At 37.4% G+C, this 72,089-nt stretch overlaps 3 protein-coding genes across 7 annotated transcripts; 1 reads left to right on the top strand and 2 right to left on the bottom strand.

Moving 5' to 3' along the window:
• Positions 1–21,264: 21,264 nt before the first annotated feature.
• LOC141647341 (E3 ubiquitin-protein ligase JMJ24) lies at positions 21,265–32,283 on the top strand. Of its 2 annotated transcripts, none has more exons than XM_074455484.1 (15): positions 21,265–21,531; positions 21,797–22,411; positions 23,232–23,374; positions 23,456–23,555; positions 23,685–23,817; positions 23,905–23,959; positions 24,144–24,825; positions 25,632–25,961; positions 26,630–27,037; positions 27,122–27,191; positions 30,065–30,150; positions 30,610–30,729; positions 31,203–31,273; positions 31,493–31,584; positions 31,859–32,283. In XM_074455484.1, coding segments are annotated over exons 2-15 (2,835 nt in total). In that variant the 5' UTR covers positions 21,265–21,531; positions 21,797–21,868; the 3' UTR covers positions 31,861–32,283. The 2 variants fall into 2 exon arrangements, with proteins under 2 accessions (XP_074311585.1, XP_074311584.1); XM_074455483.1 differs by having other exon boundaries at positions 31,493–31,613.
• Positions 32,284–32,544: 261 nt separating this feature from the next.
• On the bottom strand, positions 32,545–36,224 carry LOC141647340 (uncharacterized). Its single transcript, XM_074455482.1, has 2 exons — positions 34,870–36,224; positions 32,545–32,846 (listed from the first exon to the last, which is right to left on the bottom strand). The coding sequence occupies exon 1, from the start codon at positions 36,053–36,055 to the stop codon at positions 34,895–34,897; it is 1,161 nt and encodes a 386-aa protein (XP_074311583.1). The 5' UTR covers positions 36,056–36,224; the 3' UTR covers positions 32,545–32,846; positions 34,870–34,894.
• A 6,506-nt stretch (positions 36,225–42,730) lies between these two features.
• Positions 42,731–48,661, bottom strand: LOC141647339 (uncharacterized). Of its 4 annotated transcripts, none has more exons than XM_074455481.1 (3): positions 48,353–48,661; positions 45,661–46,383; positions 42,731–45,054 (listed from the first exon to the last, which is right to left on the bottom strand). In XM_074455481.1, exons 1-3 carry the CDS (start codon positions 48,353–48,355, stop codon positions 43,348–43,350), a joined length of 2,433 nt encoding a protein of 810 aa, XP_074311582.1. In that variant the 5' UTR covers positions 48,356–48,661; the 3' UTR covers positions 42,731–43,347. The 4 variants fall into 4 exon arrangements, with proteins under 4 accessions (XP_074311582.1, XP_074311580.1, XP_074311581.1 ...); XM_074455479.1 differs by having other exon boundaries at positions 45,661–46,414; positions 48,353–48,525; XM_074455480.1 differs by lacking the exon at positions 48,353–48,661 and adding an exon at positions 48,154–48,286.
• Between the last annotated feature and the right edge of the window lie 23,428 nt (positions 48,662–72,089).

Genomic DNA, 72,089 nt, shown 5'->3' with positions numbered 1-72,089 from the left:
TTGATGTTGATGGCTGATAAGTGCATAATTTACATACTTTTACCCCTTAGATTAGCTCCATTTTATATGTATTATGCACTACCTTTAGTGTTTATGAGCTAATATTTGCTTTATAGTTCCATTTGTATGTTTTCTCATGTTTTGTAGGAAAATGAGCTAAAATGAGCCCAATTCTACTCAAGTACAAATACTAGAAGTATGAGCTAAGTTAAAGAAGAGATGATAGACCAACATGGAAGATGTTCATGGACTTGTATGGATAAAATAATGGATTAATTTGAAGAATTACAAATACAAAGTCAAGCCCATAATTCACAAGTCAACAAATGCCTAGGATGCTAAAGTCACATAGAGATCCTTTCTAAGATGTCAAACATTGCATTTCAACCGGGTGATTAAAGGAGCATTAAGGCTTTACTTAGGATTCCTTGAGCATTAAACCAAGAATTGAAGAGAAAATTAAGAGTGTGCTTAGGATGCCATTTTGGATTCCTCTACAAATTTTACTCTCTTATTTCCTATATAAGGGGTGCTTATCACACACCTTTACACACCATCTTTCTACACACTTTTACATAGAAATTCTCTCTAAATTTAGTAGTTAATTTAGGTTAGCTCTTAGTTTAGTTTAGTTTAGTTTAGATTTACTTTATGTTATTTACATTTCCTATTTACATTACAAGTCATAAAACAATTTACATTTTCAAGTTATTTATATTACAAGTATTGTTCTTTCATTTCCATTTCCATTTCCAATTGCAAGGTAATTTCTTATTCATATTTTCATTATGTTTGCCATTTCATTTATCATTAGTTTAATTTACATTTCCACCATGTTAGAGTAGTTGCATTTGTCTAAGAAGTAAGGAAAACCATGCGTGACTAAGTAAATTGTAAATGTTAAAATGAGGCTAATTAAGTTAAATTGATAAATTGTTTCTATCACATGTTTGCATCGTCACGTTTAATCTATGTTTAAAGGCCTTATTCATTGATTAAGTTTGTTCATTCATTCTAAAAGTCGAGAGGCACGGAATTGAATTAGACTAAGCATGTGTAGTAGGACGACCTAGTCATGGACGAGAGTTTCTCTAGGACCCGGTCTATGGTTGACACTAATGCCGGAAAGTGGGTGTCTTTAAGCCTAAACATTTATCGTAAAATCAACTTTCTAACTTGACATGAGCATTTACATAATTAGCATGTGTGACCCGACCTCCCTAGACATTTTCTTTATTATTGTTTTATCATCACATCAAACCAAATCAATCAATCAATCGTTAACCTACCGAGATAAAAGTTCAATCCATAACAAATAATTATCTTTGCTAGGGTATAAATATTATCTTTGCATAGGTGTGCAATAGCCTATCAATGGCAACTTCCTTTTCCTCCCTCTCTTCTGTGGTCCTTGACTAGTTGAAGGCTGAAGTTGTGTTGAAGAGTCATCTTGATTGTTAGGTGTAGGGTTGATTGTAGTAGAAGTCTGAGTACCCATTATTAATGCCTCTAAATGATTCAATGAAGTGACATTAACCCTTGATGATGATGGCTGAGAATTAGTCTGGGTGCGTTTGTGACTGACCTTCCCTTGATGTAGCCCTCTTTCCTTTGCAATGTAGCCCCCTTTACAGGTTTTGGAATTGTGTCCCTGCATCCACACTTCTTGCAGGTAATGACTATGGATCTTTTTCCTTTTCTCTACTCTCGTGGCTTCTTTCTCCTTTCCTTGCTGGTCTACCAATTGGCCTTTTAAGTGGTGGGGGTTCTAATGTAGGCACATCAAAGGTTAGTCACTGAGCTGAGTCTGCAATTAGGTGGATATTCAACCCATATGCTTCTTTGTACTTCCTCACACTGAACCAGTCACTAACATAATCAACATGCTCTTTACCTGCTTCTAGTATAGCCCTAACTAGGGATGACAGTAGGTCGGGGACCCGACCCAGACCCTTCGGATCGGACCCTAATGGGTCGGGTATGTGTCTAATTTTTTGGGACCCGACAGGCATTGGACGGGTATGGGTCCAATATAAAAATTTCAGGTATGGGTATTGGTCTTAATTATGAGACTCGAACCCGACCCTAGACCCGTATAATTTAAAAGATTAAAAAAAACTATTTAAACCCAAAATACAACACTACTGCAGTAACAATTAACAAAGTACCTTTATATCCCCTCCTCACACCTCCTCACACCTCCTCACACATCAATCTTCTTTAACTTTTCTCATTTATAACCTAACAAACCAGCCGTTTACAATTTCAATCACAAATGGCGCTTCTCTTTCCCTCCCTCACTCTTAAATAAAACCATGAATCAACAACCACAACACCAGCGAGGGCCACTATGAGAGCAACAACCAGATCTATCGGACCTGTGACCAGAGTTCATCGACGAAGATTCGTACAATATTAGCTTTAGGTTCCGTACTTGATTGGTTTACATATAGATCTTTCATTTGTCTTTATTAATCAATTTAGCAAATCTTGTTATTGTATTTGATGGGATTTGCTTAGGTTTGATGCCATGAATTAGATTTGTTATCAATAGTTGCTGTAAATTTAACTTATGAATTGGATTTGTCATCAATAGTTGCTGTAAATTTAATTTACAAAGAAAACAAAAATGAGAGTTTCAGTTCGTTCATTTTAAGTCAGTGCTGATAAGGTTAAAGTCGTATCACCTTAATCAAAGTAAACCTAAACTACTACTAACAAAATAGCTAGCGGTAAGTCATGGTCGAATCCACAGGGAGGCGGTGATTATCTAGTTTGTTTATATTTAATTTCGTCTTAAGGTAACCAATTTTGGGGGTTTGATTGAGATTGTTTTCTAACAACTAATAGCAATTTAAATAAAGATGATAAACAATAATATTAAAAGGTCTAGGGATCGGGTTCACTAGGTCGTCGTCAAAGGGTAGAATTTAATTCATTGATTGAGCAATGTATATTGTTGAAAGTCATATGATCGGTCGATTCAATATTTCTTTTAGATCTAATTTAACATGCGGTCGCTATCATTAAATTATCTCTATTCAATTATCGTGGCCTATACTAGTCTTAACCCGGTCGGTGATAATCCTAGTTTATGCAAGACTAATTAATCAATTCTGATCAGTAATTAACTAATTGGAAGTAATACGATAATCAAACAACAATTAAGAGCGATTTAACAATCAATTCATAATAATCCCTTTTCTAACAACCTAGATCCCCTTTCACCCTAGATAAGAGATTTAGCTACGCATAATAGAAAGAAGAACAACAATAATATTAATAAGAAACATGATTGCAAGCATAAAAGATGAACAATGAAATAAATGACTAATAATAAAGGAAAGATTAAGAACAATACCGTAAATAGCTAGATCCGGAAGTAAGAACAATAAATAAACTAAACTAAGTATTTTAGAGAGTTTTCTAAGGTAGCTATACTAAACCTATGTAAAATAAGGCATAAAATAACCTAGGGTACGAGTTTTGGTATTTATAGCAATACATAACCGACTTAAGGAAAGTTGCGGGAATTATAAAACTGGAAGGTTCCTCGATCGAGCCAAGGGTGACTCGATCGAGGCACCAAAGTTCAAGAACACCCAACTCTCGACATTGCGAAATTTAGTTGATTAGGTTGGTTCCTCGATCGAGTCGAGAGTGACTCGATCGAGCATGAAGTTCCTCGATCGAGCCAAGGTTGACTCGATCGAGGCACCAATTTCCTGCTTCGCGCACTGAACTTCAAACGACCGCCATTTCTTCATTACTTGTCAGAAACAAGCGATTTTTGCGGCGTTGGAAAGCTAGGAAGATAAGATTTCACCTCCAATTGGAATCACTTGAAAATCTATTGTAGAACTCGAGATATGGCTCTTCAAAGGAGGCACTTGTAATAAGAAGCTCTTTTCTTCGTGTTTTCTTCTTAACTTCTCTTCCTTCATTCTTATGGATTCTCGTGCCATGCTTCGTGTATCCCTTCATGCTCACTCCGCGATGCCCATTTCATTCCTTTGCTCCTCAAATGCATCATTCCTGCATTAAACATCAAAAGGCGGAAGTATCAACATTCTAACATAAAAGGCATGTAAATGATATAAACTAGCACGAAAACCGTATCAAAAGTAATTAAGGGGAGGCATAAATATGTATATAATTATGACTCATCAAACTCCCCCAAACCATCTTTTTGCTTGTCCTCAAGCAAAGCAATACACAATACAAAAGGCAATCATACAAATGGCGAATAAACGACTCAGAGCTAATGTTTAATGCACATACAAATCCCAAGCTATCCATATCTCAGAACAAAGTAATGACTAAAGTGTACCAATAAAACAAATTCAAAGGTACGGGAAATAGAAAACATAGCTCAAGTCTCAGTCACCATACTATAGACAAATGCCAAATACCTTTCGATCTTGCAAGACAAATTAGTCGGATTCTCGCGGATTCACTCATGAACTCATAAGTATATAGGGTGAGTTATATGTGAAGATAGAAAGAAGTAGAAACACTCACTCAACTTATGAAACATGCATGCAATCTAATGTGATAGAGATTTCCCCAACTAATATGCAATCATCATATGTAGACAAAAGTACATGTATCAAGGACAATAAGGGTGGCAAATGGGTTAAAGGAGTAGAAGTGGTTTGTGCCAAAGCACGTTATGGATATGTAGAGCTAAGACGGTCGTCGCAGCGCTAACCAAAACAAAAACAAAATCTTTGATAATAAATGAACCCAACTTAGAAAATCATCTCAACTTTACAACATATGAGAGCTAATAAATTACTCTCCAACTATGCATTAGACTCTAACAACCATCTTTTTGATCCTTGACAAAACCAAATGAAGCAATCTCTTTTCTTTTCTTTCCTCTTTTTCTATTTTTTCTTTCTTCTTTTCTTTTTTTCTTTTTCTTTTTTTTTTCGTTTTTTTTTTCTTTTGCTTCATATTTTTCTTTTTTTCCAACACAAGGATACAACACAATCGCTAAAAGTATTTTGCTATACCCACATGACAACAATAAGTCCCAACCCAACCATAATAGCAAAATAAACATGATAAACAAGCAATCATGATCGTCCCGAAAAGGTAGGCAAATTCTTGGATTGTAGTTCATAGGATGTAATTTAAGATTGGCTACAAGGGTTCAAACGGGCTAACAAAAGGTAATGTAAGGCTTATTTGAACGATAAGAATCGCCTATCCACATGTATTTAGTCAAATGAAAGCAATAGAAGTATCAAGAAATCAATGTCACACTTATGCATTTTGATATTACACATTCCACAAGGAGAAACCACACTCAAGCCTAATTGACAATGAGACCAGTTTATTGATGTTCCTGGCCTAGGAAGCTCTATAGACCTCAGAATTTAAGTAGTTTACCAACGTAATTGTGTCAAATCTAATCAATATAAGGCATGTCAATACGGTAAAGACTTGAATTATGAGCTTTGTTTTCATGGCTAACGAGTCAAAACAATGTACATGGACAACTATTTGGGATTCAAATGCAAAAACAATGCAATTTAACATCATAGTTATTAAATTCACCAAGACTCGACCTAAAACAAAGGAAAAACATGTTTTTATATTTTATAAAATTTTTAATTTTTATGGATTTTTATATAAATGCACACAACATAAATAAAAAGCACACAACATAATAAAAGACCCTCCCCCAAACCTAAATGTCACAGTGTCCTCATTGTGACGCCTACAGCATAACAATCACACAAAAATCCAGCAACCTAAAGGACACAACTAACAAAAAGAATGGGAAATAACTAGATAATACAATAAAAGAAGGTACAAGGGAAGAGAATACCGGGTAAGAGCTTATGATTCCCCCAAACCAGCTGTAAAACAGGGGTAAATAATCATCCTCGCAAATCCTATCATCGTCTGGCTACGTTATTGACCAAAAAGACGAGGTGACTCGATCGAGCCCCATGACACTCGATCGAGGAACCTTCCTGTCGAGCTGATTTCCTGCATTTAAAACAAATGCGCACACGAATCATAATCAATACAAGTTAAAGCTCGTAATAGTAAATCAAAAAGTAGCGCATGTGCTACACACAAACATAAGTAGCACCAATAAAAAGTCCAAGCAAAGAATAAAAACAATGTAAAATGTCCTGGCTCATCAAACTCAAAATCTAATGTAAAATAAGAGCAATGTTCATCGTTCTTCAGGTCATCTTCTTGAGGAAGGAGATAAGGCACTTTGTCTGTCATAGAAGCTTCATCAAAAACTCTAACTGGCTCCTTTTTGAAAATCTCAGCTTCCAAAACATCCAATTCAGCTTCTATTTCAACACTCTCAACACAGCTGTAAACCATCTCAGGAAGAGGATCATCTCCATAAATCAGCTTCTCTATCTCATCCACTTCCTTGCTCAATGACGCAACAGCAGGGGCGTCATATGGATTCCTATCAAAACATAAAGCAAGACAATCATCAAAAGTATGATCAAGAGCATTAATCATATGACAAGAAGCTTTTAAATCAGGAGGACGTTTTAAAGTATTATCAAGAACAAATCTAACAGTGTCATCCCCAACTCTTAGTGTCAGACTACCATCCCTAACATCTATGAGTGCTCCTGCAGTGTGAAGGAATGGTCTACCAAGAATGATGGGTACTTGAGAGTCCTCAGCCATATCCATAACAATAAAGTCAACTGGAATGAAATACTTCCCTACTCTAACGGGCACATCCTCTAAGACACCCATAGGTTTCTTTAAAGATCTGTCGGCCATTTGTAAGGTCATATTAGTAATACGGAGTTGACCCATATTTAACTTTTTGCAAATTGAATACGGCATGACACTAACACTAGCCCCTAAATCACAAAGGGCTCTATCAATAGCTATACTACCAATATGACAAGGAATAGAAAAACTCCCTGGATCCTTAAGCTTTGGTGGTGAGTTAGCTTGTAATGCGGCCGCGCACTCCTGAGTAAATGCTACTGTCTCCACTTCATCAAAAGACCGCTTCTTTGATAAGATTTCTCTTAAAAATTTAGCATACGCCGCACTTGAGTTACCAATTCAAGAAATGGCACTTTGTCACTTGAAGATTCTTTACTACCTCCATAAACCTTCCAAACTGTTTATCCAGCTTGGATTTTTGTTGTCGATGAGGAAAAGGTAGTGCAATAGTTATGGGCTCGGCTGGCTTGACCTTAGAAACAACTTTTGAAACACCGCCATCCGTCGAAGAGGTGCCTCGATCGAGTCGAGAGGTGACTCGATCGAGCACGCTGGTTCTTCGATCGAGCCGGGGCTGACTCGATCGAGGAACCTCTGCAGGTTCAGCTCCTTCGTCTTTTTTGCTTTTCGTCAAATCTCGTGTTTCATCTTTGCAAGTTTCTTTTTCATCGTCACTTAGCTCCAAATTTCCCAACCCCTTAGGATGCATGTATGGAGCTTCATCATCTTTAATGGGCATGTCCGGACCGTTATAAGAAGTACCGCTCCTTAAAGAAATTGCATTAACTTGCTCATGAGCTTGTTTACCTTGAGGAGGAAGACCGGACTGTTTTGATGGATTTTGAGCCGCCATTTGAGCAACTTGAGTATCCAACATCTTATTATGAGCCATAAGTTCGGAGATTTGAGCCGTTTGCTTTTGCTGCATCATCAAAGTTTGTTGCAATAGAGCTTTTAACTCCGATACTTCATTACTTTGAACTTGAGGAGGAGGTTGAAATTGTTGAAAACCTCCTTGATTTGGCCTTTGATAACCTCCTTGTGGCTGATTACCACGATTTGGAGGAATAATATAGGTACCTTGTTGAGGAGCTTGAAATAAATTAGAATATGGTGTACCTTACTTGAAAGATTGGAAGGCCTGAACTTGCTCAATAGTACTCATACATTTGGCCGCAGTGTGGCCATCTATACCACATCTCTCGCAGGACAGTTCTTGTTGAACCATATGAACCATCTCTTGCTTACCCAAGGATCGGGTAGTCTTCAATTCAGCTATTTGAGCCAATATAGTCTCCAACGTGCGCGACCGCACTATCTGAGCCACTTCCTCTCTTACTTCCTCCGGGGTTACCATACTCACTGTGTGAGTAGCAATCGATCAATCAACTTCCAAGCATTATCGTGTCATTAGTGTTATCTTGGAATCTCCCATTAGCAATGAGAATCAAGTAAAGCTCTATGATCATCATACAACCCGTTGTAAAACTGGTTGCAAAGGAACCAAATCTCAAATCCATGGTGAGGGACGGACCGCACTAGTCTTTTGAACCGTATCCAAGCTTCATTAAAATCCTCAGTAGGACCCTGTTTAAAACTTGTAATCTGACTTCTCAATGCATTAGTCTTCTGTGGTGGAAAATACCTTTTGTAGAATGCAAGAGCTAGAGAAGTCCAGTTGGTAATCGCGTCGGTCTCCATGTCTAAGTCCCTTAACCACTCAGCTGCATCATCTCTCAAAGAGAAAGGGAAGAGAGTTTGCTTGACCTGATCTTGAGACACCCCAGCTGTTAAAGGAATAGAACAGCAATAAGTAACGAATTTCTCCATATGTTTTGCGGGGTCCTCTCCTGCTTTTCCTCCAAATAAATTCCTCTCTATCAAGCTTATGTAAGAAGGCTTGATCTCAAAAGTTCCCTTATCAGCGGTAGGGAGCTTGAAGCCTTTAGGAATAGAATCAACCGTGGGTTCGGAGTGACTTGCTAATGTAGGCATCTTTGGTGTTATAGAAGTCACAGCTGCAGAAATAAGTGTGTCCTCTTCTAAGGACGAGTCTTCTGCGAAAGTATACCGCTCGTAGTCAAGTGTACTCAAGTCTTCCACTTGACTTACTTCTCTTTGAAATTTTCGTGCAGTAGCGAAAAGTCTTTTCTCGCTCGGGATCAAACGGTAGGATCTCTAACTGTTAGACCTGGCATACACGAAAACAACAAGAACAGATAAAATCGTCTCAAGGAACCAAGTTCCACGAAACAAAAGACAAAAATAAACAAAACAAACAGAACAATTGTTGCCTCCCCCAACGAACGCGCAAATTTGATAAGGTTAAAGTCGTATCACCTTAATCAAAGTAAACGTAAACTACTACTAACAAAATAGCTAGCGGTAAGTCAGGGTCGAATCCACATGGAGGCGGTGATTATCTAGTTTGTTTATATTTAATTTCGTCTTAAGGTAACCAATTTTGGGGGTTTGATTGAGATTGTTTTCTAACAACTAATAGCAATTTAAATAAAGATGATAAACAATAATATTAAAAGGTCTAGGGATCGGGTTCACTAGGTCGTCGTCAAAGGGTAGAATTTAATTCATTGATTGAGCAATGTATATTGTTGAAAGTCATATGATCGGTCGATTCAATGTTTCTTTTAGATCTAATTTAACATGCGGTCGCTATCATTAAATTATCTCTATTCAATTATCGTGGCCTATACTAGTCTTAACCCGGTCGGTGATAATCCTAGTTTATGCAAGACTAATTAATCAATTCTGATCAGTAATTAACTAATTGGAAGTAATACGATAATCAAACAACAATTAAGAGCGATTTAACAATCAATTCATAATAATCCCTTTTCTAACAACCTAGATCCCCTTTCACCCTAGATAAGAGATTTAGCTACGCATAATAGAAAGAAGAACAACAATAATATTAATAAGAAACATGATTGCAAGCATAAAAGATGAACAATGAAATAAATGACTAATAATAAAGGAAAGATTAAGAACAATACCGTAAATAGCTAGATCCGGAAGTAAGAACAATAAATAAACTAAACTAAGTATTTTAGAGAGTTTTCTAAGGTAGCTATACTAAACCTATGTAAAATAAGGCATAAAATAACCTAGGGTACGAGTTTTGGTATTTATAGCAATACATAACCGACTTAAGGAAAGTTGCGGGAATTATAAAACTGGAAGGTTCCTCGATCGAGCCAAGGGTGACTCGATCGAGGCACCAAAGTTCAAGAACACCCAACTCTCGACATTGCGAAATTTAGTTGATTAGGTTGGTTCCTCGATCGAGTCGAGAGTGACTCGATCGAGCATGAAGTTCCTCGATCGAGCCAAGGTTGACTCGATCGAGGCACCAATTTCCTGCTTCGCGCACTGAACTTCAAACGACCGTTATTTCTTCATTACTTGTCAGAAACAAGCGATTTTTGCGGCGTTGGAAAGCTAAGAAGATAAGATTTCACCTCCAATTGGAATCACTTGAAAATCTATTGTAGAACTCGAGATATGGCTCTTCAAAGGAGGCACTTGTAATAAGAAGCTCTTTTCTTCGTGTTTTCTTCTTAACTTCTCTTCCTTCATTCTTATGGATTCTCGTGCCATGCTTCGTGTATCCCTTCATGCTCACTCCGCGATGCCCATTTCATTCCTTTGCTCCTCAAATGCATCATTCCTGCATTAAACATCAAAAGGCGGAAGTATCAACATTCTAACATAAAAGGCATGTAAATGATATAAACTAGCACGAAAACCGTATCAAAAGTAATTAAGGGGAGGCATAAATATGTATATAATTATGACTCATCAAACTCCCCCAAACCATCTTTTTGCTTGTCCTCAAGCAAAGCAATACACAATACAAAAGGCAATCATACAAATGGCGAATAAACGACTCAGAGCTAATGTTTAATGCACATACAAATCCCAAGCTATCCATATCTGTAACAAAGTAATGACTAAAGTGTACCAATAAAACAAATTCAAAGGTACGGGAAATAGAAAACATAGCTCAAGTCTCAGTCACCATACTATAGACAAATGCCAAATACCTTTCGATCTTGCAAGACAAATTAGTCGGATTCTCGCGGATTCACTCATGAACTCATAAGTATATAGGGTGAGTTATATGTGAAGATAGAAAGAAGTAGAAACACTCACTCAACTTATGAAACATGCATGCAATCTAATGTGATAGAGATTTCCCCAACTAATATGCAATCATCATATGTAGACAAAAGTACATGTATCAAGGACAATAAGGGTGGCAAATGGGTTAAAGGAGTAGAAGTGGTTTGTGCCAAAGCACGTTATGGATATGTAGAGCTAAGACGGTAGTCGCAGCGCTAACCAAAACAAAAACCAAATCTTTGATAATAAATGAACCCAACTTAGAGAAATCATCTCAACTTTACAACATATGAGAGCTAATAAATTACTCTCCAACTATGCATTAGACTCTAACAACCATCTTTTTGATCCTTGACAAAACCAAATGAAGCAATCTCTTTTCTTTTCTTTCCTCTTTTTCTATTTTTTCTTTCTTCTTTTCTTTTTTTCTTTTTCTTTTTTTTTCGTTTTTTTTTTCTTTTGCTTCATATTTTTCTTTTTTTCCAACACAAGGATACAACACAATCGCTAAAAGTATTTTGCTATACCCACATGACAACAATAAGTCCCAACCCAACCATAATAGCAAAATAAACATGATAAACAAGCAAATCGTGGATCGTCCCGAAAAGGTAGGCAAATTCTTGGATTGTAGTTCATAGGATGTAATTTAAGATTGGCTACAAGGGTTCAAACGGGCTAACAAAAGGTAATGTAAGGCTTATTTGAACGATAAGAATCGCCTATCCACATGTATTTAGTCAAATGAAAGCAATAGAAGTATCAAGAAATCAATGTCACACTTATGCATTTTGATATTACACATTCCACAAGGAGAAACCACACTCAAGCCTAATTGACAATGAGACCAGTTTATTGATGTTCCTGGCCTAGGAAGCTCTATAGACCTCAGAATTTAAGTAGTTTACCAACGTAATTGTGTCAAATCTAATCAATATAAGGCATGTCAATATGGTAAAGACTTGAATTATGAGCTTTGTTTTCATGGCTAACGAGTCAAAACAATGTACATGGACAACTATTTGGGATTCAAATGCAAAAACAATGCAATTTAACATCATAGTTATTAAATTCACCAAGACTCATCAAGTGCACTAAAAATAAATTGGACCCGTGGATAGACCCGGACTCGATCCATACCAATTGGGTCTAGGTATGGGTCTGAGTGTCTGATGATTTTATACCCTGGCGGGCCTAGGTCGGGTCTGGGTCCAACGTTTGTGTTACGGGTCCGGGTCTTAGTGGACCCTACCCAGACCCGATCCGTTGTTATCCATAGCCCTAACAGCATGCTTACAAGGGATTCAACTGATTTGTCAGCCTCCACAAACATAGGTATGAAGGTTAAGATTGACTGGCAGATAAGAACTACCATCACGCACTTCAAACTCACTATTTCCAGATGAATATGCAGTACAAAATCTAGAATTCTTCATCAGTACTTTTAGCCTATTGATAATGTTGGGACATATCCCATCATCTGGCCAAGTATCAGCTACTGCTGCTCTAGAGGCATTTCTAACCATTGACATTCTTTTAATACCTAGCAGAATATAATAGCACTCAGTTCTTGTCTAAGTTAAAATACATACAAAGCCTAGGGTGAAATGTCTAAGTTATGTTATTTCTTACCTTTAAGAAGACTCAGAGCTGGATTGCATTTGTGGACTCCAAGAGTTACATTAAAACTCTCTACAAAGTTGCTTGTATTGTCTTCATAAGAGAGCCTAGGGTCAAACATATGTTTAGCCCATGCTTCTTTGTCACCTAAATCCAAGAACCATCTTGCAGTACCCAAACCACCATGTTGAACTACACTTTCAAGAGCATTCTTGAACATAAACTCACTTGTAGCATTTACCACTTTTCAAAACAGGCCATGCATCAATAACCCAGGGTGGTCTTGTTTAAAGTTCTTGCACAAGTGCCTGCAACAAAACCTCATGTATGCCTCAAACCATACAGATTCTAAGGCTGGTTCAACACCCTGTCATCACAAGAACATAAATAAAACAGCCATGAGTAAGCAAACAAGAATTAGGTTAAGCATGCAAATGCAACGTGAAATGAATAGACAAGTACTGACATACCTTTTGCCTATCTGAAATTATGGTCCAGTCATCCCTTCTTAAATCTCTCAGCATTTGTTTGAGTTGCAAAAAAAATTGGACTAACTTTCTTTGTTCTTAGAGTCCACAATGGCAACAACATGAAAAATCTTATACTTTTTATTGTTTACCAATTTTCAGACTAAAGAAAAGTAGCTCCTGAATTGTTCTACTGTATTCATAGTGTCGCAGTGGATGGAAATGGAAAAAGGGAACTAAAATTAAAGAAAGACATAGAAGTTTATGTGAGTGCGTTTAAATCGCTAAGATATATTTATCGTCGTATATTTATTGTGCTTATATACCTAATAATCTGCATTTTGGTAGAGTTCATGTAATGAGAAGCTCAATGAAGCCGGAGATAATGAAGCCGAAGAGAATGAAGAAGGAGAGAATTGAGTTGCAAAGAATGTAAAAAAAGAGGCAATCTTTTTTAAAGCTGTTGGCGGGCGAAAGAAAGGATAAGTGTATGGACTTGGGTGCGATGATGAATTGTTCTATAAGAAGATGTCCAGTAACAAACTCACATATATGGCTGCTACTTCCTATGCCTCGGAGTGGTGAGGCAATTAGAGGAATGAGTATAACAATCGGAGAAGGCACGTGAACAATTAGAGAAAGTGAGTGAAGAAATAAAAGAAGCGCGTGAAGATGACCGCTTAATCTTTGAGCAAAGATTGGAAGCACAAAGAGATGATGTAATGAAGACAATGGAGGAACGTTTTATACTAATGCAACAAGAACATAGTTGTCACAACAACATTACTCCCCGTCCTAATCCCGATGAGGACCCGTTTGGTGGTAATGGAGGTGCTACAATGCAAGTGGGTTAGAAGTTATTAGACGTTAGCTATGTGTTCTAGTGTTTGATTAGTAGACTTCTATGATATTTGAGTGATGGATTAGTTGCCAAGTATATCGAGTAATATCTAAGTGTATGGATTACTTGGGTTTAGTTATAATATAAGACTTTTTCCTTGAAATTTCATTGGTGGCTTCCAATTATTTGTGTTGATAGTTAGATATTGATTTTGTGCAGGGTTTAATTTGATTTAGTGGTAACCCAAAAAATGGCAGCTGCAGTATTGTGACGCGCAAAATTAAATTTTAAGACCGCTGTGTTCTGGTTGTAAAATAGAGACCACCTGTTCATTTTGAGACCGACAAAACAGTCTCAAAACCACTTTAAATTGATTTCTGGAGAAGAAATTGGGACCGAAGACAGTCGCAAATTAGCGACCATGGTAAGGTTTTGAGACCGCATTTGTCGGTTGCAATTTTGCGACCGCATTTGTCGGTTGCAATTTTGCGACCGCTTGTAAGCCGGATCCAAAAAGTGGAATTTGTTACTAGATTTTCGGACCTGTCGGTCTCAAAATCAAAAAAACGGTCTCAAAATCGGTTTTAAGACCGTCTTTTCAATGTTTGAGACCACTTTAGGCGGTCTCAAAAACGCGTGTTTTTTTGTAGTATAGCACCATCTACTCCAATTAGACTCCTACAACCTCTTGTTAACCTAGTAATTTGAGTATGAAATGCATTGAAGCAGTACTTGAACTGAAGAGCACCTTCTTGGTTAACAGCTCTAAATGCCAACACTACCAGGGTTGGTAAGCTTGATCATTTCACAATATTGACAAACACTATTACAAATATAGGCAATAACAACGCCCCATAACAACGCATATTAACGCATTATATGTGATACCGTTGTTAATCAGGTTAGTATATTTTGGCGCAATTCTATGAAAAGTAATAACAACGGTTATTTCTTTAAAACCGTTGTTATTAGTAATCACAACGGGTTTCATTTTAGAACCGTTGTTAATAGTTGAAAAGTATAACAACGGTTATTTATTTAAAATTCTTGTTATTACTTTTAACAACGGTTTTTTTGCATATAACCGTTGTTATTACTTTTAACAACGGTTTTTTACATATAACCCTTGTTATTACTTTTAACAACGGTTTTTTACACTTTTAACAACGGTTTTTTACATATAACCCTTGTTATTACCTTCGCACCAAAATATTTTCATTGTGGGACAAACCGGATCCCTTATGTTTCTTTCCCTTTCTATTCTTTATTCATCTTCAACCTTCGCATCTTCATCTCTCTCACACTCAAAAACAAAACCTCTCACATAATACTCACTCAAAACCCACCACTCCCAAAACACTCAAAAATTCTCCCTAACTCATTTTACATACTTATAACCCATTTTCCAACCTTCAAAGCTACCAAAATCACTCAAAATCGACTTTTAGAAACCTAGGGTTTTAAAAATACGAGAGCAAGAAATTGATTTTTTGGTTTGATTTTCGCCTTATTACTTCGATTGTTAGGTATGAAATACTAACCTACTCGATTTATTTGTCAACACAAAATCTTAATAATTGCACATCTATTTTATTTCCCATTTTACTGTCGTTTGACTAACCCTTCTTTATCTCACCATCGACATCACTCTCCCCTTTATCAATTATTCATTTTACACTATCAACTACCCTATTAAATTTTAGGGTTTTGTTTGATTTCATAAGGATCTCATCTTTCAGAGTATCCATGAAGGGATTCAGATATAGAGGTATTCTTTCTAACCGTAATTGCTTCGCCTATTTTGATTTTAAAATCTCTGGTGCCTTGTTGAATTTTAGGTTTCGTTTGATATTTGTACGTTTTTTACCGTCTCGCATTATTCTTATACTTGAAATTTTTTACATTGTAGTCTTGGAGTCTTGGAGGTAGTATGCTAATATGCTCAGCTGATTTAAAAGGTCAAACATGGTGGAATTTTGTACATTGTAATCTTTTACCGTCTTTCTTGTCAAGTAATCTCGCTCAATATATGGGCTCCTTATTTAATGATCATATTGTTTGGTGGACATGACGCTTCTTTGTATACTATTATTTGATTATAGATGATTAATTTCAGAGGTGCGTGAAATGGTATGTATTCCTTCTTTTTCACGAAGATACTAACATGTGACCTCGTCATTTTCCTCATTTCAGCGGTATTACCTAGCATTGGGATTGTAATATATGCTCTTATTTAGGTTAACATCTTAAATTGACCTCTTCTTTAGAGAAATTGATCCAGCAGGTAGTAATCACTGCTGCCGGAGCAACTCTGACTGACAAAGCAGGACGAAAGCCACTTCGTTTGGTAATTATCACTACTTTTTTTCACTAGAAATTATGTTGTTCATATATAGTTTACATATAGTGCAAAGTTTTTAATTGCTAAGGATTCGCAAGACTCATAATATTTGGTCTTTGGAATTTTATAGAACTGTTTAATTTATTTGCTGCATATCAACAAGTCTTTCAACTATAACTAATTTGACTCGGTAATTTAGTCCACCCACAATATCCATTATGGTTTGAATATTCTTTCAAATTTTATGAAGTTAAGATGGATCAATGTTGTTTGTGTTACTTCAGTTTCAAGTGTTTGGGTTCACGACTTTTAGTTTTATGGCTAAAGATGCAATATATGCTCATTTTTGGCTAAACTTGTGAAATTTCTATGTTGTGCTACCTCACTTTCTTCTTTTTGATTTCTCCTTCATTTTTAATTTTTGCTTTATTCCTTGATTTTTGCTAGTAAACATTCATTTTATGCTGTTTGTAGGTTAGACTTTTGGTGATTTTCATATATTTTCCTCAGGTATCTTCCTCCTTTGTTTTTCCTCAACTTATTGCTTCCATCCACTTCTCATATCTACGTAGGTTTCCCTTTTTTATTTCCATCATCTTAACTTAAATGTATCATTGCAGATTTAAATTTGGGAGTGTCAATTGAGGAGATGAGGGGTGTTAATAAGGTGTAGGCTCACCAACTATTTAGGGAATACGTAATATTGAATAGTCTATTCACTAAGATGTTATTGTTATGTTGGATGTGATGCGAGATTGATGTAAGTTTGTTGGAATTGTATTGTTGAATATTTTATTCACTAAAATGTTCATGCGTAGTAGTGGAGTTGTAACTCTCGGATGTAAATGGATGTTTGAATTGTGGTATTAATATTTTGAGAAAATCGTTGTGTTAGTGCATAAAACTTTGCAGGTGTTTAATTTTGGGTTAATCAATTTAAAGTGAGCTTTTGTTGTATGTTGATACCGCTGATGTTGTTGATACAAGATTTTTAATGCACTAATTTTGTATTTTTTTTTTTAAAACTAATAAACATCAATAACAACGGTTATATGCCAAAAAACCGTTGTTAATAGTCAATTTTAACAACGATTTTTTAACATATAACCGTTGTTATTACTTTTAACAACGGTTTTTTATAAATATAACCCTTGTTAAAAGTCTTCACAATTTTGGTGGGAAAGATACAACAACGGTTTTTTATATTATAACCGTTGTTATATCTTTCCCACCAAAATTTTGTCAAACTTTCCACAACGACTTACTCACAACAACAACGGCTTTTAACCGTTGTGAATAATTTCCACAACGGTTTTAGTAAATAACCTAACCGTTGTAAATACCTGTTACAACGACCGCTTTAACAACGTCCGCTTTTCTTTTTAACAACTGTTTTTACCCGTTGTTATAGCCTGTATCTGTAGTAGTGAAAGTAGTCTATATGACTCATCATGCCTACCATTAATTTCTTTCAAGGCAATTCTTTCATCTTATACAAAGAGGATTTAGACATTTTCAGTCCATATACCTCTTCATTAACAAGTCATTGCATGAATGAGCAGTAATTGCAGGGTTTGCTCTTATGTCTTCCATTAATTTCTTCGCCACCCATTTACAATTTGTCATTGGATTGTTGTTTCTCACACCATCACACCCATGCTCAGGATTTCTTATTGTCTTGATTGCCCATGTTTGGCCATCATTTAGAACACTTGCATGTATTCTCCATCCACAATTTGCAGTAGCACAATTTGATGTATACCTATTACATTCAGCTTTCACCACCACCAAATTAAACCCTTCTTTGACGCAGTAGTTTCTTAAAACATCCTTGAAATAAATGGTCCTTGTCCATGAATATTTTCCAAGGTTTCAATATAATTGCCCCAAATACTTTGTTCTCATATAACTCACCATTTTAAAACAATTTTGCATTGTATTCTTCATCCTCCTCATCTAGCCATCTTTGTTCCTCATATGGATTATAGTCATTATCAATGAACTCCATGGTGGATATGATAACATTGTCCTCTTTTTCAAGGTCAGACAAACCCTGCTCATCATCAATCTCATTATCAATATCATCCTCAACAGATGGAATATAGGACCCATCACTATTTTCTGCATCAGAATCACAATTCACAACTGTCCTCAAACCCCTTGACCTAGAACCCCTTGTCACTCTTGTATTATTCTCTTGTATCTCAACAGAAGTTGTCTTACCTTTAGGGATATCCGGATATATACCCGTTTCCTCACAGTTGTTGTTTTGGGAATTTTAAACTTTGAAACCTTAGATGAAGAAACTTGAATAGTTGGAGGAGGTTTAAACGTGGGAAATGTTCTCCTAGTAATAGTGGCCATGGATGTCACAATAGGTGAAGCAGGCTCATTGGGTTTAACAGATCCCACAATAGGTGAAGTAGGTTGACCGACTTACCATGTATTTAACCTTCCACTTCTCCTTGGTAAAAAAACGGGATGGAGTAGACAACAGAATAGGTGAGGCAGGCTCATTGTCATTGGGTTCAACAGACACCACAATAGGTGAAATAGGTTTACTGACTTTCCTTGTTGAATCCTTACACTTTTCCTTGGTGATACAACACCAACTTCATTGGATGAAATAGACAACTTAATATCTTCTATTGTTTGAATAGGTTCAGGAACAGGTTTAGGGACAACTTTAGGAACAGGCTTCAACACACTTCTCTTACAAGGTAGATTTGCCCTTGATGTCCCCTGTTTTTTATTCTCTAAAGTCACCTCAACCTCATTAACATTGTCCTTTTTCTTATAAGACCTAACTTGTCTTACCATAAGAAGAACATGACAAGGTTTAACCTCAGACCCAATCTATATATCAATTATTTTCTTCCCCTCTAACCTATTGAACATTTCCATAAGATCAATGTCATCCCTTAACCACATTGATCTCATTTTATAGGAATATGCCAATGAAGGGTTTGTAGGCCATTCAATCTTTTCTTCTTCCACCTTATCAAATATGTCGTTATAAACATCAATAAGCAAGATGATTCCTATCAGTATCTTCAACTAAAACCTCAACAAAATTAGGCCTATAATGCAGTTTCAAGACTATATTCTCCATAATGCATTCAAAATTTAACATTTACAAAGTTTAAGTTAAAAAAACATCATCAAAAACATAATCTGATCAAAAATAGCAAATAATCTAAGATATGAGCTTAAAAGATTGCAACTTTGCTAAATTAAAGCATAATTAAACACACAAAAAAAAAAATCAATAACCAAAATTTAAACCCAAAAGATAGGGAAAACATCTTACCTTTAATCGCAGACGATGAAAGATGGAACCTTGGGTTTAATACTTCTTGATAGCGACAGATGAAATTATGAGGCAGAAACCCTAATTTTTTTTACTGATGAAATGGGAAATGAAAAGAAACAGAGTAAAAGTGGGGGAGCTGAAGGGTTTTGATCAATTAAAGGTTTTTTTTTTTTAAATAATTCATTTCTTATGTGTAATAGTCAAACAGTCTAGCCATTAGTCACATCAGCCCATCCTTGCCATGACATTCGCCACCTTTGGACACTTAACGTCCCATTTAGACGGAATTAAAGTTAACGGTCACGTTAATTACAATTAAGATAGTTCAGGGTTACCAAAAACTTTTTCTAATTTGCAGGGTTACCATGTGTGATTTCAAAAAGTCAAGGGTCATCGTGTAGAAAAAGCCAAACTTTATTTTTATGAAACGATTACAAGTAGGGGTGTTAATGAGTATGAGCCGAGCCGAGCCCGAGCTTGGCCTTGCTCGGCTTGTGCTCGTAAAGTAAAACTCGAGTTCGAGCCGATCTTGAGCTTACCCGAGCTTGAAAAAATTGTGCTCGTTATCAAGCTTGTGAGCTTTAACGCGAGCTCGAGCTCAACTCAAGCCTATATATAATATTGAATTTTCGTTTTTTCTCTCTCGATATTTTCAATAACAAGGCTTGAAAGTTTTATATACAAATATTGGAAATTAAATCAATGAGACATATTTTACATGTGTGAATGTGTGATACAGATATATAACTAAGACAAAATATTTTTATAAAATATGAGTGATATCTTATCTAATTACACAAGTTCGAGCCGTTCACGAGCTTTTCGAGCCGAGCTAACGTTAGCTCGGCTTGACTCGTTAAGCCCTCGAGCCGAGCTTTGACTGAGCCGAGCTCGAGTTGCTCGCGAGCTGTCTCATCTCATTAACAGCCCTAATTACAAGCATTGAATCATCACAATATTTGATCCAGACTGTTGATAAGAAATCGAGGTCCATTTCTTTTGAGGAAATGAAGAGAATACAAACCGGTGTTAAGTGGCACACATTCTATTGAGTACTCTCTCCTATTCTGCCTATTGTTCCTCTCTCTCTTTTTGCACAAAAATTAAGAAAATGAATTTGGACAACACAAAATACTTTACCCCACCTGAAATTGAATTTGGATTACACAAAGGTTTCCAAAAAAGGAAAGAGAGAACAAAACCCGACTAGCATAAAAAAGGAAAGGGGGAACTACAAGCATAATAGAAGGGAATATCTTTCAAAAGATGACGTGTCATAGTGCACCAACTCCCACATCTATTATATAGCTATTTATGACTTTACTAATTTCATGGCTTAATTACACCGGAAAGCCGCTACTTCCGTCAAATCTCCCAAAATGACTATGTGCATCCATTCACGATAATTAGTTTCAAACCAGCGTCAAATTTGATAAGTAAATAACTTTAAAATCCCAAAAAATTACACAACACTTAGGGTCGTTTGGTTACCTATTGAATAATATAGGAATTCCAATTCATATGAATTCTAAAAATGGGTAACTTGTTTGGTTATCCAAATTCACATGAAATAAAATTATCTTACCTTGAAACCCCATTTCCTTCATGATGGAGAAAGTTGTTTACCTAGGTCCCCTAGGTAAGTGGGAATTACTACATGAATTGCATTTACTTTATGCAACTAAACAACATTTTCTAATTCACATGAATTCTAAAATCATGTGATTTAATACTTCCTAGGCAATCAGCTTCCTGCATGCAACCAAACGACCCTTATTTGATCATAAAGCTATTTTACAAGAGTTTCGGGTTTTGACCAACTCATCGATCCCTCGAACATGAGAAAGGGTTGCCGGTCGACTTTACCAGATTTCTGGAACATTTGCTTTGCTCCATCCTATGGACTCTCGAGTCTCAACGTCGACTGTTTGAACTAAAATTTCCCAATTAAACTTCTCTCCTCCTATAAACCCTAATTTACTAATCTCGATTCTTTTAATTTACCCCTCAAAATTCAATCTACAGCTCTAATTTCTCAAACATTGAAGATCAATTCACTTCGGCTGTACTGTTCGTAAGTTTTTCCACCGTTTTACGATGTTACTGAACTATATTTGACTATTTGATTTAATGTTTTCTGCTAATATAATGGATATTACATACAATTGAACATAGATATAAGTAATCGACTGTCAATTTAGTTATTGATGTAAAGATAGTGTTCGTAGATTAATCAAATTGATAAATTAGGGTTTATAGAATTAGTAATTTAGTAGTAGTAGTAGTAGTAGTGTAATTGCAGTAAAATGGAGCTTGACAGTGGATTGTTTTGATTTTAGGGTATGCTTCGTCCAGCGATTGATTGATTTATGAATCAGTTGATGTAGAAGCTGGTTGAATTTTAGAGAAGTATGGATAATTCGGGTGTTGTGAATGGGGATGATCATGGTGGTATACCGGATGATTTGCGGTGTAAGAGGTCGGATGGTAAACAATGGAGGTGTACAGCATTGTCTATGCCGGATAAAACTGTGTGCGAGAAGCACTACATTCAGGCGAAGAAGAGGGCAGCTAACTCTGCGTTAAGAGCTAGTATGAAGAAGACGAAGAGGAGGCCTGAGGGGGAAAGTCCAGTGTATATGGATGGTAAGAGTGATGATCATAAGGATTTAGGTCTTATGGATGTCAATGAGACGGAGTTTACGGCGAAGAAGGATATGGATAGGGTTCCTAAGAATCAACTTGTGGGTTCCCCGGGGTCTTCTCCACAACTGAAGAATTTGTTAGAACGACACCCGTTGAATGAATTGAATTTGGAGGACGACATGCAAGATGATTCTGGTAATTTGGACGGAAGTCATAGGTCTTTCAGGACGTCGCCTTCCTATGCGGTAGAATCATTGAGGGATTTGCCACGGAAAAGCACAGTCAATGGTGCTCCAGCAACAAGTGAGGTAGCTTGTCTACTCTTCTTTTGTTCTCTTGTACTCCCTATGAGTCAGAGCAATCTTCCCATTTGATTTTATGCTAATTTCAAAACATGAACTTAGACCCTGTTTTTTTCTCATTTATATATATTCTTCGGTTTGTTTATATTATTTTGTAAAACATTTTTTTGAACAAATTCTAATATTTTAGTACATATTATAATTTTAAAACATATTTACGATTTTATGGTCTCAGTCTTGAAAACTTGAACAAATTATGTTAAATGGAAGGTTACCATGACTATGAATGACTTAAGAGGAAGTCTATTAAAATTTAAAGTTTAGTCAAAAGATTTTTTTTTGTGTAGTTAACTTTTGTGATCCCGTCACTGATGTATGTAGACATCGATTCTATCTTTGAAAATCAGGGTAGGAGGAGGTCAATGATGTTTTAAATCAATGACCAGTAATCTGTCTACAGATGCGCTCGTTTCTTTTCTTTATAATCGGTGTTAGTAACCAGAATCAGTATCTGGTTATATATACTGCGTATATTTCACTCTTATTTGTCTTAATTAGTTTTGTGGCTCTGAAATCACAAATTGCTTGGTATAGCTAACTAATGGCCTCTATTTCAAGCACACTCATTTTCTCGTAAAAAGGAAGTGGAGAGACTGTGTTGAATTAGTTGTTGTTTCATAGATTGAATGATCATGATCCCAAAAAATGGTATAGGTGAGCTACAGATAATCTCTCATCTTTAGTTCTACATTATGCGTTTTTTCGTCGAGTCCCTTGACAATTCTTTAGTCCTTGGTTTTAAAAGAAGTTCAATGTTGCCGTTTAGGATGTTTCTGATGCAAGCACAGATTCGTCTAGGGACACTGGTGGACTAACTTGCCATCAGTGCCAAAGAAGTAATAAAGGTTCAGTTATCTGGTGCCTTAAGTGTGAGAGGAGAGGGTACTGCAGTAGCTGCATCAGTACATGGTAAGACGAGTTATTTTATCTCTTTAGTCATCTTACTTTTCAATGGTGCTAGTGCATGACCCGCAATGCCTTTTCTGTCAGGTATGCAAACATCCCTTTAGAAGAGATCCAAAGATTATGCCCTGCATGTCGTGGCTCTTGTAGCTGCAAGGTCTGCTCCAGGGTTGATAATCTGATAAAGGTAAAAATTATAAATCAAGGGGATCATGTATGATGTTGCTCCATTGCTTTCTTACCTATAGTTTTAGAGTCAGTTCAGATAAGATGTGATCTTTGTAACGGCAAAAGACAACCTTGGTCGCCATTGTAGGGAAGAATAAAAGAGATACCAGCACTGGACAAGTTGCGATACCTGTACTGCTTGCTGTTTTCAGTGCTTCCTATAGTTAAGCGGATTCACCAGCAACAGTGCGTGGAAATAGAATTAGAGAAAAAGCTTCGTGGTAAGCTTAAGATCTCACAATTTTATTGTTTTTTAAACATTATTTACTGCTTAGCATACATAATTTAATTAACTATTAATGAATCAGGTGTCGAAGTTGATCTTGAGAGAACAAAACTGAACGCCGACGAGCAAATGTGCTGGTATTTACTATGTCTCTGTTTCATTTGCATGGACAATTATCATACTAATCGTTCACGAAACTAGTTAACTGCCTGAACGAGCTTCTTAGTAGAGCATATTGATGCTTGATATTTTTTGTTAATTAGTTAACTGTCTTTTTTATTAGATTTTATGTTTTCTTTAACTGAAAGGGTTCTGGGTCAGCGATTGCTGCAGAGTACCTATCGTAGACTATCATCGACATTGTCCAGACTGTTCTTATGATCTTTGTCTGAATTGCTGCCAAGATCTCCGTGTAACAACTCGGGTTGATGCAGAAGATGGTTTGGGAAATAATTTTATCACTAAGAAAGAACAGTGTATATATGCTCCAAGCGAGCAGGAGTCTTTGCCCAAGCATAGGCTTTTGTTAACTTCAAAATTTCCTGGCTGGAGAGCCAATGAAGATGGAGGTGTACCATGCCTTCCAAGAGATCATGGTGGTTGTGGTTCCCCATATTTGACTCTTCAGAGAATCTTTAAGATGAATTGGGTTGCTAAACTGGTAAAAAATTTAGAAGAGATGGTCAGTGGTTGCACGGTTGACAACTCCAGTACTTCGTCAGAATTCAACTGTGCGCTCCTTGAATGTGCACATCGTGAGGAAAGTGACGACAATTTTATATATGGTCCATCAGCTCAAGAACTTAAAAGAGATGGGACTGAGTACTTTAGAAAGAATTGGGCAAAAGGCAAACCAGTCATTGTCAAAGAGGTTTGCGATATTTCGTCAAGCGCGAGTTGGGACCCCATGGTAATATGGAGAGAAATTTGTGAAGCTACTGATGAGAGGATGAATGATGCAAGTAAAATTGTGAAGGCTGTTGATTGTTTGGATTTGTCTGAGGTATGTTTACCAGGTTTGTGCTGGCTGCAGTAGAGAAAAAGGATTACGCATCGGATGTATTACCTCATACCCTTCTAGTTTTTGAGCATTTAAAATTTAGAAGTGCTATAATGATTTTTTAATGGCAAAAAATTAATTTAATTTATAAGTATAGTTTTTGAGCAATGTTGTATTTTTTTGTTTAATGTTTAAATGAACGAGCTCAAAAACTTTATACTAAATACTCTCTATTTTTTTAAATAAAATTCAAAAAATTTATCATAAAACTCAGAAAGTACAAAATCAGATGTACTACCTCTGATGTATAATCTATGAACTGGCTGCAGTAGGGAGAATGTATTTGGCAATGTGCATTTCAATTTATTCTCTTAAAATCCAGGACATTCGCAGCTAAAGAGTGAAATAGATCTAATTTTTTAAAAGTAGTGTGTGGTTCAGTCAATCGCGAGGTGTTAATAAATCCTATGCTAGAAGCAGCTCATCAATCCTATGCAAGAAGTGTTCATAATCCTACTTGTTTGTAAACCCTATGCTAAAAGCCTAAAAGAATCTCATAAATCCTATGCCAGAAGAAGTTTTCATTAATCTTCCACTCTCGGGAAAAGGCAAAACTCTGTATTTCCTTTGTATGTGTATTCATGTAGCTTGTGGTTGGGAGGAGGTAGCTAGTGGTTTTAAGGATGCTAGAACTTTATCCAAGCTTGTTTCATGTTTGTGTTTTCTTTTTTTGTAAGGAGCCGTTAACTAGTGATATAGTGTATACTGGAATTTAAAATTTTGACAGTACTTGTCTCATATAATGGTAGGTCGATATAGAACTTGGGCAGTTCATGAAAGGATACTCGGAGGGGCTCTTGCATGAAAATGATTGGCCTCAAATGTTGAAGTTGAAAGATTGGCCATCTCCAAGTGCTTCAGAAGAGTTCTTTTTGTATCAAAGACCTGAATTTATTAGTAAAGTGCCTTTGCTTGAGTTTATTCATTCGAAGTTTGGGCTTCTGAATGTTGCTGCCAAGTTACCCCACTACTCCTTGCAAAATGATGTAGGGCCTAAAATATTTATCTCATATGGACTGTTTGAGGAGTTAGGAAGAGGTGATTCAGTGACCAATCTCCATTTGAAAATGCGTGATATGGTAAGTTTCTTTTCCTCTTTATCCCCCATTATTTTCTAAGTTTGTGATTGAAGAGCAATTCTGCATTGAGCTTCCGCAGGGCTGTATTCTGCTAATACTGTTTCTTCCTTCACAATTCACTAAAGATAAAGAGACAATACGTTTCAATTTGTGACTTGTCCTTGTATATCCTCTATGCTTCCACACACATCAGTATGTATCTGAAATGTGCATCAGGCTATACATACTGGAAGCTATTGTAGTAACTGTCTAGGTGGGAGGTTTAGTGGAAATTTTGATTGTGTTGGATGTGTTACTTGCACATTCTACCATTTTAAAACTTGGTCCCTCAGTTTGTTCTGGACTTGGGTAACAAATCTACTATAACGACTGGGGAATTATTGCGTGTAGAGAAATATTGGAGATGAATTATTGCATGTTGAGAGATATCAGAGATGAATTATTGCATGTTGAGAGATATTAGAGATGAACGGCTTCCTTCTTATAGTGCCTGGTCCTTTTTAATGTTCAAGCCTACTGTAAAAAATGTCACAAAATCGACAATATTGTAGACTGGTGATGTTTTATTTACTAGTGGATGATGACCCTTAAGTTTGGGCTTCCTCCCTTCTTATCAGAATTAGTACATACTCTCAGTTTGACGATATTTTTCTAACATTTGCATGCAGGTATATATATTAGTGCATTCATGTGAGGTAAAAGTTAAAGGCTCGCAGCAAGAAAACATTGAGAAGGCGCAGAAAGCCTACACTGAATCTGGATTGCAACATTCATCTGAAGTTCCATGCAGAGACTTAAATGAAGTAGCTCCAGTTGGCTTCCCTTCTGATGAAGCTGATAGACATCAAGTATGTAGGGCAAATCTAGATATAAATCTTAGCGATCCAATGGATGAAACCGAAAGCCAGAGTATTGACCTTGAGCGTGAAAGCGTGGAGAGGGGAGCAATTTCTTCTTATACGCGCCCTGGAGCTGCTTGGGACGTCTTTCGGCGGGAGGATATTTCAAAGCTAACTGAGTATTTAAAAGCACACTGGAAAGAGTTGGGAATGTCGGATATAGCACAAAGTGATTCAGTGAGCAACGAGTTTCTAATTTTCTTTTACATAATTTAATTTTCTTTGATTGATATAATATTAATCTTATTCTTGGAATATCAGGGTAACCCCATTTTTAATGAACAAGTGTATCTCAAGAATCACCATAAAACGAGACTTAAGGAAGAATTTGGTGAGTTTGCTTTGGACTTCTCTTAATCTCTTATCATTCTTTAGTTTATAGGCTTGTAGCTTCTTCGTATGTCTGTGACCTAAAACATGTTTAGGAACCAGCCGGCAAACAATGACACGACCCAAAAACACGACACAAAATTAATGGGTTTGGGTTGAGGCTTAATGACCCATTTATGTAAGGGGGTCAACACGAACACGACAAGAGATTTAATTGGGTCGGGTTTGGGTTGAGCTCTCTAAACACAAATGACTTGTTTAATAAATTAATACTAATTTTTCTTTATCCTCCATCACATTAATATACTTATATTTTTCAAATATTGACATGACACGAAAACACGACATGAACTTAACAGGTTAGGGTTGAGGTTTGATGACCCATTTATATAAGTGGGTCGACACGAACACGACACGATATTTAATTATTGGGCTGAATTTGGGTTGAAGGGTTCGTGACCCGTTTACATGTGACACTAACACGAAGCCGACACGACCTGATCTGTTTTGCCAAGTGTATTCAGACCTAACACCTAAACCCAATGGTGGTGGACCACCACCAGTGGGTTTAGGTGTTGTCCACCACCATTGGGTTTAGGTGTTAGGTCTGAATACACCTGGCAAAACTAACCCAACACGACCTGCCTCGAACAAACTTATCCGAATATGACCCGAGAATCCAAGTCAACCCAAAATTTGAAGGCCCTACCCTGCAGCTTATGGCCTTACTCCCCAATGCATCGTTAATAGTACACCTGTAACATACCCAAACTCGAAATAACGCGGTCCGCCATCAATTATATCTGAAATAGATCAGATCCGAACTCACCCGAATCTTAATGATTGGTTAGCCAGGATTGTTCTTGACCGCTTGGCTGGTTTTTTCTTCATACTACTGTTTCACCTGTTATGGTGTTAGTTGTTCTATTTCTAGTCTCACAAGTCATGGTTAATGGTTACCTTGAGTTACTTGACACAATCTAGTTCATATTGCCTGAAATAGCATATGTTCAGTAAAAAGAGCTGCCAACTCACTGGGATATAAATGTAAAGGTTTTGCCAAATGCCAACTTACTGGGGATATTGTCATTTAGCAATTTTAATGATGCCTTGTTATTGTGGTCTCTGACCCAGAAATTGCATACATGATATGTTTTACTTTTTTTTTTTTTGTAGTTCCTTTAGTGCCTTAAGTAACCCTCACTTCCATCCCTCCCTTTGTTTAAGAAGCGTCTAGCTCAATGAGGCGCACATCTCATCACTTTGCAGGATAGGTGTCTTGAAGGTGCTCTGAGTGATGCACGTCACTCTGAGGCACAAGGCATACAATGCTTACTTTTTTGCGTTGTTCCTTTTGTGCGTCAAGTAACCCCAACCCCTCCCTCCCTTGTTTTAAAAACCACGCGGCTCAATGAGGCACACATTCCATCACTTCATAGGGTAGGTGTCTTAAAGGCGCTATGAGTCGCGAACCTCACTCTGAGGCACAAGGAACAAGGTGCCCTGACATGCACTTTCTTGCTCTAAGGCGCCAACATAGTTTAGATGACTAAAGAAGTCATATGCGATGGACATGACTTCCCACACAAGCCATTTAAAGGTGATTAAAAAAAGGATTTTTTGTCAAAAACTACCTTATATTTAGGGGTATTTGTAAAAAGACTACCTTATATTATTTTTCTTGTTTTAGATTACCTTTATTTTCTTGTTTTAGATTACCTTTATGTTTCAAACTACCTATGCTGAAAATATGGCGAAATTTGGTCGATTTAACGACATTAACCTATCTCACATTACTCTCTTAACACCAAACAACAATGATCAAGTGCGTTCAAACCATAATTTAACTTCAAATAAGCATAATTTATGTTTTCACATTTCAATAGTAACTACGAACATCTCTTAAAGTTAAGGGTAAGTACATCATGACTTCCCAAAATAGGGTCTAAGCAAGTTTGAAACATAAAGGACTCATGCAAGATAAGTTAAAGCCAGAAAACTGACCAATTCCGTCTAGACTCTTAGCATAGGTAGTTATTGACCAAAAATAAAGAAACCAAAGGTAGTCGAAAACAAAAAAAATAATGTAAGGTAGTATTTTTCATGGTTACCGAATTCGCTATGAATACGTCCTTATCAATTCGCAATTCGCTCCTATAGAATGTGTGTTATATGTATTTTTAGTAAGCAACATGATAGAATTCGCTTTTAGCAATTCGCGATTCGCAGGGCACCGAGCGAATTCGGTAACCATGGTATTTTTTACAAATACCCCTAAATATAAGGTAGTTTTTAACAAAAAACCCTTAAAAAACCCTCCAAATCCTGCCACTACTATTTAAACGACGTTTCCAAAGTGTATCTTTCCACTATTCTACCGTCTTTTACTAGCAAGTTGTTTCCTTTCCTTTGCTCATCTTTTTCACCCGCTTCCTCTTATTTATGTTCTCTCTTCATTATTCTTTTTCTTGTTTGCTCTTCTCTTCTAAGTTCTTTTCTTGGTAGATTTCTTCTATTTTGTGCTTGTGCTCTGGTATCCTCGTCTGTTTTTCACACAATTCTGTTTTTTTTTTTTGTCTCTCTCTTCTTCTCTCTTCACCATTATCAGTTATGCCCTTTTTTGGTTTTCCTCTTCCTTTTCCCCTTTTCTTGTGGTTTTTTAATGCTATGATGTTCGATATTGTTTTGTGAATGACGTGCTAAACAAAAATCAATATAATTTTCCTCGAAGTAATATAAATGATGTGAATTTATGTTTTTTAAGTACTTAAATAGGATTAAATTAAAAGCTTAACCGAAAAACTGCACCCTCGCTTTGATGAGGATATCGTGATGCGTATGAGTAATAGCATTTTACTTTTTTTTTTTTGGTAGGGGTTGAACCTTGGTCATTTGAACAGTACTTGGGGCAAGCCGTGTTTATACCAGCTGGATGTCTGTTCCAAGTAAGATACCTTCAGGTAAGTCCATATGCGTTTCCTGGAGCTACTTGGTTGAAATCCTTATCATGTCAATATACGAAGGTCCTGCTGGATGCTGTTTATGGATGGGTCTCATTGGTTGCCAGCTACTTGCTTTGACCATTACACCAGTGCTGCTAAAATTTGCCCGTATCTTTGACTTAAGTAGCCCATGCTTGAACTGACAATATGTGTAGTTTCAGCAAATCTTTGGAACCACTTTACTCGTTGAATCATTAGTGGTAACCACTTAGATCATTATTAGACATGTTTTTTTTCCTTTCTGTTTGAGAGGAGCAGTAATATACTGAAGTCATATAGAGATCGCCGTCCATAGTTCTCACTTTGTCTACAGTTTTCGAAAATGGGGTCATGTTTGCATAGAAATATATAAAGGACTCATTTATGCAAGGTAAATTTATTGATATATGGCTTGATTTTATATGATTGACTTTGCAGTCCACGGTTCAGCTAGGTCTTGATTTCTTATCTCCAGAAAGCTTAGAGCAGGCATCAAAATTGGCTGAAGAGATACGTATTCTTCCAAATGACCATGCTACAAAGCTTCAAATGGTGGAGGTAGTCATAAAGGCTTCCATCTCCATGTTCTTAACATTGTGGTATATGATACGAGACCTGTATTACTGAGACTCTATATTACCTTACCTATGCACCCGGCACTTCATTCCAACCCGAGTTTGATAGTTGTACACATACCGGTGCCTGATAGTTCTAGACTTCTAACTGTGTTTGAGTAACATATTACCTTGCGTATGTGTTATTCATAGACTCCATAGTCCATATTACCTCAAGTATGTGTCTGAGAGTCGGCACTCGACCCTCCACTCTACGCTCGGCACTCGACCCTCTTACATGGGTAAGACACCTAGACACTTCATTCCTAGCCCACTACATGAGTGTTCTTATAAAATTGCCGAGTCCGATAGTTGACCTGCACCGTGTCCTATAATTCTAGCTGTGTTTATGTAACATGGTTGTTAAGATAATAATGCAGTTGGATGTTTCTCATTTGTGCTGTGCTGTGTCCTCAGGTTGGAAAGATATCACTTTATGCAGCTAGCTCTGCAATTAAAGATGTGCAGAAGCTGGTGCTTGATCAAAAGTAAGTGATGATCAATAAGTATTAATAATTCTTTTTGGTATTTATCCCCATTTTCACATTAGTGATGCGTCTCTTTGAGGAAGGCCGTGGTTGGATGAAACTTAACTTTACCAAATTTGTTTCTCTGTCTAATTTTTGTCAAGTTTCTGAAGGGATGTTTACTGTGTACTCCATGCAAAGCATGTTTATTTGCACATGATTTATTTTTATTTGTCGCAGGTCTGGTGCGGAACTTGTGTTCGAGGATCGTAATCTAACTGCAATGGTTTCAGAGAACCTGGAGAAATTGATTAAACAAAGACAAATTGCCTGTGCGTAATTCAGTTTATTGTGATGCTGGGTAAATATTGCTTTTTCCGATTTCCTTTTATTCATACTCCCTCAGCCGTGAACATAAACTCTCGGGTTTTATTGTTGTGTCCATGAATAAAGTTATTGGGATATTTCCTTTATCACAAATTGCTTGTTATTTGTTATTTGTTGTCTGTATGGTTTGTGTTCCGCATCTTTACTCAACTTGCATTTATCTCTACTAAGTTGGCTCCTTAATTATCGTGCAAAATAAACTTTTTTATATATGCACAGAGGGAGTACTGCTTTGGTTCTTGGTGGTGCTTTATCCAGAGTTTTAACTTAAGAAAGACGAGACCCGTGAGTACAGCTGAAAGGGTGACGCTGTTGCCGGGAACTGCACAGCTCGTAATCTCCTATACTTGGTGGATGTCGGCTTGTCTATGGTTGCCGGAGAAGTGTAAAGAGTTAGTGGATGGAGGTCAAAGAGGACGCAAGTAGTGTACGAGTGTTGGTATAGATAACGCCATTGTAAATTATACCTTCATGTCACATGCAACGATTTTTTTAATATTAATGATAGCAAAGCAGTTTAGTTTGGGTCAATATCTGTGTTGATGATTGCAAGAGCAGGCCGGGTCGGGTTAGTTTGTAGCTTGTATACTTTTAGCTTAAACATTGAATTATTCTCTTAATAAGAATCCCAGATTCTTGGTTTAGACCGTCCTTAGTTAAGATGATGCTTATAACCGATTAAATAAAGCACAAATATAAGGAGGGCTGTGAGCAGTCCGGATCCTCTGTCCCATTTTCGTTTTCCATTATCTCTAAAATAAATATGTAGATATTATCTAAGAATGAGGTGTCAACATATTAAGGCAATAGGACACCAGATGGGATACGATAATGGGACAAAGGATCTGGACTCGTTGTGAGGCGTCTAAACTTGATACCCAACTGCTTAAAAATACGAAGTATTTCTCATGACTAAGCTTTGTACTGTTTTCATCTATTTATGTTGTGATTTCAGAACGTGTATATCAGTATATCACTTCTAAATACAAAAACAATTCTGAGAAATAAAATCTAATTTGCGCCAAAAACCTGTCAAAAAACCCCAGAATTTAACTCTCTACTAATCCTGATCAAATACAATGAGAAATTTTCAAATTAATTTCAGTGAGCGGCTGGTGTTTGGCGATTGGAAGCTCTTCCAACAAGATTGATGCCCTTCTACCGACATCTGCATTGCTTCCGTAATTCCATTCTGGTATTTGTTTTTCTGAGAAGTCGTTTGCCATCAGGGAATTAAATTTCAAAATACAACAGCAAGAACAAATAAATATTGCCAACAACAGAAAATACGGATAAACTTGAGCGTAATTGAATTCACTGAATTACTTGTACCTAGAAACTGTGAACGAAGTACATCACTTCTATCCGATTTGTGAAACACACTAGAGTTTAATAAGAATTACGGTTACACAGCGTGACACCAATTAGAGAACAGAGATACCCAAGAGAACAACTACAGTTTCACACCCAAACAAGCAAAAGCTGCAAAACTAACTTAATTGAATGAGAATTTCAACTTACACTAAGCTCACACACATCCTAAATCTGACGTTTCTGCAGCTTGCATCGCCGTCGTCTCTTTAACCATTTTGGCATTTTCACCGTTTATATTCATTCACACAATTAACACTCAGCCATAACAAACTGGCAGCCGATACAAATACCTAAAATACATTTCACTGCAAGAGAGCTTGGCATCACCTTGAAATGTCATCAACATTAGAACCACCTTTGCTTTTTTGATAAAGTTCAAGAAGACCGACCAGGTACACATCTTCCTTAAAAGGTTCAATAAACATCTTTAAGAACTCTGGCTCAGTTTTGATGACACCAGAATTAAAATTGTAATCTAACAAACCCTTCTCTTTCAAAACCAACAACACACAACGTCTAGGCACCATTCGCTTCTCAAGACTATAAGTAAACAAGGCAGAATGTGCAGCTAAGAAAATCAGGCTTGTATTAGGATTTTTCCTCATTAATTCAGAAACATCATATTCAGTCCATTCAAAGCTTCTTAACGCCTGGCATTTCGACTCGATACATTCCTTAATCCTTACTAAAGGAAGACAGCTTCTCATCAGATTATTGATTCTGAACTCCATAACATACCAGACTGATAAGGAGAGGATATGCCTGTAACTATCAGAGGACCAGGTAGGGTTGGTTCTCAGTTCTTAACATTGGAGATGATTACTATATATGATCTGATCACAAGTCATACAGTCCTTTACTCCTTTTTAAAATAAAAATGGGTATAATAGCACATGATTTATTTTAAAAATACAAATTGTTTGCAAAACACTGTGCCTCGTGGCTATGAGAGGAAAGCCTTTGCCTCGCGTCTTGCACCTTCTTGCCAGGGCCCTCGTTGTCACAGTCCTCCTTGCGCCATTTAAAAATAATGGCTACAACCATCTCAAATTCAAAATTGTCCTAGCTTTTGCAGACTAAGCTGTTTGGAAACATGCTAGTATACATCAGATATAGGACTGAGATTTAGCACAAGTTACTTGTGAAATCAGTTTTGACTGTTACCACAACTAAAATGCATAATTTCCGACATTTCCTAGTTCAGAAGAAAGCTGTCCAGGAAAGATAGACTAATTAAGATAACATATGTGCTGATGCATTATATGACTGACTTCTTGTGAGAAGAAACTATGGAGCATCTCTTATACAGTCATACTTATATAAATGCTCTTACACTGGCTTTTTGACACATCTCTTCTCTTATACCTGTACAAAATGTACTTTGCCGGATACTCTCAGGCACAAGCATACGATTTCAGCATGGTTGGGATGTACACTGAGAAGAGGCAGCTCGAAAAACCCTCAAAATCGGCTCGGTTAAAGCTCGGCTTGAGCACATCAAACCAATCTTGAGCATAATCCGAGCCGAGCTTGATCTATACAGATGACCCCAAGAGGCCAAGATTAATAAGGTTGAGATCCGAAAAGCTCGTTTTAGCCAAATTATTAGTATGGTATTCTATAGTTATACATTATCAATAGCTCACCTCATTAGGCATCACCTACTACGGGCAGTCGGGCATACAATGTTATTAACAATGTTTCAATCAGAAATCAGGCACACAATAGAGCTTAACCGTGTTTCAATCAAAAGTCAAGCATACAATGTTATTAACCTACTACAGGTAGAGAACACATTACACAAAACTTTTCCGAGCAGCTTAAAAGGAAAAGGACAAATAGAAAACTTTGTATACCTAAAAGAAACTTCGCAGTTTGGCATCACCTTGAAACAGCCTCGACTTTTGAACAACCTTTGCTATTCTGGTAAACTTGAAGAAGACCCGGTACAGCTTCCTTATAAGGTTGAATAAGTGTCTTTAAGAACTGAGTCTCCGTTTTAGTGATAGCCGTATAAAACTTGTAATCTAACAAACCCTTCTCCTTCAAAATCAATAAAACACGATGTCTAGGCAGCATTCGATTCTCTAGACTAAAAGTAAACAACACAGAATGTTTAGCTAAGAAATCAGGGTCGTAACCGAGCTCAGTCATCAAAAACCCCAACTTTTTCTTAATACTTTCTTCAGATCTTAGGAAAGCAATAGGACCTCTCCTCATCAATTCAGAAACATCGTATTCAGTCCACCCAAAGCTTCTTAACGCTTGACATTTCAACTCAATACATTCCCTACTAAGGCAAGACAGCAAATGCACCCCATACAAAAACATCCCCGAAATTCGAGGAATCCCCAATTCCTCTTCAACCCTAACCAACACATTTCGGAAAAACTCGGGTTTCCTCATAAAACAAAGAGGTTCTCGAAGAATGCTTTTCCGAATAACATTAATATCGAAACCATACTCATTAATCAACAACGCAACATTCGATACAAGATTTTCAAGACCAGGTGTTGTTATGTAACAATTGGGTCTTCGAAAAAGCTTGGTTAGATTTTCATTAGTACCCAAAACAGCCCTAAGATCTTGGATAGTTGTATCCAAATTTCTTGATACAAATGAAGGATTAGTTGAAATAACAGAAACTAAATTAGACCCAGAAAAACCATGATCTTGAAGAACTTTAAATTTGGGTTTTAGGGTTTTATCAACATTACAAGCTAAGATTATAGGGTGAGAAGAAACAACCTTTTTGATATGGATATCCTCAAATCCATGTTGTTTTAAGAAATCAACAACAGAATTAGCATTATCAGAGAATTTGGAGTAGTTACCATTCTTGGTACGAAGTTTGGTAGAAGTGGTGTGAGCTTGTTGAGGAGAGAAACCCAGATTATCAACCAAATAATTGCTGTAAGATTGATTTGGGGATTTGATTGATTGATTTGGGGATTTAGTTGAATAAAAAAGAAAATGTTGCAAATTATGCACAGAACTTAGGGTTTGAATGCTGTATTTGCAACGAATACTTAGAGTTGCCATCTCTACTTCTCTTTCAATTCCAACTCATCGAGATTAATAAGAAACATTTGACTTTGCAGGAGGTTGAGGCGGCGGGCATCCAGCCTCCAGAGTATCCCGAGACCCTCGAGTACACTGACGCGACTAGAAGGACGACGATCTCCGAGCTGCGTGACTTTGACGTGGCTGTGACGGATGCACAAAATATTAGTACACAAAATCTCATTGAAAACGGCACATATCCGTCACTCCAAAGTGACAGATACCATTTCCTCTCATAAATGACCCAAATAGAGGAGAGAGGGAAGCACGTGAGGATGCCCCCACCTTGTCTCCCCTATCCGTTTTGTGAGTGACATTACCCGTCACTTGCTCCGACCCGTCTTCAGCAAATTTAACTGATATTAGTGTTAAAGACTCAACTCTTAAGCCATTTTCTTTCGGTCCAGATTCTCTCCATTACTTGAAAAGAAATGGATGTCCATTACTTTTAAACGGTGCGGATTAAATCTTTGAACGATCTAGTTGTTGTAATTATTTCATAAAAGTAATGTTTAAATGGATGGAGAGAGAAAATCAATATATCAATATATATATATAAAAGAGGCTTTTTTCAGGCAATTCTAGAGACTCCAACTTTATAAAACTACCTAATTAATTTTTATTTAAAATAATATTATGTATAAAATATGCGGAGTATAAAATAACTAAAAGATAGAGATAAAATAACTAAAAGATAGATCCGTCATATTCAAGAAGTCTAATGTGGCTCAATTATATTGTCCGGTAATGCTATATATATTCAATTCAACGCCCTTGCATGATCACCATTGAACTTATTTCTATCTATGATTCTCCCGTTTATTTCCTTATAGTATTGACTTGATTTCTTTGTTGTTGTTTTTTCGGCTCGATTATTATTTTTACATCGTATGGAAGTCCAATCAATATTGTGTATCTATGATTCCTGCGTTTATTTCCTCATAGTATTGACTTGATTTCTTTGTTTTTCTTTTTTTTTTTCAGCTCGATTATATTTACATTGTATGGAAGTCCAATCAATAGTCTGGCGTTTGCGTGCTCTCTATACAAATAAAGGTAACTATTAATAATATGATGGGAAAGTTTAAAGATTGTCGTTTTATTTTTATAAAAAAAATTGTGATGTTTATTGCATAGTTAATCTTTAATGCTTAGTAATATTAACATGTCTATTGCTAAACCATACAACTTCAATACATGTTGGCAATGCAGATTTTAGACCGGGCTTTTGTGTTAAATTTACATTAAGTCTTTTCTGAGAGATTCTCTCATTATGCTGAAAAATTGAAATTTACACTTATATATCATCTATTTAATGTTCATTACTAACCACGTATATGAGTTGATATAAATATGTTTCACGCTTACAAACGTCTTAAAAATAAAAATTTGTAATTTTTGAAAATTTTAGTTATACTTCGTAATATTTTTGCAAGTATTGTCATTGTGCCAATTTCAGTCAAATATCGACACGATATTGTCATTCACGTTGTACAAAGTTCGACTCGATTATTTTTTTTTTTTGACAAGGGGCAAAGTAATATAGTTACGTATAAAATGAAGGATATCATTGACAATAATCTTCGAGTTCAGCTGCCTACTAGAGCCATCCAAAATACTGATAACTGACGAGGATTTGCAAGCAGTTCGATTCGATTATTAGTTCATGTCTATTATTTCAAAACTACGTAGCCATTAGTTATTTAGTTGATTTTATATTAATATATAAGAATAAGAAGAAAAGAATAACAAACATGCAAGTTACAGAGTAAATGAGTAATCATGATTTTGGAAAACATACAGGCAACAAAGAACTATATATACAGTTGAGTAATCGTGTTTACCAAGTATTGTCATTCTCTTAAAGTTTGTTTGATTCGAGCGAGGTGTTTGATCATCATGGAAATTTGTTATTGTTATCACACGTAAATATATGGGTAAGATTTAATAAATACTCTAAATATAAAAACTCTATTTCGTCTTCAATAGCAACTAGGACACTATATTTTTATAGTATATATACTACATACATACATCTCTAATATCCTTGCTCTTAGTTTTGAATATTATGGATACTATAGTAGAATGGCTGATAAACCACCCAGCACTCAAGTGGCTTCTTCGAGTTTCGAAATGCGCTGTTGCTTAATAGAAGGTCCACCATTGATACTTTTCGCCTTTGTATTGGCAACTTGGATAAAAAGTCGACAGATGCAATAATTGGTGATGTTCGAATGTGGCTGAGATATGCTATTGAAAGAGAAGTTAAAGATCTCAATTTCCGTTATGAAGCTCCTAATTTCAATCTACCTGGTTGTGTTTTCACAAGTCAATATCTTGCTAACTATGGTCTTGTGTTCATCCTTTGTTTCAGATTTTAACAATATATTATATGCTATGTCACACAACTATCATACATGTGTTCGTGCTAATTATCAGTTCTATGACCTGAGAGCAAAAGAGATAATTCATGAGAGGTTGTACTCATGACCCGGGTTCGAATTCCGTATTTGCCCTTTTGACCCCCTTAACACCAAAAAAAAACTTTAACAACCTTGTAGCCAAACACTTAAAATTAGCACTTCATGCCTTTTTGCCATCTCCTAATCTCTAACAGTTTCTTCTAATAACAAACCAGATTGATACATGCTTCACTTCCGCTGCCTTCACCCGCGAATTGCATCAAACGTACATTGTCGCTTTCGAAACTCCACGAACACCTTCTAGGCCATCACAACAATTCACCACCGTGACCAACAAAATCGACACACCATACTTCGCACCTCCAGTGAAATCCCGATCAAAAATCGTAGCCAAAACCCTCGCCAAAACGAACAGAAACTACCCCTGTGTTTTGTCAAAAACAGAGTTTCTGACCAGGCCTGTTATCGACCCTTTTAGCACCACTTAGGATCAACTTCGACCCCAAAAATTACCATATTAATAATATTTGCAATTCCATGATTCCGAAACATCCAAGAACTCGAATTTTCGTTATCGTTTGAGCCTCCAACAACCTCAGCAAAGACCGTCGCAATCAAACACTCTATTTTTCGAAAAACCGACTTGACCCTACAAGATCAACACGACGCCTCCAGCTACCTGGCATAACCGACGACCTGGTCATCCGATACCCGTATGTAACACCTTAATTAAGATATAAATTAATATTACATATTGTTAGTAGACCAAATACCATGAGAAGGATTTCGTAGGCGTATATATACAATTTAGTTGATTGCAACTCATATAGTCATATATATACTATATAGCCTAAAGTCCAAAATTATTTGTACTGTGTAACTGTGTTGCACCAACTGCTATGTACTATCGGCTGCCTATGAAGTATTGGTTGTTTCTATAGGTGTAATTAACATGGGTCATAAAAAACAAACTTATCTTTGACCTGATGACGCCAAAGGATCAGGTCGCGTTTCGTAAATTAACACCACCAACGGAGCAGGTAGCGTTTCGTAAATTAACGAGTCAGGTAAAGTTTCACAAATCAAAATTTACGGGTTTGACCCTACAAAAAAAAGGTTGAGTCAAATTTAGTTTTGTGGCGACTTGAGGATTTCCTTATTTTCCTCTCACTCCATTTTACTGTAATTATTTTTTTGTTCACCAAATAATGAATTTAAGATGACATTTAAAAAAAAAAAAAAAAAAAAGAACGACTACACAAAAATAATTGCAGCTAAACTAAAATAATACTAAAATCCAATTTTACATACTACCTACTTTTGAAGATATTAATAAAATAGAGGGAATCAATTTACTTAAAGACCACATAATTTGGATTGCTAATCATATCACATACCAAGTTATATAGAGTATAATTTTAAAGTTTCAAAATTAGCTACCCGTGCAACGCACGGGCACAAAATCTAGTATATTAGAATAAGAGTGTATTAGAGAGGTAACGGAGAGAGAGTAATGGAGAGGATCCAAATTCATTTTCTTTCTGGCTTTTTAGAGTTGGGTTAGGATGAATTAAATGGAGCTAAATTGAATTGGATGGAGTCGAGCTAAGTTGAGCTGAACTGAACTAAATTGAGTGGAGCTGAACTGAACTGAATATAGTTGAATTTAATTAAGCTTAGTTGAATTGAACTGAAATAATATTAATAATAATAATTATTATTATTAGGGTAATTTGATAACTTATACCTTGAATAAGTCATTTTTTCAAATCTTATACCTAAGATAATTTTCTTTAAAATCTTATACCTAAAATAATATTTTCTTCCAAACCTGATACAAAATTTGAAAAAAAAAGTCTTGAATTGACTATCTTACCCTTACTAACTAAACATTGTCATCCTTTGCCACAACTATTAACGCACACATCTACGATTACCACCACTAAAAACCATCAAATTAGTAAGGGCGAAATCGTTAATTTAGGGATTTTTTTTAAGATTTTGTACCAAGTTTGGAAGAAAATGTTATTTTAGGTATAAGATTTTAAGAAAATTATATTAGGTATAAGATTTGAAAAAGTGAGTTATTCAAGGTATACCCTTATATTATTATTATTATTATTATTATTATTATTATTATTATTATTATTATTATTATTATTATTATTATTATTATTATTATAGTAATAATATTAATATAAGAAGAAGAAGAACATTACTAATAATATATTAGTACTAGTAATTATATTAATTTGAGTGATTAACTACGTAGCCACCATGAATCACGACTCACCATCAATCTAATTAGATGAAATAATGGAGCATCGATTTGCTAGATTGTTGTTCAAAGTCTAGCCGTGTATCATCCTAATTTGACCGATTAGGTAGCCACCACAAACCACCAACAATCCTAATTTAATTAATTAGATAAATAAAAATCGACGGACCCTAATTTCATCTTTAACAAACAAATTTGATCGATTAATTAAAAGTCAACAAACAATATTAATAATTGATAAACAAATAAATTAATTTATTACTTGGTAAATTAGAATCCATCTTTTAAGTTTTAAGTAATTTGAGCAATTAAATTATGTTTAGAAAATATTGATTTAAGAGATCATTTGGTTCAGTTTTGGGTAAAAAGGGTACAAAATAGAACGTTTCTGAAAAAGTGTATGTGAAAGATTAAAATTTGTATATGAAAAAACAATTAGCTATTAATAATAGTAATATTAAAATTAACATTAACAATGTTATTAATAATATTATTATTAATTAATATTCATATTCATATTAATATTAATATTAATAATAGTATTAGTAATAGTATTAATTATATTAATATGAATATTATTGATTTTAATAACCATAATATTCATAATAATAACATAATGAGGATAATTATTATTAATAATAATAATAAATAAATAAATAATATTAATAAAAACTATTAAGTTTAAGATGGACAAAATTGAAATGGCCTGAATTTAGTAAAGCTGAGCTGAGCCGAACTGAATTGAATTGAACTGAATGGCGCTGAACTAAATAGAGCTGAGCTGAACTGAAGTGAGCTGAAAATAAGTCAGAAAGAACAGGGCCTTACTATGACTTATTGGTAGACTAAGTCAACCGGGTAGGGTTCGGGTATGGGTTGGTCAATTTCGGGCCTGCAAAAGTTCAGGTTAAGTTGTGTGGACCGAGTCTTTCGGGATCCGATCAATTATTAACAAGTTATTTATGCATAATAATCAGTTTAGAACAATAGACATTTAAATCGAGTTATATTGAGCCGGGTCAATTCAGGTTTGGGTCAAACTCGATTATTGAGTTCGAGTGTCGAGTTGGATCAATTTTGTCAGGTCTACTTATGGGGTGTATAATTAAGGGAACAGATATATTTACACTGGGTATAAGGATAATTAATCCGACCCGATCCGATCTAGTAAACATAAACAATTTGACTCGATAAAAGCTGATTTAAACATGGTACTCCATATTTCTGCATATTATATGGTGTACCCCTTCCTTTGAGTTAAAATCTTTGACCGTATATAATTTTTGACCACGAACTCCGAAAACGATAATTTTTTTTCAAACTAAAGATTTCTTAAATACGGTCAATTTAAACTTCGAATTCCGATCCATATTCTTATCAACTGGATCCAAAATAATGAGATCAAATCCGACCATTAAATCTGGATCCATGACCTATATAGAATCCATGATCCATTGTCATCCCTACTTGTTATACTCAAGGAATTGTATTTTCCAAATGATTCAATTGTTAAAAAAAATTATTTAAATTTCTAAATTTACGATAAATGTTTCAAACAATGTTTTGTTAATTTCACCCATTTTTTTTAAAAAAAAAATTATGCCACAATCTCGAACATAAAATCCAACTTTATGGCATCAACCACCAAAGACTCCAAGAGCACGTGTAAAACTTGTTTCTTCACTCTATTCTACTCCCGCCGTTCCGGTCATTTGTTTACCTTTAACACCAAAACCAAAGAGAGGGAGAAGAGCCAATTATTAAATGACAAGTAGAACCAAATTGAGTGTGGAGATCAAATTGTTGATTAAAGACATTTCTAAAATAAAAAGGTAAATAATTGACTAAAACACCCAAAATAGAATAGATAAACAAATAACCGCAGTTGCGGTGGGAGTAATATTGTTGTCTTTTCATTTGTTTTTGTTAATTTTGAGGTAAACAATCACGTGATTTAAGTAAAAGTCGCTTTTTAATGGCTTTCTAAACACACGAAAACAAAACGTTTAGAGTTTAGAAGTTGGCTTGACGCAATACATTTGTGAGTTACCACTATTGTCAATGGACATCTATGCAAAATGTGCTTTACCTGTAAATAATTGACAAATTTGTAACAATGTCAGGAACTAAACATGTAAAGTTTAAACCACCAAAGGGAATTTGAGACAGATTTCTCCGCCCACGACACGAGATCCTCATAGATCCAGATTCCGATCCAACACTGTTCAGTACACTTGGCCTCATGGTTCAGTCTTGTTCTCTCCCTTCAAGCACCTGCGATCCTATCCATTGAGTCTTCTTGCTATGTGTACTGTATTTACATTATTAGACATGCTGGCATTTCATGAATCATGACCTATGGTACTCAGACTCTTCAGAATGCTTTGTCTCCCTGTCAGACGTCAACACTCAGTCAAGGTTAGGGGCACTTGGACTTTTCATTTAGTACCGAAAACATGAGGAATTTTAGCTGAGTGTGAGTGTGTGAGCTCGGACATGCATGATGTCCATGTATGGTACTTCTAAACAAGTATATGAGTAACATAGGTCATGGCTTGGTGATCAGTAGTTCATGCGCGGGTCATGTTTTCCTTTTCATTCGGGATAGAACCTACAGGAGGTTCCACCACATCCTTCTTGCCATTACACGTTTCCTCAGAAGCCCCAATTTCGAATTCCATATCTTGTGGGGACACAGGACTGCTGTTGCGTGGTTGTCGTGAACGCTTAGGCTTTTGGTCCTGTACCACGGGGGAACCCCGCTTTCTATACTGCCTTACTGTTCTAAACAGTCCAATTTCAAGAGCTTCAAGTGCCTTGGTTGTAAGTGGTCGACTCCTCGTGCTTTGTCGCCTAGGCTGCTGATCAGACTCAGCATTGTTAGCGGGTTCTCCTGAAGTAGAACTCACTTGAGGCTCCATATTATCAGACGGGCCAGCTAAAGCCCCAGAATTTTTCTGTTTCTGAGCAAGAAAATGTATTCCAGGCTCTTGATCAGATTCGGCACCTGTTTTTGAGGGTTCCCCAGAATGTAAACAGGGATCCGTATTATCAAGAGGAAAACAAAAATCCATATTATCAGGACTTGTTGAGATCTCGGGCTTAAAATGAGTGTTCATCTCAACATTGAAAATTTGGTTGGAACTGCTTGCCTCTTCTTCCAGTTTTACTTTGCCATTCCTCTCAGGTTGAGTAGTCATCTGAGGCAAGTTCAAGTCAATTTCGTGGCCACGCTTCTCAGTGTGATTCTCTGAAACCAAAATATTCCCTGATGATTTTTTTACATCAGTCTGGCTCTGGCTCGGGCACAATTTAGGACCAATAATTTTCAGTGTACCATTCTTGTTTTTAGCTGGCAAGCTTAAAACCCAAGTCACATCTGTACTGACACATGAAGACAATCTCCGTCTTTTTGGAGCGGGATCCCCACAGCTTGAGTGGCCCGCTTTTCCAATCTGCCTGGATTGATGCCTGATAGTTCTTGACCTGTGGTTCATGGGATTGTGACTCATTGGCAGAAAGGAGTCAGCTGGCACCATCGACATATCTACATTACCACTCTGGATTTTTTTAGCTTCCTCGGGCAAATTCCGTAGTTCCCACACCTTATAAGGGTTATCTTCATTAGCCAGGCTGGTATCAACTACAGTGAATTTTGTAAGATCCGACAGCCCTAAGGAAACACGAGGTTTAAGATAACAATGGCGTTCTTGATCAGAAGAATCTAGGTCATCATCTGATTTGACTCTTGGTGACCACCCATTTTCTACTTTGGAACAGCTAGGATCAGTTTCATCAGCCTCGAGCTCGAGAAGTTCCGGTTCACTGGCAACTTTCGCCAGAACATCAGTAATAGAATCGAAGTAGTGATCACCCTTGGAAAGCTTCCTTCTGGAGAATTTCTTTACCCCAGGCGTAAGAAAAACTAGATTATTTGTGCCCTTGGGTTGCTCAGAATGCCATCCTCTAGCTAGCAAACGAGGCCAAACAGCTTCCCAAAATAGGTCATTTGATCGAGCTTTACTAAGCCGGAAGTCTCCTGTTAAGCACCTGACTATCTCAGCACGGTTAAGAGCTGAACAGGCCTTACCAGAAGGTACTTGATGACGGTTAGAGGAAACTTGATTGTTTTTTGAGGTATCGAAAATAAGTGTAAGATCCTCCTTCCGTTTCCCAATTCCTACAGCATCTACTAAAGCATGGATGCCAACCATAGCCTTGAGTGTGAAGACGTAGTTTTCTAATGAAATGCTTCCATCGGCAAATGCCCTCGAATGCTGATAACATTTCACAGCAAAAACAACAACAGAGCCTTAATCCCAAAATGATGATAAAAAAAAAAATTATCCTGTTCAATAAGTTGTAAACCGTAAACAACTACAACAATCATATCATGCCTTTAGTCGTGCTTACACATTTGTCGATGTGTAAGCAGCAAAGGGTGCCATGCCAGAGGAGAGAAGAGGTCTAGGATTCTCATTAAAACCACTCGGAGGAGAAGTTATGAGACAGGAGGAAATTAAGGTGCAGTTAGTGTCCATTGTCAAGTCGTGCTGGAAGTCTAGAAGATAGAAAACAAATTGTCTTTCCAACTTTTCCATGGACTGCTTTGACACCACTATGCTACTCATGATTTTTCAACTCCACAACTCGATTTTTCGTGCTTAAGATTTTACAGCAAAAGTTCATCAAGTTATCTGTGAAAGAAGCTTGCAAGTTCTTTCTCACAGATGTCTCTTGCCGTCGTCAATATTTCTCAAATTATAATGCATCCCGGTTAAATGACAAAGCAAAACAGAAAGGATATAGACCAACTGCATCTATACCACATATGCTTGGCACCAGTAATAAAAAAGTGGCATAATTTCAAGGATATAAATTACCTCCGACAATTGAGCTCTAGATTCTTCTGAAAGACGAGGGAATACACGAGAAAAGAGTTCTTGCTGCCTGAGTCCCATGAAAAAATTATGTCCGACAACACACTTCCTGCTTCTCTTCTTCCGGCACTCTGACCATCTATTATATCCAGCAGAGCCATAAAACGGACCATAGTAATAAGCTAGCACTTGCCCCATGCCTTTGGTTCCAACAAACTTTGCTACTTGATCGAGCTTCTTTCCGAGCATATACAGACCAACAAGGAAACAATTAACTTCAAAATCACTCCAGGGCCCACCACTTCTCTGATCAGGTATGAGCCAGGACTCTTTTGGCTCTTTCCTACCTGAATTTTTAGGTCCCACAAACCCATTTGTACAACTTGCATGAGGGTCATCGAGATTTTCAAGCCTTTCAGTTTTGATGGTATTCACCTGGTTGTGGACCCACATCACTGGTATGGGAAGTCCAATCAGAAAAGTGTGGGTAGAGTCAACAATGCCTTTAGAGTTAACTGAATTCATGATCAGCTGAAGACGTTCAGACTCGCTTAATATACACGGGATTTCCACCTGGTACTCCTCACCAACCCGTGGATATACCAATGGATCTCCAAATATGTCATTGTTGTCAGGATTGTTGTCAGGAGAATTCGGGGCGGTGGACGAATCGGAAAAAGTTTCTGGTGAACTTTTCTCTGCTTGATCCAGGTGACCAGAATCCATCTGCAGCCAGAGTGCACAAAACAAACCAAATCTATCGAAATAAAACATCATAGTAAAAAAAGTCATTTTAATACACCTTTTTCACAAGAAACAACCATCAACATGATTAAGAAGCTAAGCGGTTTTACAAACTACTACTACTACCACATGATAGCACATTTGTGTACATTATCAACTCAATAAGATTTCTAACCAAATCGTGTTTTCCAAATGCATGATTGACCCAGTTCTAACATTATGTCTCTGGCATACCCAACTTCACCACAAAGATTGACCAAAAATGCCATAAAAAGGGTGCACTATATATGTAAGCACACAATTCAATGTCTATATAGAAGCACTGTTACACAATCAAAGGAAGGTACATTACCCTAAACCTTCCTGGTTTACACACACAACCTGAAACGGCGATGAAGCAACCTCACTGGCGTACAAAGGTCATTTACTTTCACAAAGACCTTTCCCCTAGCCTCTTGCTCCTCATCAGATCAATCAACATTCCTCCACCGCTAATGTGTGTCCATACCAATAGAGGTTTCATGTTCGGTGACATGGGGTTTCATTACACCATAAACACGTCTTTTGTGCAAAATGCACATTGTTGATGTCAGAAAAAAAAATTAGTCTAATTTTTTTCCCTATAATAATGACTTCCAAGCTTTCAACAGCTGACTGCAGTCAAATTTTTCTGGACTCTGTGTGTGCCTCAAGCATCGGACACATTTAACTAAATACCCATCATGGACCAGAGCTACGAGTCTACGTCCTAACCCTTCCGTCATTTAAACTTATCACTAAACCCAATGCATGCATGCAGTTCTAAGATTCAAATTTCCAAACAAAAGATATACTTACATAATTCAGAATCAACCTAATTACTCTCACATATCCCTTAGACTAACCGTCTGCAAACCTTAGTCCTTATTCAATTCCCAAAATCAGATCCATAAAATCTCCATGATAGTAATCTCGTGTGTATCCCGTAAGCTACCTAAATGCTGAAATGCAATCACATGATACTCAATATGGCAAAACCTAACTGATTAACGGGTTCTCTGCTATATCAAATCTAATTAATCTCGGACAATGAAGTTCCCAGGAGGCCAAGTCCGTAACTTTTATTCGCCATCCTCCTCAACTCACTTATGACTCAACCACCTTCCCAATAATCCTTTCAAAAAGGGACAATTTTCAGGTCTTTCAAAGCACAAATTGACAACAAAGACCAGTTGACAACAAAGACCAGTTCTAATAACAACAACTACATGAAAACCCAGAAATCAAATTCCATCAAACCCGGCTCGATATCTTAACTCAATAGCATCTTCAATTCATTAATCTCCCCAAATTATGCATAACAATTACTGTACCATCCAAGCATGTACCAACAAATTAACAACAACAAACATGTTCAAAACCATAAATTATTGACTTAACAAACCATAAAAATTCAAGTTAAGAGCAACAAACCCGAATTCGAACAAACCCATTAACATTAACAAAAAAAAGTAATAAACCCATCAAAGCTACACAAAAAATATGCAGAAATAACACGTGATCCAACCTTTTTTTACGCCATGTACAAATACTACGCAAACTTATATACCTCAAGAAATACTTACATTAATTAACCATGGACCAACACATAAATAAAACAATACAACACAACAAATCGTCGTCGGGGTTCGACTTTTCCGTACCGGGTTTACAGGATTAGTCAGGACGCTTTCTAAGTTATATACAAAAGAAGCTATAAACATGAAATATTACCTTATTATTTTGTATTTTATTTTGGGATTAATCTAAAGTAAATTTTTCTTGTAGGTAACAACCAAAGAAACAAGAACCAAAAACTAAAGGCTAACAATAAAAGAGTACAACACAACACAAAATAACACAACACAAAACAAAAGCATAAAAATAAATGAATATAAACTTATAAAAAAAAGATGGGTTAATTTTATTTTACCATGAAAATTGGAAAGGTGAAAGCTTTGGTAAATGAAGGGTAAATAATGAAGAGAATGGTTGAAGTCGTCTTCTTCTTTGTTTGTTGTAAGTGAAGACCGAAAGAAGAGAGAGAAAGCAAGATTTGTGTAAAAATTGCAAAATGTGTGTAAGTTGTGTTTGCGAGTTTTGAATGAGAGAGAAACTAAGATTTGGAAGAGTGTTTTTTATTCTAGTGAGGGAGTTTATAGTTAAATTACAAGATTACCCATTGATGTTGCTTGGTAACCTTTCTTTGTTGGGTATAGGACCCGGTTTACTCTGTATTCGAGTTGGGTAATAGCCTAATCGGATACGATTATAAGGTGGTGACACTCTCGTTTATGAGTAGACTTGATAAAATTAATCCGACTCGAGTAACCCGAACTGTACCCGAATTGACATGAACTTATTTAAACTGATTTGAATGTTTATTATCGAAAATTAACTAGTATTCCCAAATAACTTGATAACAACCGATCCGATTGACCCGTTTGTCAGGTTTACATGAGGATTTTTTACTCAACTACATTTCCAAGGGTTGAACTATAAGAAGAGTTAACTCACTCAAGTGCTAAAAGCTCTCTAATCACGAAATTGGGGTTCGATTCTTACCTGCAATATAATGCGCTCATTTAGACAAAAAAACACATTTATAAGGCTTGAACTCGATACCTCTAACTAAGGTAGAACAACCCTTTATCAATTATGAACTTATGAATAAAAGTGAGTATTGTCTTGTGTGATAAATAAGCTGGGTTATTGTTTTCTTACTCTTTATTTCATAAGGTTTTTTTACATTTTGTAGTTTGACAATTGTTATTTAATTTTATATATTTATATATCTTTCTTACTTTTTTTTAGGAGGTTAGTTAACCTAAACTTATTCCCCGACAAGTTTAAGTTGTGAAGTTCTTAGTACTTTGACAATCAGAAAAGAAAGTGCATTATCAATTTTTAACAAAAAAAAAAAAAATATATTGTATATATTTTCCATACAAATATTGAAAATCAAACAAATCAACCTATCTTGTCAGTAAAATCAAGATAGGCCTTTATGCATAGCCTCAATTATGACAAACTAACTATGTTTTCTTGATACAACCTTTGACAAAAAGGAAATTTTTTAACGTAGACCCTATTGGCAAACAACAGAAGCAAAAGTGGATAATTTAGTGGAATATGGTTAACAGGTTTTAGTAGCAGGCTTGACTATCAAATTAAATTAAATTAACAGGTTTAAGAAAACGTGTCTGGTGGTTAGCCGATTATATAACAATTATATCATTTTCATGTACAAATTGAATATGCTCTTACAACATGCTGCTCATAGCAGCATATTCAAAACAGTAATTCTGACTAATATGCTATAAGAATATATTTACCAAAGACATGAAACTAGTAGATTGATCGGTCATTTACTAATAGGCCGAAATCTACTAAGCTGGTTTCACTCAATATATTGTTTACCAAATAAGACTTTAGTATTTAGGAAAATAAATTTCGATAAAATCATGATTTTAAACTTTTATGAGATTATATATCTCGGGAGATTGACATCCATTTAATAGCAGTTGAAAAGTTAATTGCAAATGGACGGTTGTCTATTATTTCTTCTATGAACAAAAAGACATCGCTTTTTATTGTAGACGACCAATAAATGCATTCAAATTTATGTAATTCGTGGAATGTGTAATTAGTTTTATGTAATAATTTTTTTTGGTATATCAACGAACAATTTTAAAACTGGGTTGAGAAACGTCGTCGACGTTTTATAACGAGTCGTCGACGTTTAAAAAAAAAAAGAGACACACACACCCTTACTCTCTCTCTTTTACTACTCCCTCTCTTACTCTTACTCTTACTCTCTAACTCTTTAACTCTCCCTTACCACCCTGCCGCACCACATCACCGCACCACCACCGCCATTGCAGCACCTACGCCACCACCGCAGCAACACCATAGACGACGGCAACACCAACCACTTCTCAATTTCTTTCTTTATTCTCAAGTAAGTCGGTTTTTTTTAATTAGTTTAGATTTAGTTGTATAATTTGATTTTATTAGGCTAGTAATGTATGTTTGTCTTGATTTGTATGAATTCTCGTCTCAATTTCGTTCTTCTTCTTCTTCTTCTTCTTCTTCATTTTCGTTTCTCTTCGCAATTTGGTTTTTATTATTGTCGGATATGTTGTTGTTGTTGTTGTTGTTGTTGTTGTTGTTGTTGTTGTTGTCGTCGTCGTCGATGGATTTGTTTGTTGTCGATGGATTTGTTTTTGTTGTCGATGGATTTGTTGTACTGTTGTAGTTATCGGGTTTGTTAAGAATGAAGGAGGGGATGTTGAATCCCATTTTTTGATAGGGGTGGGAACGAAAAAAATGGCCGTCTGATAGGGGTAGGGATGATGGGTTTCATCGTCTAATAGGAGTCAGGACGAGGAACTTCAACGTCTGGTAGGGGGCATGACAATGAGTTTCGACGTTGGTGGTCGCTAGGACGTTGAAATTGGCCGTCTGTATTGGGAGTGGACATTGAGTTTTAACGTTTTACCTGGACTCAGACGTTGAAACTCAATGTCTTGGCCATGGTCAGACTTTGAAATTCAATGTCAGCCCATGGTTTAGACCTTTTATTTCGATTTAACCGTGTATTTCCAATTTTAATGAGTAATCGGTGAGTAATTTATATATATATTTTGTTTTAAAAGTTGTTTATTTTTATTTATAATGGGTAATTTATACTCCCTCCTAGTCTGATTGTTGGTTCCCTTTCTTTCGAACACCAAAATTAAGGAAATGAATTTGGACCACACAAAACACCCTATCCCACATGAAATTGAATTTAGACCACACAAAACTTACTAAAAAAGGAAAGGGGAACCAACACCTGACTAGCATTAAAAAGGAAAGAGGAACCAACAATCAGACTAGGAGGGAGTATTTTTTTTTGTTTTAAAAGTTGATTATTTTTATCTATAATGAGTATTTATATTCTTTTTGTTTTAAAAGTTGTTTATTTTTATTTATAATGGTTAATTTATTTATTTTTGTATTAAAAGTTGTTAATTTTTTATTTAAATGGGTAATTTTGAATTTTTTTGTATTAGAAATTGTTTTTTTATATTAAAAGTTGTTTTTTTGTAATTTGATTTTTCACCATACTTTTCATATTAGATTAATTTTTATTGTTTATTTTATTTTATATCGATGTTTATCTAATGTTTAATTCTCGTTAATGCAGATGTCGGATCCCGGCGATGACGGTATGACTTCCGTGGGCCGAACGAGAGGCCGAATAGTGACGGGCTCTAAGCGGCGTCAGTCATTACCGTTAGCGTCACATCATGGTTGGGGTAAGGGTAGGGGTATCCATATCCGTTCTTCTCCCGACCCTACTCCTGAGCCTGTTATGACGGAGGTTAATTTCCCGAGGGAGTTCTTTAGGGACCCAGTAGTAGTTCTTTTTGATGTTGCGGATGAGGATGAGGATGAGGTTGAGGATGCGGCCGAGGGTGAGGATGAGGATCGGAGAAAGAGAAGGAGGAGGAGCAGCAGGAGGCCGCCGAACGACCACCTAAGAAGGTGGCACGAGATGTTAGTGGTCAATATTTGCCGGTTGGTGAGGGTTCATCTAGTAGCACGGGGAGGAAGAAGTCGGAGAATCCAGATCAAACTTGGCGTCTTACACGTCCGGTTGCGGGTGGTCCGAGTGTCCTTAGCGTCCTACGTAGCTTTGGTGGCTACGTAGATTATACCAGTTCGACCGAGCCGGGACAGGTGAGATCGTGGATCACGTGTTACGAGAGGCCCGGTGCTTTAGAGAAGATGAGTAATTTGAAGCTCCATGATGGTGTTTCTGAGAGAGTTAGTGAGAGTGGCCTTGATCATTTTAGGCATTCTTTGACGACCGGTTTGGATGAGAACCTGACTAGTGCTTTTGTAGAGAGGTGGCACCCCGACACCAAAACTTTTCATATGCCGTTTGGTGAGATAATTGTCTTATTGCACGACGTTGAGAAGATTCTTGGGATACGGGTGGATGGCATAAGGGTTGTGGAGGACGGTTCTACGAAGGAGGAAATCGGTTTTAGGGGGATAGTGGCTCTCTTTTTTGGTATACCTTTGAAATATGTCAAATCACCGTTTTACATGGGTGGTGGATTGACGATTAAGAGCTTGATGAAGCTTGTGGAGTTGAGTAACCAACATGACTCATTGAGGGATTACATGATGTTGTTGGTAGGACAGACTTTGTTCACTGACAAGTCTGGTGATAGGGTTATTGCCCGGATATTCCCGTTGTTTGATCAGTTAAGTGATATCAGCAAGTATGCTTGGGGGGCCGCGACATTGGCCTACTTGTATCAACAGTTGGGGATGGGTTCGTGTAGGGAGGGCCAGGGTATTAGTGGTTTTTTACCATTGCTTCAAGCTTGGATATATGAGTACTTTCACATGTTCCGACCACACTCCGGATATTATGTCGAGAGGATATGTAATACTCGCCCTTTTAGGGACCCGTTGACTGACCTTGGGGGCATGTGAGAGCCTTTAGGAATGCGTGTAAGAGATGCTTTGTGTCTTGTTAGACTTTGGGGATGAGTGGTACTCGATAGAGTAGAGGCTACTCGATCGAGTAGCTTGGTTAATCGATCGAGTAGGGGCCACTCGATCGAATAAGTTGGTTACTCAATCGAGTAGCGTCTTTACAGCGAGGGTTTATAATCGTGTTTTGATAGAATCGTAAATCATTTCCGCCTCCTTCCTTCAGACCTAGATGTCGCCTCATCTTCTTCCCTTCACCTTAATTCCTTCCATGGGAGCCTTTGAGGATGCTTGTGCCTTGGGGATAGGTTTCTTGAGTCGGGTAGCGGTCTTGACGCCGATATATGATGCATAGGTATGTCATCATCATCTTTGTCATTGTTGTTCCTTGTAGGTTTGAGATGGTAGTAATAGGCTTGTGTACTGTTTATATAGGGGTTTTGATTTGCTTGGTCGATATCATGTGGTTAGGCAAGGAATTGATGCGGTTGGCTAAAGGTAGGTTCGCCTACTCAGTTTCTGTTGGTTGTTTAGGGCGTCGATTGTTGTTGTTTTAGTTGTTGTTGTTGTTGCAGTGCTGTTGTTGTCGTTGTTGTGATGTAGTTGATTGTGACTGATTGTCTGTGGTTCTCGAGGTGCGTCCTCGGTTGAGTGGAGTCACTTGCGGGAGTGGCTTCACGCCCTAGTTTCGCCCTCCGTGGAACCCGCCACGAGAGGGGATGTGCACATTAATGGGACAGGTTTATCGCTCGATACGATGAACGAGGCTTAGGTGGGTACGGCTGCGGTCCCCACTGGCAAGGCTGGTCTAGTGGACAGTCGGTGGTGATGATAGGCTGGAGTGGTTGTGACTTGTATGTGTGATTGGTTATGTTGTATCATGTTGGTAGTTGATATTGTGTCTTGCCTCAGTTACTGACCTTGTGTGGTTGTTTCTTCTTTGTTTCTGTTGTGTCTGCCGTGATCCCTTATGGTGAGCAGTCAGTCTTAGCAGGTGATGTCTTGGATGGTAGCTGGAGTCTTGGCGGGATGAGTCTTCACGAGTCATGACATGAGTAGTCTTCATAGTATTTGATGAGTTGTATTATGTATATCAGTAGCTTGGTTAATCACTTGTAAAGTTATTATAAATGTTCTTTTATCGACTTTTGATGATTGCTTTCCTCGGTCAACCGAGATGGTAACACCTTTATATGCTAGGGAAGGTCTTGTTAAGGCTCCTTGGTATATGGGGGTGTTACAAAGTGGTATCAGAGCGACGATTTTGGAACCTGTAACAAATGAGCCTAATGAACGTAGTGAGTCTAATAAAAAGAACCTGGTGTATGTATATTGGGAGCCCCAGCTGATGCTAGATTTTGGGTGAGTAGGTGCCCTCATTTCAAAATCATGGCCCCATTATGCTTAAGCCAGTCACTGGGTATAGGAATGTTGAATCAACAATTATGTGCCTAATGTGTATAGTGGTCATACTAGAATTATTTGTGGTAAAGTTTCTGTTGAAGTTAGCATGTGTGTAATGGTTATGCTAGAATCATATATATGATGAAGTTCCTATTGAAGTTAAAATGTGTGTGATGATAAAGAGAAATGTGAAAGTTGGTGCACGAATAGGAGTGTATGTGAAAAGTAGAAGTGCGGGATAATGTGTAGAATGTGGTGATAGTCGTGTTTGCTACGAATAGTTGGTAATAGTAGTTCGTATAAGAGTTTATAAGTCTTATAAGTAGTAATAATAATGATAGTAGTTAATGAGTTGTGAAATTGTGATGATGATTATAAAATGATGACGGATAAAATGTGACATATGTTTGGTTGAAAGCTTCCGCTTGTGACGTGATTAATTTGAGTAAACTAATTTGTTTATGTTGAGGCACAGATAGATTTCTGGTAGGCTCGAGTGGTACACGATAATTTAATACTAAAGAAGTGCTTAGAGTAATATTAGTATAAGGTTTTATGATTGAAGTTGTAGACGAAGGATTAGACATGAAATAATGCGTTAAATGTATGCGTGAATGATCTAATAGTGTGGTAAATTGTTTTGTGTGATGTTCGCTACAGAATGGAGTGACATGCATCATGGTTGGGTGGAACCGTTGTGTTGCATTTGAGTATTAATAGCGCGTTGTGAATGTGTATAGTAACCAGTGACGATTTCCGAATTTGGTTGAAAATCGACACGTGTTGTTGTTTTGCAGGAATCTAGTATATCTCGTAATTCCGACTGTGTACATAATCTTACTTGACCGAGTATGAGTGCTTACTAGACCTAGTAGACCTCATTTGATCTAGTTAGGAAGCTATAACGTCGAGGAAGTAGGAATTCCCTACGGAAACTCGACCGAGTAGCTCCTACTCGATCGAATAGAGGCCACTCGATCGAGTACCCTACTTACTCGATCGAGTAAGTACTACAGTACCAGACCATCTGCGGGTTCAAAACCCTTTCTTTTGTTGATATTCTTACTTCCTCTCCTATTTCCGCAAACCCTAATTGTTTTTCCTCTCAAATCCTTTGTTGCTTGCTAACTTGTGGTGCTTCAATCTAGTAATTTTCTTGCTTCAAATTGTTCTTTTTACTTCCTAATTGATTAAGGTATGAATGCTTACTCTATTTCAATGTTTTTGGGTAATTGAAATCACATAGGATGATAGAATATGTTGAAAAATCGATTTACTTGTGTTAAAACTTGCTTCTAATTGTTGTAATATGATCTAGATGCTTTCCTTTGATGATTATTGTTGTTAAGAATGCAAAAATCAAATTAAAATGGAAGGTAATATGGACCAAAATTCTAGGTTTGATGAAACTGAATTGATTTTTGATTATCTATTGCATATAAAAGGAAGAAAATTGAGTAATGTATGTTGTATATATCATGTATGGAGATAATTTTTGTGATTTTCACCCCAAAATTTGTCTTAAAACTCCATTTTAAAAGTGCCCCAAACTGAAATTCGTCTCATATAATTGCAAATTTGGGTTGTATATGAATATGTTTTGAAGGTTTGAGTCCTAAAATTAGTAGTGGTTAAGTGAATTCATGATAAATATGTAAAAAGTTTCACAGCTGTAGAGACTGTCTGAGCTATAAGAATTGAAAATTTTGCTTGTAATTTTGTGAATTGTTGGCGATAGTGTGTACGTAGATGATTCCTTTATGATCAAATATGTGTACTTTGTACGTTTTAGTGTATATATGGTGGTATATTTAAAATTGTATGCTGAAACAGATGCCGAGACTGAACCTAGGAACCAGACAGAGTAAGAGGAGTAGGGCTTCCGAGCCTGAAGTTGGGGGAGGGAAGTGGACCGGTAGTATCTGCTGTACCTGAATACCCGTCCGTGGTATTCGTGGATTTCAACCAAAGAAAGAATTTTGTGGCCTTACAGTCCCGTAAGATGAGACCGACCCGTTGTGTTGACACGACCCTCTTAGAGGATCTGGGTATTGAGACTGATGTCCGACACATCTTTGAGACCTTGGGGTTCACCGGACTATACCGCCTACGAAAGCATTCGTATGCCTTTCTGACCCTTGAGTTCATGAGTTCGTTTAAATATGAGCCGGTGGAACAAACTCTGCAGTTCCGCCTCAAGAACACCAGTTTTGTCTTGACCATGGACATGTTTGCCTCTCACCTTGGCTTGGCTAAGCCTCCCAAGGGAGCCCTTCGTGACATACCGACTGAGTGTGGGGTTTGCAATATTATGCCTTGTATCACCGAGAAATCAGCTCCCACTGCTAGTAACATATTGATCAATGATGTGCAACATGTCACTTTAAAGATCTTCCTTCGTGCTGTGTCGTGTCTCCTCTACGAGAGATCTGATATGAGTAAGTTGAACTCGCATGAGTTGATGCTTCAGATGGCGTACCTCAACCCTGAGTGGACAGAGAGAGTGACCTTTAGTGCTCCCGCTATGGTGTGTGCCAGCCTTGCTTTGATGGCCTCCTCTGGCACTAGGATTCTGAGTTTTGATGTTATTGCCACACGTTTAGCTGAGAAGCTAACTTCTTTTGAGGCTTCCTCGGAGTACATCCCTTTGGCCACCCCGGTACCTATCATGGACAGAGCTTACTTCCTCGACCTGAAATGGTTGAGAACTTTAGAGGACGGTAGTTTAGCATGGAGGGTGTGGGGCATGAGTTGGATGAAGATACCAGCTCCTGAGCACCTCCCACTGACATAACCTTTACCTGAGGCAGTGGTAGCTGCCGATTCTGATGAGGAGGGGGATGAGGATGCACGTCCTGTGAGGTAGACGTACTTCATCGACCCGGAGATCCTCCGAGTCATGCCTGAGCCGAGGAAGGGGGAGAACGTGAGAGCTGAGGAGGATCGACCCAGGATAGGGAGAGGGCCACGCCGAGTGAGGGAGAGGATGGCTGAGACATAGCCACAGCCGACAGCACCACCACAGTACCCGTTTCCTAGTTACCCTTTTCTTGATACCCCGGAGACGCGTGACAGCTACCTGGCCGAGAGAGTGTCCTCTACCTTGACGCTCCAGAACATGCATGAGATGGCGTACACTCAGGGTATTGGGACCTTGGGACCGCATCCAGTTTGGTGGAGGGGAGTTGGGGATTACAGCGGGGTTTTCCACTCCTACGGGGTAGATATGTCTACATGGGGAGCACCTCAGTTATACCCTTACAGCAGTTTGACCCCTTGGTGCGGGAGACCAGATGCAGGAGCCGGTGGTGATACGGGTATTGGTATGTCAGGAACAGGTACTTCGGGTGGTGATGGAGATGACGATGCCGTGATGGACGAGCAACAGCATGAGTGATACTCCGTTTCTCTTATCATGTTTGTAGTCATGTTGGATATTAGTTTGTTTTGACTCGTACTTGTCGTATTTGGTTTGTATTGGTGGCCATAAGGCCGTAATTGTCTTTTCTAGACTTGCTATACAGGAGTTGTGGTCGGATTATCATCCCGACTCGTGGTTGTGTGACTATATATATCATGTTTGGGATTTTTGAGTAATCTTTGACCTGAAGCCACTCGATCGGTCGAGTAGCCGCAAGTGTGTCTAACTGGAGGTATTCTGATCTCGATCTACTCGATCGAGTAGCTCAGATACTCGATCGAGTAGGGACAACTCGATCGAGTGCCTAACTCACTCGAACGAGTAGCACTGTTACAGGAACTTTTTGAAAATTAAATCTTTCAAATGCTTTTGTTTTGAATATTTCTATACTAGATTTGGTTAGTCATGGTTCGTAACATGTTTTGGTCTCATTGTTAGTTATGTTTTGGTTTGTGCTCGCATTATAAGTGAAATTTGTAAGATATATGCGTGACGGGACAATGACACATAGTGTTGCGGGAACTTGACATACAAAGTGATGTTTTTTAAGTTCGTATTTGTATATATATATATATATATATATATATATATATATATATATATATATATATATATATATGTCTAGACCTTGTGAGTTGTGGTTAAGTAATGTCAAGAAAGTGTTGTTTCTGCCATGAGTTGAGTATGGGTTTTGATCATTTTCCCCGGTTTTAAGTTCATTTTTGTATGAATAAATATCTTTACCTTGCGAGGAGTAGTAGTTATGTGGCGTCAGGTGACACAGATGGACTTAGATTTTGAGCAATTCACACAATTTTAATGGTATTTGTATTACCTTTTAGTCTGTATGCGCGGAACATCTGTTGTGATTAATCGAGTAATATATTTATAATGTTCTAATAGCTTCAATGTGGTCGTCTGTTGTCAAGTTGTTGGGTTCTCTTAATTGATGATGACATACCCATTTTAACTTGTGTTTTCTTAGTTTATTATTTCAGGCTTAATCGATCAATTTGCTTATTCTAATCATTCAAGGATCGTCAAGTAATTGCTACCCAAGACATAGAGTCATTTGGTCTTGTACCGGTCATATTATGTACAAGTTGGAAGAGTAGAATACTTATAACAGTGACAGTCTGACATACCGTTACCTGTAACGAGTAATGGTATTCTTGACTATCTAGTTTGACCTGTCACACTTGAAGCAAACTTTTCATCTCAAATATTTTACAAATAGGCTCTCTCAAATCAGTTTGGACATCTTAAAATATTTGAAAAAGTGGTGTGGTAAAAAGAGTTTGTAAAGACTAGTTCAAAAGATTTCCCTTTTCATGAAACAACTGTTTCTTAACTTTCCATGAACCTTGTTTGGCTCTTTCCTTGTTTATCAATGGACTGTCCTCTTGCTAATGGCATCTCTTCCTTGTTTCTGAAAACTCACAGATATTTTGAGGCTAAATACAAACTCTCTTTTCTTCCTTTTGCTCCTTAGAAGTAAACCCTTTTAGTGCTAGTTTGGGAAGGTCAACCTTTTTGTCTCTTGACCAAAGGACTTGACCACAAATCCTAGCTTGCATCCTCTCGTCCTTCTTCTATAAAAGGAGCACCACTCCTCACTTTGAAAGCAAGACTTTCCTGAGAATTTTATTAAGTTTGGAAATTTGGTTTCAAGTTTAAAATCATTTTTAATATTTTGCAAAAGCTTTCAAAGTCTTCAAGTGTTACAGTCACAACAACTGTTACTTTAAGTATTGAACTCTTTCACTTAAGAACCGTTTGATCTTATAAGTTGTCCATATCAATTCTTGTTAAGAATCAGTTCGTGGAAACTTGATCCTTGTAAAACGTTCTAAGTAAGAGTATATAGTTCTAGGACGGAGTAGTCCTTGAACTTGTGTCGCAACCGGAGTAGGTTGTTGGTGTCGCAACCGGAGTAGAATTGTTGGTCTTTTTATTGTACGGATTTTTAGTACTCAGAGTAGATCACTAAAATATTCAATAAAAAGTAGATTGGACGTAGGCTTTTGAGTATTAGCCGAACCAATTCAAAAATCTTGTGTTCTATCTTTGCTTACTTTTATTCCGCTGCATTTATTCTTTTCAAGCTTCTTTGTTTGCTTTACTTTGAAGTAACAGTTCTACATACTATCACATTCGCTCTGTAGCTTGTACTACATATGCTAAGAGACGAATAGCAACAGTCAGAACCATTGTTACCCTCATAGTTCAGCAAGTAGTTACTTTTCAATACTCGTTTAATTCGTCAATATTAATCGATGTATTCACAACTTCTACACATTATCAAACAACTTACTTTAATCCAATAAAGTTTAAGTTGAAATTTTAAAATAGTACCTAATTCACCCCCTCCCCCTCTTAGGTACTTGAATCCATAAACTCTTCAATTGGTATCAGAGCCTCGTGATCTTGATCGAGGCTAATCGCCTTAGAGTTTGATTCGTGGGTAATGGATTCCGAGAAACACTCCAAGATCCCGGTCTTTACCGGTGCAAATTTTGGATGGTGGAAACTCAAAATGGAACATTACATCAAAAGTATTGATTATCAATGTTGGAACATCATCCAAAATGGACCTCTCGTTATTGAGGAAACCGACATACTAAACGATTTCACCAAAACCAAAGAGGAAAAAGATTACAATGAAAATGACTTCAAACTTGACGAAAAGAACTCCAAAGCAATGTCGATTATTCAACGTTGTGTTGGTGAGGGGGAAGTTAGTCGAATCTCTGGATGTCCTATGGCAAAATCTGTTTGGGATTCTCTCGTACTTGCTTATGAGGGGACTTCTCAAGTTAGAAAACACCGTATTGACCTTCTCATGCTACAATATGAGATGTTTAGAATGTCAAAGGACGAATCCATAAATAGTTTTTCTTCACGTTTTTCTTGTATTATTAATGAGCTAAAGAGTCTAGGAAGGAACTTCGAGTCCGAGGACATCATTCGAAAAATCCTTCGTAGTCTAACCTCTAAGTGGCAACCCAAAGTTACCGCCATAGGGGAAGCTAAAGATTTGTCAACCCTATCTCTTCATGAACTAATGGGATCATTAATGGCTCACGAGTTTAATCTCGACAAGCATTCTAGTGACCCCTCAAAGGAAAAGAGTCTCACCCTCACGTCCTCTCCAAGTGATGGAGAAGACGAGGAGGAAGACGAGTTTGCTATGTTCTCAAGGAATCTAGCCGGGTTAGTCAATGGTCAAGGTAATAAAAGGTTCATTAATAATTACTCGAAAAAAACGTTTTCCCAAGAAACGACCTAGTTCCACCGTGGGATGCTTTAAGTGTGGTGATAAAACTTATCAAATTAAAGAATGTCCCAAGTGGGATGAAATCAAATCTAAGGAAAAACGAGACAAAGTTAAAAGGGACTACAAACATAGAGTCATGAGTGCTATTTGGGGAATGTCCGACTCCGAGGAAGATGAGGAACTCATCGAGGAGGAACTAGAAGCTAAAATGTGTCTTACAAGTCATCTCAAGGACAAAGTCTCAAAAACTTCAAAAATCGAACACCTTAGATGCCTCATGGCTAATCCCGATGACTCTGAATCCGATTCCGACAATGAGGTAAATCATCTAAAGGCCAAGGCTAGATCTTACTCCAAAGAGAAAGTATGTAAGCTTCTTGACCAACTTTTTGATAAGTGTCATTTTCAAAATGATAAACTTGATGTCATGAAAAGTGATATTGAGGAAATTGCTCAAGAGAACTTCAACCTTAAGAACGAACTAAAAGCAACAGACATCGTCATTGTCACCTCTAAGGCTTGCGAAGAAGTAAAGAGAGTCAACAAACTAAATAAACAATTGACTAAGGAACTAGAGCGTCTTAAGATGACCCCCACGGACGTCTCTTACCTTGAAAATGTCAACACCACCTTGGTGATGCAACTCTCCTCGCTAACCAAGGAGCGTGATGATTTTTTAAAGGACAAAGATGCTCTCGAAAATGAAGTATATGACCTTGTGGTTGAAATAGTAGACTTGAGAGAAATAGTGTCTGAAACTGTTGCATCCAACAAAGACCTAGACAAGTCAAATGAAAACGTCAAATGTTTGGTCAGTGAAAACGAGCGTCTAAAGGGTGAAGTAGCTAATCTCAAAAATGAAATAGGAGTCCTTCATGAAAGGCTTACCTTCCTTCAAAAGGGTATGTCCGAATGTAGTACTTCTAGATCCATACTTCACCAAAGATCCGAAGAATTCATTGATCTAAACAAACGTCTTGATGAAATGACATCTAAGTATGAGGAGTCTAAGGAAAGAATTGGATATCTTGTGTCTAAAATCAATGCTCACACTCATGACTTCATACTTGAAAAAAGGTCGTCAATAGAAGTTGAGAAGAATGATGAACTTAAAAGAGAAAAGGAAAAGAACATGCATCTTCTCACCAAAGTAAATGAATTGACTAAAGAACTTGTGAATGCTAAAAATGTCACTGAAAAATGGGAAGAAAGTCAAACCATGTTAAACTTCCTCACTAGTCAATCTAAGAGATGTGACAAGGTTGCCGGTTTGGGCTTTAAATGGAACAGTCTGCAGACAGACTGTCACATCCAGAAGCCTAAGACCGACTTTAGGAGAAGAAAATACGTTGGTCTTCCCGAATATATTATTTGAAACTATTATGGTAAGAATGGTCATGTCCTTAATGCTTGCAAGAAAAGATTCAACGACATTAACAAGAACATTAAAGTTATAAAACAAATGTGGATTAGGAAGGACACCGTAAGATATGTTGATCACAAAAGGGGACCCAAGTTTGTTTGGGTTTCTAAACTCAAAGTCTAATCTTGTGTAGGGCTTAGTGAGAGGCGGCCGCAATTGGTACTTGGATAGTGGATGCTCTCGTCACATGACGGGTGATAGAAGCCAATTCCTCTCACTAAAGGCGTATAATAGTGGCACGGTAAGGTTTGGTGACAACAAAAAGGGTGAAGTAATTGGCATTGGAAAGGTCGGTAAGTCACCATCTATTTGTGTCGACAACGTGCGGCTTGTCAAAGGTTTGAAGCATAATCTCCTTATAATTTCTCAACTATGTGATAAGGGTAATATTGTCGAATTTAGTGCTAATTTGTGTCGAATAGTTGATGTCACTACTCATGAATTAATTCTTGAAGGAAGACGTGTCAAAGATGTGTACTTAACCAACTTGAACACTTTATCCGGTCATACCATGTCTTGCATGAGTGTAATGAATAGTGATCCTTGGTTGTGGCATAAAAGGTTTGGACATGTTAGTGCTAAAACTCTTAACACCCTTAGAAAACTTGACTTGGTTGAAGGTTTTCCTAACATGAAATTCGACTTTGACAAAGTGTGTGATGAATGTGCTAGAGGTAAACATATTAGAAGTTCCTTTAAACCTAAAAGAATTGTGAGCACACTTCAACCATTGCAACCTTTACCTATCTACTTGTGTGGACCAATGAGGACTAGAAGTAGAGGTGGTACTCATTATGTGTGTGTCATTGTTGATGATTAGTCTAGGTTCATTTGGGCACTCTTCTTAAGCTCTAAGGATGAGGCATTTGATGAGTTTATAATTTGGTTGAGAAAGATCCAAAATAAACTTAATTTAAAACTTGTTTCCATAAGAACCGATCATGGAACCGAATTCGAAAACTCATCATTTGGTGCTTATTGTGATGACAACGGTGTAGACCATAATTTCTCGGCTCCTGGAACCCCACAACAAAATGGAGTGATTGAAAGGATGAATAGGACCCTTGAAAGTATTGCTAGAACCATGTTATTGTGTAGTAAGTTGCCTAAGAACTTTTGGGCCGAAGCGGTAAACACCGCTTGCTATATTCATAATCATGTCATGATAAGGAGTATAATCAATAAAACTCCCTACGAATTACTACGTGGAAGAACGCCCAACATTTCATATTTTAGATACTTTGGGAGCAAATGCTTTGTTCACAACAATGGTAAAAACAACTTGGGTAAGTTTGATCCACGTAGTGATGAAGGAATGTTTATTAGCTACTCCGACCATAGCAAGGCTTAAAGTCTACATTAAATGAACCATGTTAATTGAAGAAAGTGTCCATGTCATTTTTGATGAATCTAGTATGCTTGGACAGGTACAAAATGTGGAAGAAGACGATGATGATGATGAGTTCGAAATAGGTCTTGTTCAAAAGGACTTTGTGTTTGAGGAAAATGAAGCAATGAACAATGACGCTGATCAACAACAGTCTCAGGCACTGTCATCTCCAAAGGAAAGCAACATTTCAGGAGGAACACGTGGTATCTCTTCCACCGCCTCCTCTCAGAACGCAACAGACCCAACGACTGTTGCCTCCACTTCCAGAAATGAAGCAACTCATGGCAGTGTTAGTGATGCCCATTCCACACAGAAGGAATCAGTCTCTGAGACTGACACTGCTGAGGGGGAACAAGAAACTATCGTTCCAAAGAAGTGGAAATATCAAAGCTCTCATCCTCTCTTAAACCTCACAAGTGATATTAACTCTGGAATTCGAACAAGATCATCTCTCAAAAATCTTGCTCATCTTGATGAGTATTGTGCCCACAATGCCTTTCTTTCTCAAATTGAACCTATCAATGTGACAGTCGCTCTGACTGATGCAGACTGGTTAATTGCCATGCAAGAAGAACTCAATCAATTCAAAAGGAACAAGGTATGACACTTAGTCCCTAGACCACCTAACCGTACCGTCATTGGTACGGTCTTTCGCAATAAGCTTGATGATTCCAGAGAAATCGTGAGGAACAAGGCTAGACTAGTGGTGTAAGGTTATAACCAACAAGAGGGTATTGATTACGACGAAACCTATGTACCGGTAGCTAGACTTGAGGCCATACGATTACTTATTTGCTTTTACGGCTCACAAGGGCATCAAGCTCTTCCAAATGGATGTCAAAACCGCTTTTCTAAATGGATATTTGGAAGAAGATGTCTTTGTAGAGCAACCTCCGGGCTTCCTAAACAATGATTTTCCAAAACATGTTTTCAAATTAGACAAAGCTCTTTATGGTTTAAAACAAGCACCTAGGTGTTGGTATGATAGATTGTCTAAATTTCTAATTGAAAATGGTTTTAGAAGAGGTTCAATTGACAAAAAATTGTTTTTGAAGCAACAGTCAGATGAACTGTTGGTTGTCCAAGTTTATGTGGACGATATCATTTTTGGTGCAACAAATGATGTACTCTATGCTTATTTTTCGGAACTAATGAAATCGGAATTTGAAATGAGTATGATGGGTGAGCTAGGATTTTTCCTTGGACTCCAAATTAAACAATCCAAAGAAGGAATTATGATCCATCAACAAAAGTATATTAAGGAAATGATTAAGAAGTTTGGGATGATTAATGAGAGCACACTTCCTACACCTATGATATCTATGTCCAAATTGGACAAAGATGAGAATGGTTATTCAGATGCGGACAATACCGGGTGTAGCGTTGACCGAAAGAGCTTTTCCGGAATTGCCACGTTCTTGGGGCCTTGCTTGATTTCGTGGGGCTCAAGAAAACAAAACACGGTTGCTCTTTCAACGGCCGAGAGTGAGTATGTTAGCGCCGCTCATTGTTGCTCTCAACTTCTTTGGGTAAAACAACAACTTCTTGACTTTGGAATTATTTATGACTCCGTTCCCATAATGTGTGATAATACAAGTGCAATAAATATTTCTAAAAATCCAATTCAACATTCTAAGACTAAGCATATTGAGATTCGTCATCATTTCATTCGAGACCATGTAGAAAAAGGGAATGTTAAACTTATCTTTTGCAAAACCGAAGATCAAATAGCCGATATATTTACTAAACCACTTGAAAGGAAACAATTTGAGAAGCTTAGACTTGACATTGGGTTAATTAATTGTTCTTAATTTCATGACTATGATTATATTTTTTCTCCTAAATGATTGACTAATTAGGGACATGTTAGTATGATATTGTTCTTTCTCGTGTTTGCATATTGTTCGTTAATCATAAATTGATATAGTCTTTGTGAATTGGTAATCCCTCAACCTCATGTCAAGGTCTATGTTTACATGTACACCACTTTGAAATCTTTATATGAATTGTTTACATTTCATTAATTGGCCCAACCTACCCTTACCATCCAACATTTATTTGGGCATTACACATCACAAAATTCCGTCCATTTCAATAAATCAAACCCACCTCCTCAAATAATCCGTCCACCTACCCTTCAACTTCCCAAAGCCCACCCAATCTCACCTGCCAACCATCCACCTCCTTACTTACCCTTACCATTTTACTATGGTGAAAACCTCATTCAATACCCAACTCAAACTTACCCACATGTCAAATCCAACATCACCATCCAACCCTACCAACAACCCATCCCTCTCTCAATCCGACATGGCTAAACGAAAGGGATCACATGCATTCCCAATCACTCCTGATCCCACTAACACCACTGAACCCGAAACTCCCCTTGAACCACCACCTATCGCCACCCTTCCACCTGATCATCCTTTATCACCTGAACCGCCGATCTCCTCTATGATTGGCACAAGAACCCGAGGCTCACATCGCAAAAACACTCCCTCAGTAGGATCGTCATCTGCTACTGTCACTATTTTGGATGAGGAAAATGATGAACACTCCGAGGAGGAAGTAGATCAAAGGGAAAAAGAAGATGTTCCGGCTAAGTCTCAACGAGGGGGTAAAATATAGAGACAATGATCTCCCTGACATTAATGAAGAAGCCTAGGGTGATGATGTGAATATTGAAAAGGAGTATACTGTTTTGGATAAAGAATATCCGGATAAAACCGGGTCACCAACAAAATCTGATAAGGGGAAAGGTAAGGAGTCGGGTCTTGATGAGGGAGACAAGGGTGTGGAGCCTAATAAAAAGAGAGGAAGACTTCAAAAGGGGGTTCCAAAGAAACGAGGGAAACCCATGACAGTGGAAGAACCGAGGAAACCTTTCTTCATTGATCCAAATGATTCCGTCCCCTTGACTTCAAAATGGGACGAGGACACTTTATGGGCTCAAATCGAACCTTTGGATCTTCCTCCCTCTATTTATCGTCATTGCAAGAGATTAATTTCCAAGGATGTTATCTACTCAACCCGTGTCTATGAGAAAACTTGGCTTGACCGACCCGCTTTCACCAAGGTCCGAGAAATGATAGTTGCTCAACAGTGGGAAAGCTTAATCGATCTTAGGGAACCCGTGTATGCTTGTGAGGTTGTTCAATTCTATGCTTCCTTACGAGTTGATGAAACTGGAAAAACCCTCACTGCCAAAGTTAATGGTAAGCCCATAGAACTTTCTCGATCTGATTTTTCTGAAATCCTTAACATACCCAACGAAGGCTATGACAACCTACCCTCTGAAACCCGGCCTGCCCTTGATTATGCCTCACCCATGACCATTGCCAAAACTGTTTTCCCTAAGGCTGTCACTTGTGGTGGAGTCGGGAACACTTAAATCCCTCCTCCTCTCCGCCGAATTTTTAATATGCTATGCCGTACCCTTTACCCTTCCGGTGACCGCACCAAACTCTCAATTGCCCAACAATACATCATTTACCACATTGCTACTCACCGCAAAATAAACCTCCACGGTCTGATGTTTCGCCGTTTCTCGGCCATGACCACAAAACTTTATGACCCTAAAGACTCTAGTGTTATCCGTCTACCTTATTGTATGTGGGTTTCCAAAGTTTTGAAAGCTAAGGGTGTGTTACTCTCGACAAGTGTGGGTTGTGTAAACTGCTATGATGTGATGAGTGATGGGTAGTTTGGGAAAATGTTAATTCGAATTGATGATGATGGGTTGCACCCAATAAAGTCTCGGGGCAAGGGTCTTGAATTTGCTTCATCTAGCAAAGGTTCGGGTCCATCTTTGGGAACGGTTCTCAAAGTAGTCCAAGAACTTGGTGCATGGGTTAAGGCGGATTCAGAAAAGAAGGATGTTGTTATGGGTCGTGTGAAGGATGCCTTGGCTGGGATGGGTCGTCTTGAGAAGATTGTAGATGGGTTGAAAGGTGAAGTTGATATTATCTCTACTCTCCTCCAAGAAAAGGATGATGGTCCCTCCGGGGGAAATTCTGATGATGAGTCCTCATCCTAGACCTAACCCTTATCCTCTCAACCTATTTTGCCTCTTTTGTTACACCCCTCCCCTTCTTCGTATTATTGGTTTTGGTGGTGTACCCTTTAAACTTGATCTTGCCATGGTGAACAACGTTTGAACCATGTTTAAACTTTGCTTTGTGTTGACTTTGTTATCCTTTCACGATTGCGTTTATCTTTATGTGTTTTCTAACATGTGTTTTCCCATGCTTGAATGGTAGCATCATTGCCCTTTTGATGATGTCAAGAGGGGGAAAAGGTAAAACTCATGCCATGTCTTTTAGAACTACTTGATTAACCCGTGCCTTGCTCTAAATTTCTCTATTAATCCTTAATATATGGTTTGTGTTCTTATATCTAGTCTATCTTGCTTTAGGTGTTTGCTTTCAAATGGTTAACTCTCTCTAATCTACATGCTCTTGGTGATACTTGACTATACATGAAAGGAGAAATTTTAAACTTTTGATTTGCATTCGTTTTGTTTGGGCTTATCATCATCAAAGAGGGAATTTGTTGGCTTCTCTTAATTGATGATGCCATACCCATTTTAACTTGTGTTTTCTTAGTTTATTATTTCAGGCTTAATCGATCAATTTGCTTACTATAAACATTCAAGAATCGTCAAGTAATTGCTACCCAAGATATAGAGTCATTTGGTCTTGTACCGGTCATATTATGTACAAGTTGGAAGAGTAGAATACTTATAACAGTGACAGTCTGACATACCGTTACCTGTAATGGGTAATGCTATTCTTGACTATTTAGTTTGACCCGTCACACTTGAAGCAAACTTTTCATCTCAAATATTTTACAAATAGGCTCTCTCAAATCAGTTTGGACATTTTAAAATATTTGAAAAAGTGGTGTGGTAAAAAGAGTTTGTAAAGACTAGTTCAAAAGATTTCCCTTTTCATGAAACAACTTTTTCTTAACTTTTCATGAACCTTGTTTGGCTCTTTCCTTGTTTATCAATGGATTGTCCTCTTGCTAATGGCATCTCTTCCTTGTTTATGAAAACCCACGAATATTTTGAGGCTAATTACAAACTCTCTTTTCTTCCTTTTGCTCCTTAGAAGTAAACCCTTTTAGTGCTTGTTTGGGAAGGTCAACCTTTTTGTCTCTTGACCAAAGGACTTGACCACAAACCCTAGCTTGCACTTCTCGTCCTTCTTTTATAAAAAAAGCACCACTCCTGACTTTGAAAGCAAGACTTTCTTGAGAATTTTCTTAAGTTTGCAAAATTGGTTTTTAGTTTAAAATCATTTTTAATATTTTGCAAAAGCTTTCATAGTCTTCAAGTAGATTGGACGTAGGCTTTTGAGTATTAGCCGAACCACTTCAAAAATCTTGTGTTCTATCTTTGCTTACTTTTATTCCGCTGCATTTATTCTTTTCAAGCTTCTTTGTTTGCTTTACTTTGAAGTAATAGTTCAACATACTGTCACATTCGTTCTGTAGCTTGTACTTCATATGCTAAGAGACGAATAGCAACAGTCAGAACCATTGTTATCCTCAAAGTTCAGCAAGTAGTTACTTTTCAATACTCGTTTAATTCGTCAATATTAATCTATGTATTCACAACTTCTCCACATTATCAAACAACTTACTTTAATCCAATAAAGTTAAAGTTGAAATTTTAAAATAGTACCTAATTCACCCCCTCCCCCTCTTAGGTACTTGAATCCATAAACTCTTCACAAGTGGTTGAGAGGTTTCGAGTCGATCACAAGTTATATATATATATATATATATATATGTGTGTGTGTGTGTGTGTGTGTGTGTGTGTGTGTGTGTGTGTGTGTGTGTCTCCGTGAGTAACATGTAGTTCCAATGGTTCCCGTGTCTATGGCTTGTGGTCACGTAATGTCCGTTCATAAAGTGGCAGGTGTATATAGATTAATATTAGTGGTGGTTAATGAGTAATGTCGACAAGATGTGATAAGTGTCGGGTTAAGGGACTGGGAAGTCGTTTGATGGTGAACTTCGGGGACGAAGTTCCTTTTTAGAGGGGAAGAGTAATGTCGCAAAAGGAAAATGCCGCAATTATAGCAATTTGCAGTATGTTTTTGATGTTTTATAGTATTTCTGTTATATTTAAAATATGAGTTTATAATTGTTTTAATAGTTTTATTGTGGGAATTGTATAAGTGGGCGAGAATGAATATGTCGATAATTGTCGAACAAGATGACATGTCGTTATACCTTATTTTAGTAATCATTCGTCATGATATAATGAGAATATGATGTCATGAGCAGTAGTGGGTGTAACACCCCATACTCCAAGTGCCTTACCAGGACCACTCAGGTATGAAGATATTACCATCTCGGTTGCCCGAGGCATGATATTCATAAGACAATAAAGAAACAACTTAAATAATATAACTTTAGTGAAAAGTACAACTGAAACCAAATCCCAAAATACGGGTACAAGTTCTTAAAACCAACTGTCTACTAAAATACTGAAATGTCATAAAACTAAGAGACTACAGCGGAAGACTTCTATCGTCAGACGGTGGCACCTCCCAGCTATCCCAGTACTCAACTCAAACCTGCTCAATTACTGCTCACCATCTCCGAATGGATCACCGCAGGTTTACAAAACAACAGTCGGGGTTAGTACTAATCACAAAACTCAATATATATCAACAATAAGATAAACAGACAGCTTAACCGTCACACACACATACATCCACACCAATCCCAACAATCTCAATCACTGACTGTCCACTGGGCCAGTCCTGCCAGTGGGGGACCGCAGCCGTTCCCACCTAAGCCCCGCTCCTCATAATGAGCGATAACCCTGTCCATTAATGTGCACATCCCCTTCCGTGGCGGGTTCCACGAAGGGCGAAACTAGGGCGTGAAGCCACTCCCGCAAGTGACTCCACTCAGCCGAGAACGCATCTCGAGAACCAGAGAACAATCAATCACAATCACAATCACAGCCGTCACAATACAATTACTATATCAAACAATCAATCTCAACACATCAACAATCATCCCATTATAGGACTGATACTGAGTAGAAAATCCTACCTGGAAAGCACAACTATCAGACGGTCTCCACAGCTGTCTCAAAAAGCTTCTTCTACGAAACCTCCTCCTATCACACAACATACAAATGCTACCAAATCACAAACTACTCAAAAACCCCCAAATCCCTAGATTAGGGTTTAACCAACTTAAAGGAAAGACAACAAAAAGGGTACATAGATCTTACCCTCGACGCAAGGATCTCAACGGTATATCAAACGATGAAAACCGACCTTCCAAACTCCGGGAATTGCTAACAATGCGATTAAGATGATGAACGTACTTGCTTTCTCTCTTTGACAGTAAATTAGGTTTTGGAAAAGTGTTTAGAATGATGACGGAAAAGGTTATATATCTTAATCGCATAATTAACAAAACCCGAGAAAACTCCCCGTAAAACCGACTACTCGATCGAGTATCTAAGGTACTCGATCGAGTACCCCCTTACTCGATCTAGTATCCTAGCTACTCGATCGAGTACCCAACAGGTCAGAAACTATTTTAAAACGCAACTTACCCTTAATCGACAGAGTAAGGCCTACTCGATAGAGTACCCAAAGACTCATAAATACGGAGTATTACAGTCTTCCCTCCTTAAAAAGAACTTCGTCCCCGAAATTCAAACCACTACTAAACAAAGGTACTCCCACAACACTCCCGAATCAACAACCAAAACAAAATTCAACATAAAACATGTTACTAACCTAACTCATCCCGACAAACATACCGACACAACATACAAAAAGGGTATAAAACTCTTAAAAACTGTTCGCGATCATCTCCTACCCCCCTAAAAGAAACAAGGTTACGTCCCCGTAACCACACATACCTGATAAAAAAGAAAAGAGTAACGCTCTTTCATAGCTTCCTCTGGCTCCCACGTAGCTTCCTCAGTCTCGTGGTTAGACCAAAGGATCTTAAGCAAAACTGTCTCACCACTCCTAGTCTTCCTAACCTTTCGGTCAAGAATCTGCTTAGGCACCTCAAGATATGATAAGGACTCATCTAGCTCTAAGCTCTTTGCCTCTAACACATGTGACGGGTCACTCACATACTTCCGCAGCTGCGATACATGAAACACATTATGCACTCTCTCTAGCGCAGCTGGTAAAGCCAGACAATATAGAACTTCCCCAACTCGCTCTAAGATCTCATAAGGCCCAATGAACTTCTGACTTAGCTTGCCTTT

This window comes from Silene latifolia, chromosome 3, assembly GCF_048544455.1.
Source record: "Silene latifolia isolate original U9 population chromosome 3, ASM4854445v1, whole genome shotgun sequence".
In the NCBI taxonomy this organism is placed as follows: domain Eukaryota; kingdom Viridiplantae; phylum Streptophyta; class Magnoliopsida; order Caryophyllales; family Caryophyllaceae; genus Silene; species Silene latifolia.
The sequence above is the reverse complement of the archived record's forward strand: the minus strand, read 5'-3'. Positions and strand labels throughout refer to the sequence as shown.

Coding starts and splice junctions, on each gene's coding strand:
- LOC141647341 (XM_074455483.1), top strand. CDS start 21,869: ATGGATAATTCGGGTGTTGTGAATGGGGATGATCATGGTGGTATACCG. Junction 23,960..24,143: donor GCCGACGAGCAAATGTGCTG/GTATTTACTATG, acceptor GTTCTGGGTCAG/CGATTGCTGCAGAGTACCTA. Junction 30,151..30,609: donor TCCAAGTAAGATACCTTCAG/GTAAGTCCATAT, acceptor TTGACTTTGCAG/TCCACGGTTCAGCTAGGTCT.
- LOC141647339 (XM_074455478.1), bottom strand. CDS start 48,143: ATGTTTATAGCTTCTTTTGTATATAACTTAGAAAGCGTCCTGACTAAT. Junction 46,384..48,005: donor TTGGTCCATGGTTAATTAAT/GTAAGTATTTCT, acceptor CTCTGGCTGCAG/ATGGATTCTGGTCACCTGGA. Junction 45,055..45,660: donor CTAGAGCTCAATTGTCGGAG/GTAATTTATATC, acceptor AAATGTTATCAG/CATTCGAGGGCATTTGCCGA.
- LOC141647340 (XM_074455482.1), bottom strand. CDS start 36,055: ATGGCAACTCTAAGTATTCGTTGCAAATACAGCATTCAAACCCTAAGT.